Source organism: Sprattus sprattus (genome assembly GCF_963457725.1).
Source record: "Sprattus sprattus genome assembly, chromosome: 3".
In the NCBI taxonomy this organism is placed as follows: Eukaryota; Metazoa; Chordata; class Actinopteri; order Clupeiformes; family Clupeidae; genus Sprattus; species Sprattus sprattus.
In genome coordinates, this window is record NC_137922.1 from 34,355,867 (window position 1) to 34,416,410 (window position 60,544).

The window sequence follows — 60,544 nt, forward strand, 5'->3', positions numbered from 1 at the left end:
GCAGCTTCAGCAAGTGATTCCTCACAGCACTTCTGTGCTTATCTGAAACCTCCAGCGTGTGTGATGGCTACGCCGCATGTATGCGTAGTGTTATGTATGTGTGTATTACAGTTGAAGGTTGTCAACACGCAAGTCTGAGCTCTCTCCACTAAACATACGTGATGATTAAAGAAGCCACGCCTTGTTTCCTCATTAGCGTCAACTCTGCAGTAGACACGTTTCAAGATGTCTGTCGGAGATAAGGCTATTTGAGGAAGAATAAAAGAACACACACACTCCATCTTCGTCTTGATGTGGCGGAGCGGGCGGAATTTGTCGGGCTTCCTACCCCGAGCAAAGACACGGCTCTCAGCTCTGATGGGGCTATTAATAATGCAAACATGCACAGAGGGCTGGGGTGGGGTGGGGTGGGGTGGGGTGGGAGTGTGGGGGGTAAGGGGTGGAATTTGCTGATTATTTAGCTTGACATTTTAGCAACTTTGCCAGATCAAAGTCAGAAAAAAAGGACAGATTCCTTGTGCATCTTTTCATGGTTGAAACTGACGCGGCCGTTCATCTTGTCTGAGTCTCGACTGCGTTTTCTGAGAGAAAGGTAGAGGCACTTCTGCGCTACCTTTAAATTGTGCCTGTTTCTTCATTTTCATCTGGTCAGAGGCTGCTGTGTGTTCCAATACCTTTGGGACTACACAAAACTCACTGTTCACTGGCTCGACTGGTTTGCATTAAACGGCAAAACGTCCGATTAAGCACTCCTGCCAAAAATATCTGCATGTGGCAGCAAGAACAGAGACAGCACATCAAGGCCATCCAAAGTCTCCCCTTCTTAAAGGATGGGTCATTCCCTTCTTTTTTCTTGTCTCTGCTCTGATCTTTTTGAAGAAAACATCAACATCAACATCAACATCAACAACCAAAACCAATATAACAGCCTTGTTCCTGAGTAATATAAGAACTAAATATGGCATCTCCTTCAGACTGTGAGGAGGATTATTTAGACAACAATGCGTCTATCCTCTGATCATTATCAAGGATAACAGAAATAAAGCCCTTCACGATATTCCACTTTGAATCCATTAGCTAAAATCTTGCTGTTTATGACTCACAGTTATTTGGAGAGCCTAACCACAAAAGCTTTGTTCTGAAGAAAACAATGTCTCTCTCTCACTCATACACACACTCACTCACTCAAACACTCACTCACACACTCTCTCTCACACACACACACACACACACACACACACACACACACACACACACACATACACATTCATGCTTCCATTTATGCTATCCTACCTAATTGTAATCTTGCTCATCCACAACATCAGTGGTAGCGCAATCATCTCCTCTTTCTTACATCTTTTTTTCATCCCTAATTGCTTTCTCTGTCCTAGTACACATAGCCATTACACCCAAAGGCCTGCTCATGATCAAATGCTGGAGGCAAGCTGGAGCCTCGCTGCGACACGAACCGCACGCGGGCACAGATGTCCTGCCACTAAAGGTCAAACCTGGGGGGCACCGGGGCTGGTGTTCCATGCTGAACCAGGTCATGGTGGGCTTCCTAAATATAACAGGCACTACATAAACAGACTCTGGTAGAGGCTGGTGGTTAAGCAGGAGCTTATATCCATATCTCAAATCCAACCGTCCACAGCAGCACAATATTTGACTAATACTGCCTAATGATGAGATAGCTGTGAGATGATAATAATGAGATGTTGATACGCTTTTATTGGATTGAAAAACAATCATTTAGAAATCAGCTTTGGAAGGGGCAACTGTGTTCCAGGGGCCTCATCCTCAGGAGCCTAGGCCCCTCCACCCTGTATTATAGATGCTGGCTTCATAGCCATAGAAATGACATCCATCCCTACAATACAACCTACCAACCTGAGCCTGTGTCTGCATGCTGGCTGCGGTCCTAGAAGACATCTCCAAGGTCGACAGTGACAGAGAGAATCCGTCGCTGCGATCAAGCTCATCAAGTTCAGTCTCATCGCCCAGCTGAATGACCCTAATGACCCCCGGAAATTATGTCCCGACGGTCCCCTCACACTCGACCTCGGCCTGCCTGCCGCTAATGATAAAAAAAGACAGAGGAAGAACGAAGGAGCCATTTGCCTGAGGATGGGGGGTTGTCGAGGAAGGGGGGTTTGGAGGATGTAGTCGTTTCCCGTCATTAAAGATTGAGCTGGCAGAGGAGCAGGTGCGCTCCCAGCCATGCCTGACAGGCTGAAGGGCGTAGCGGGACCGGGCCCATAACGAGCTGGCAGCGTGTGGCGCCTAGGCCACGGAGGCGTAGGCAGCCTCGACCATGGACTCTGTGTGCACCAGTTCTCTCAGAGCCGGGCATTTCACCTGATGAGGGCCACAACCACTGGCAGGTGTCCTGCCTATTTCGAACAGTCTTTGGGGTTTGGGGGGATCTCTTTCCACTATGCTAGTCAGGATTGGTTTGAAGCTACAGCTAATAAGTCTGTCCTTCACTCTCCCTCTCGGTGAGAGTGGGCTTCTAATGAACAACACGCTCAAGGTTATTCATTAAGCACGGAATCGAGCTGGTTTATAACACCACCTCTTTGGATCTTTAGGTTGCATCTGATTGTCTTTGCGTGACCTTGTGATTTGTAAAGCAGATTATGCAAAGAAAAGGGAGTCATCTATTCCAAAAAAAAATTGTTGGCAGCGTATTTTCATATCCTTTGTTTCTTTATTTGTCATATTTTGATATATTCATCTGACAATTCTGCTGTAATACACTTGAGTGACATGTTATCTATTGCAAGTTGGTTAACATGGGTGGAGACTCTTCAAGCATCTCTCTGACTGTCAAACCTCTAAGTGTGGTTGATGGTTCTTATCACACATTCTGCTGCCACTAAGAGAAACAGATCACACCTCCGGAAAAAAATATGTCTTATGTAAAAAAAAAAAATCTTTTCTCTGTGTGCGCAATCCGGTGAGACTACGATTGAATGTGACGAAATTTGGTTACCAAAGGTAAGACTATGTTTGAACTTTTGATGCTAATTTCTTTGACACTAAATAAAATGAGTGTTGGAAGCAATTACATACAATTTATAAAAAGCTGTTGTGAAAAGTAGAGACTCCTTGAGTCTCTCATTTGAAAGCAGTTTTGATGTATGGTAGGCTGCACATATGGAATTACTTGGAATAATTCAACAGTCCCTCACTTTAGAATCCCCACACTAGGTATGATTCATGAATTATTCATTGTTAAGTACATAAAACGACTCCACCTTGATCGTTTAATCTTTCATTATATTTACACAAAAACACATTTAAAAAAAACAGGAAAATTAACCTGTATGTTCTACCTGAAAATGGCAGAGATTTAATAGAACATTTCTGCCTTTTATCCATGTATCATGTCAATCACCTATGATAGGTTTGCCATGTTTATATTCTCCAATCACTCTCATGTAGAAATAAATAGCCTAGTGTTTCCTGTGGAGATTACTTCTATTCAGCTTCCATTCTAATTCACTCAATATACTTCACAGTGGTCAGTCAATGGTAGCTGATCTGGCGAGAGGATGGAGGTGGCGGCAAGTGGTGAGTAAGCAGTGGGAATGAGTTCTTAATGCCTGCTGTCAAATGGAACTGCAGAGGGGGAACTAACAAAGGAGCTTCTCTACCCCAGATGAGTGAAACACACCTATCAAAAATCATCCAACTGCAGAGTGTATGAAGGTTCACAGCAACTATAGGAAACGGTTCTCAACAACTGGTTGGGTACAAATGGTTCTCTCCATAGAAATCAGTTGGTACACTTAAAAAAAAACTGGGTTAAAAACAACCCAATTTGGATTGTTCTCAACCAAGGTGCTGGTTAAGTATTGGACAGAACACACGTTAGGTTATCTTAACAAGTAAATGTGACCTAGCCGCTGGATAGCTTAAGTCACATCTAGTGGAGGAGAGGAGGGGCACGGTCTTCAACCTCTGGTCCATTCAAAGAAATGATAATCTATTTCTTTTTCTATACTGACCTCTACTCCTTGGCAGACTTGAGACTCCAAAATCTATTCTGTCACCTGCCACCTAGATATTGGGCCATTGTCTTGTGTGCGAGGAGTGGCAGGAGGGTAAATAAACATGGCAAGTGCCACAGTCCATAATGTAAATGGCCTCCACTGAACTTCAAGGGAGACTGGCAGAACTACTTTCTTTGACAGATTTAGATGTTTTCTGCTAGAAAGGAGGGAATAGATCTAGTCCAGTGGTGTTGGTAGGGGTAGAAGAATCAGATAAGAAAAAGGAACTGTGTCTAGTGCTTGAGGACGCATTTAATATGCAAAGGGTAGGAGCGAAAAAATCAATAACTATTGATGGACAAGTGCTGATGATACTCAAGGTCCAGGTCAGAATACTGCAGCTGCTTTTGTGGCGGTAAAGCATGTATGTATGTATTTATTTTAAACGACAGTCTGAATCCAATTTAATCCTGCCTTGCCTGCAATTTGATTAAATCCCACAACCATACAGTAGGCACATCTCCGGTCTGTTTCTTTGGGGGATATTTATGTAATCTCTGTGCAAAAGCTTAGGAATTGTTTGCATAAGACACACCACTGTTTCCCCACAATACAGATTTTGTGTCGGTCTGAATTGTGCTGGAAAACATCTGAGTTTTTTTTTTGGTTTGTTTCTTTTCTTCTTCTGCGATTTCAGGCAAATGCGGCCAAAGTCATTTCTGCTTGAGCAACTTCTCAGAGGCAGGCTGGCTGGTTGTGCATGGAAGCATATAGCTGGGATATTTACCAGCGCTACTTCACATTGCTAGAGGCAAACTGTACATGCCATTCTGAGAAATGTGCACCCATTCTCATATACCAGTATAAATCACACATGAAATACGACTGTCAATATGTCTTTTCAAGTCAGTAAGCCTAGAATTAAATGCAATCATTATGGTGGACTTTTTTTTTTAATGACTTGTCCAGTGAAAGACAACATGCAGATAGATTTTTGTCGTTACTGGGATGGGGGGGAGGGGGCTACTCCAATATAAGAAATATGACTGTATTAACCTGCATTTTATGTGGATATTATCTATTGACATAGCAACCCGAGCTTAGAATTTTGACCCCTCAGTGATCAAACGCCCCCCTACAGGAATAGAATAATGCTCTGCCTTGTAGCCTAATTAGCATCGGGTCACTCCTAATGTCATATTAGGCTACTTTATGTTAGTGTCGGGCGTGGCTATGTGATCTCATTAAAACACCCAGTCCGGCAACGCATCTCTTCATCGGACTATGACATGTGGTCTATTTACATACACATAATTCATCACAAAATTATCCGAAATATTTGAAGCGCCTCAATACCCCATCAGTTCAATACCCTTAAATAGAGTGAAAAGCACAGCGTTGTTTTCTCTATAGGAACTAAACTATTTCAGCATCATTGAAGTAGACTATGCTTGATTTCATAGCCTATAGGCTTATTTCCCACCGACTTCACAGCCTACAAACGAAATGGCTATAGTCGATAAAGCCAAGACAAAACCACAAAAAAATCTTTGTCTGAACGAAATGTTTAAAAATAAACCCCTTTCACTGCTTACACCACTGTCCAGAATAAAACATACGTGAATGCGATGTCTTGCACCATTCATATTAACCTCATCTTCATCTTCTGATGACAGCCACTTATTACGTGCACGTAGCCTAAATGTCACAACCTGCAAGTTCACATCTTAGTAGCAATGGTTATTGGTGAACAATATGGGGTTGTGTCGGAAGAGTAGTTAGGAAAATGGCCAACTCACGTCTCTGAAGCGATTCCAGTGTTTAATCTTGCGGCTGTATTGTGAAATGGTTGACAGCCATTGCTCATCTTCCATAAAATTCCCCGCATTTTCAGCTTCTTTCCCACTTTTCGCATCAGCCCTCACCGAGGACACCAGCGCAAGGAGTGGGATCATAACGTACACAATTTGTTTCATTCCGACCATTAAAAGCAGCTACCTTAGAAGAAATCTATCTCTAAAACCCTCCTCCGGTTACACTGTTGTCTTCCTCACGACCTGAGCTACACTGTGCGCGTTGCTACCTGATAACTGAGCTATCCCTTCCAGGCGCACCGTAGGAGGAACGGGCGAGGGGGAGTGGACCAGAGAGCGAGCAACGGAGAGAGGAAGACAGCTACAGCTACAGAAACAGAGAGGAGAGAGAGAGAGAGAGAGAGAGAGAGAGAGAGAGAGAGAGAGGGAGAGAGAGAGAGAGAGAGAGAGAGAGACCGCCGGCAAATATCCTGCGTCAAGGCAACCGCTTGACACAAGGGCTTTTGAATAGTTTAGCCTACCTTTTATTATTCGCATCTCTGCCCCTGCTTTCTATTGACAGGGGTACATTTCTCAATTTTATCCTAAGTCACTAAATAGGCCCAGCTATCTTTTTTTAACTGTGACTTCATCACAACTTGTCAGTGTTCATATGGTAATTGCTTGTCAATCAATCATTCATGCCCGACGACATAGGCTTCAACAACCTCCTTTGACAAAAATCCCCTTCTCCTCTCAGCACTATTCCCGTCCTGTTCTTAGAGGTTGTTAACTGTAGCCTATGCAGAGCTATACTTAATCCTACTCTTGATCCTGTGCCAAGGGGTTGCCGTAGTTGAGGTTATCTACGTGATAAGCTTAAGGTGATACGTGACTTTGATTTGTTTACCACAGTGCCTGGATGACCCACGCTCAAACAGACAACAGAGGCGTCGACAAGCCCGGCACGCGATCTCCGGAAAACGCAGGATTTACGAGCCCGGGCACATTGCCAGGCCCGCGAGCCGAGTGTAGGTACGCGATATAGGGCCCTGGCTGTCCACAGCGCAGCCGCGTTATTAATAACCCTAATAAATCATGGAATAATCAGACATGGTCCAAGTTAGGCCTGAGGACAGCTTCGGACACGAAATGAAACTGCAGAAGTTTTCTGTGCGGAATGATTTGAATAATGTGTGAATGGATGTGACGGTAGACTCCTGACCGACACCCCTTTCAGTTAAGCAGAGGTCGTCTACTAGGCTAAAGAGACTTACATTGCTGTCAAAGCTTTTGTGCTTCATTGGCGGGCCGCTAAAGCTAAAGCACGGGCTACAGAGTGGGTATTAGCCTACTGTTATTTGGTAATTTCAGTTTAATTGGGGGCGAAGCTGCAGAGGCACACACTGCGTAGCTATGTTCTTATTCATCTTCTTCCTCTGGCTAAGGTGTCTATGGCAGCCCCACAACCATATGGTTAACTTATAAAGTAATGACGTTTAACGCACTGATTGAAGTCATGTCTTCTCAAAACTTCATGTGTCAGCCTCGGGCACTCTAGCGCCACCAATGTGTCGAAGTTGGAGGTGCTTTTAAGTAGGCCTACATACATTTTGATCCATATGCCAAATTTTCTAAAATGAGGTACCATTGGATTCCTTGGATACTAAGGCACCCTGTGACGTATGCATACTGGATTTGATGAAAATGTTTTCAGCAATTCTGCTACAGGTTAACTTCAGACCAAACTTCACAAATGTTTTTATATGGATTTTTGAAAGCCTTCGTCAGCCAAAGCCAATCCGGCAGTGATTTGATTTATCAAAACCAAACTTGGTACACAGTACATACAGCCGCGGAAAAAATTAAGAGACCACTTTGAAAAAAGTATCAGTTTTTATTTTTTTTACTATTTATTGGTATGTGTTTGAGTAAAATTAACACTTTTGTTTCATTCTATAAACTACTGACAACATTTCTACTGAATTTCAAATACAAATACTGTCAATTACTGACAATTGGTCAAAATAACAAAAAAGATGCGGTTTATCCAGATATTGATTCCTGATCTCTTCCAAAGTTGAAGCATTAGGCCGCGTTCACACTAGACTTCTTTTTTTTAGAAAAAAGCGCCGCCTTCTGCGCCTTTTTTACATGCAACTCTATGGGAAAAAGCAAAAAGGCGGACGCCTTTTCAGAAAGGCGCCGCCTTTTATAAACTTCTAAAAAAGCGCAACCTCCGACGCCTTTTTGAGTTCAATTTTCTCAACTTTTCAGAAAGGCGCCGGGTGACGTTAAGCGCCTTTTTGACAGCTGACCTATCAGGACGAGGAGAGTAGGTAGTCGCGTACCTTCCCTAGTAACCTTCTATCTTAGTTTAACCGACCAAACGCAGTAGACCATCGTATTTGAACCTAGAAGTTTTTAGTTTAACTTTTTTTTGCTTAGATTTTTAGAAAGTTACCGAGAAATAGACACTGTACAATTTACAAACCACATTATTGTATCTGAAAAATACGTCTAAGAGGATTTGCGAGGTGTCTGAGCTATGATACCTAACTAATGTTAGCATGCTACTAGCCGTTAGCGATTAACTGTGTTTTTGCAAAGCATCTGCCCCAACTTTCTTTTCCCGACATTGACACGTATCTTGTACATAATCCATTCCCATAAACCGGAGATTTCAAGCGTACAGAAACTCTTCTGAGCAGGCAAGAGTGCCAATATTGGCTAACGAGTTGTAGCCAAATTCCTGAGTGAAGGGCTAAATAGCTTGCTAGCTTTGATAATACACAGCCATTACTACGACTGTATCAATGTGCTGCGTTTCACTTTACAGGTCAGTCATTCCCTAAATCTTTAGCTATTGTATATTTAGGTTGTCACATTCAACAGTGCAACATATCCCCTAGCGTTTTGAACTTTCTGTGAGTTGTGACCGTATGATATGACTGTAATGTGTTTGCATCAGACACAAATATGGCGGTGCTTAAAAGACAGTGACGTCACATAATATCCATGAATTCTGAAGCGCTCAAAAGGCGCTGAAGGCTGCGCTTTTTTCTTAAAAAAGAAGTCTAGTGTGAACGCCGCTATAGGGGCCGATCACACAGGACGCGACTTTTATAAGCGCAGTCGCATCGAAAGCGCGTTGGCAAGATGCTCCTGGGGAAAAGCGCCTATGCGCCTGTGGAGTGGTGCCTACAGTTAGCTAGCATGCTAGCCTATTTGTTTTAAAGGCATTTATAAAAGGCATAGTGTAGAGACGGCCAATTGGTTGCTCACGCAGGTCCACGCATGTGTCCGCCGTATAGAATTCGAATAATTCTTACATCTGGAGTTGTACAATTCCTCATAGTTATAAACTGCTAAAATGTGCGCCTCCGCGCCTTGCGCTTAAAGTTGAGAATATTTTAACTTTTAGGCGCGCCTTTAAACCGCCAGAAAGGCGCGAGGCGCGGCGTTTAAAAGGCGCACATGAAAGGCGCGCCGTACCATAGGAAAACAATGGTTTTGCTAGCGACGCGCTTTTAAAAGTCGCGTCCTGTGTGATCGGCCCCTTAGTATTGTGTAGTTTTAAGGCCCGATCACACAGGGCGCGACTTTTATAAGCGCAGTCGCATCGAAAGCGCGTTGGCAAGAGGCGCCTGGGGAAAAGCGCCTATGCGCCTGTGGAGTGGTGCCTACAGTTAGCTAGCCAGCTAGCCTATTTGTTTTAAAGGCATTTATAAAAGGCATAGTGTAGAGACGGCCAATTGGTTGCTCACGCAGGTCCACGCATGTGTCCGCCGTATAGAATTCGAATAATTCTTAAATCTGGAGTTGTACAATTCCTCATAGTTATAAACTGCTAAAATGTGCGCCTCCGCGCCTTGCGCTTAAAGTTGAGAATATTTTAACTTTTAGGCGCGCCTTTAAACCGCCAGAAAGGCGCGAGGCGCGGCGTTTAAAAGGCGCACATGAAAGGCGCGCCGTACCATAGGAAAACAATGGTTTTGCTAGCGACGCGCTTTTAAAAGTCGCGTCCTGTGTGATCGGCCCCTTAGTATTGTGTAGTTTTAAGGGCCGATCACACAGGGCGCGACTTTTATAAGCGCAGTCGCATCGAAAGCGCGTTGGCAAGAGGCGCCTGGGGAAAAGCGCCTATGCGCCTGTGGAGTGGTGCCTACAGTTAGCTAGCCAGCTAGCCTATTTGTTTTAAAGGCATTTATAAAAGGCATAGTGTAGAGACGGCCAATTGGTTGCTCACGCAGGTCCACGCATGTGTCCGCCGTATAGAATTCGAATAATTCTTAAATCTGGAGTTGTACAATTCCTCATAGTTATAAACTGCTAAAATGTGCGCCTCCGCGCCTTGCGCTTAAAGTTGAGAATATTTTAACTTTTAGGCGCGCCTTTAAACCGCCAGAAAGGCGCGAGGCGCGGCGTTTAAAAGGCGCACATGAAAGGCGCGCCGTACCATAGGAAAACAATGGTTTTGCTAGCGACGCGCTTTTAAAAGTCGCGTCCTGTGTGATCGGCCCCTTAGTATTGTGTAGTTTTAAGGCCCGATCACACAGGGCGCGACTTTTATAAGCGCAGTCGCATCGAAAGCGCGTTGGCAAGAGGCGCCTGGGGAAAAGCGCCTATGCGCCTGTGGAGTGGTGCCTACAGTTAGCTAGCCAGCTAACCTATTTGTTTTAAAGGCATTTATAAAAGGCATAGTGTAGAGACGGCCAATTGGTTGCTCACGCAGGTCCACGCATGTGTCCGCCGTATAGAATTCGAATAATTCTTAAATCTGGAGTTGTACAATTCCTCATAGTTATAAACTGCTAAAATGTGCGACTCCGCGCCTTGCGCTTAAAGTTGAGAATATTTTAACTTTTAGGCGCGCCTTTAAACCGCCAGAAAGGCGCGAGGCGCGGCGTTTAAAAGGCGCACATGAAAGGCGCGCCGTACCATAGGAAAACAATGGTTTTGCTAGCGACGCGCTTTTAAAAGTCGCGTCCTGTGTGATCGGCCCCTTAGTATTGTGTAGTTTTAAGGCCCGATCACACAGGGCGCGACTTTTATAAGCGCAGTCGCATCGAAAGCGCGTTGGCAAGAGGCGCCTGGGGAAAAGCGCCTATGCGCCTGTGGAGTGGTGCCTACAGTTAGCTAGCCAGCTAGCCTATTTGTTTTAAAGGCATTTATAAAAGGCATAGTGTAGAGACGGCCAATTGGTTGCTCACGCAGGTCCACGCATGTGTCCGCCGTATAGAATTCGAATAATTCTTAAATCTGGAGTTGTACAATTCCTCATAGTTATAAACTGCTAAAATGTGCGCCTCCGCGCCTTGCGCTTAAAGTTGAGAATATTTTAACTTTTAGGCGCGCCTTTAAACCGCCAGAAAGGCGCGAGGCGCGGCGTTTAAAAGGCGCACATGAAAGGCGCGCCGTACCATAGGAAAACAATGGTTTTGCTAGCGACGCGCTTTTAAAAGTCGCGTCCTGTGTGATCGGCCCCTTAGTATTGTGTAGTTTTAAGGCCCGATCACACAGGGCGCGACTTTTATAAGCGCAGTCGCATCGAAAGCGCGTTGGCAAGAGGCGCCTGGGGAAAAGCGCCTATGCGCCTGTGGAGTGGTGCCTACAGTTAGCTAGCCAGCTAACCTATTTGTTTTAAAGGCATTTATAAAAGGCATAGTGTAGAGACGGCCAATTGGTTGCTCACGCAGGTCCACGCATGTGTCCGCCGTATAGAATTCGAATAATTCTTAAATCTGGAGTTGTACAATTCCTCATAGTTATAAACTGCTAAAATGTGCGACTCCGCGCCTTGCGCTTAAAGTTGAGAATATTTTAACTTTTAGGCGCGCCTTTAAACCGCCAGAAAGGCGCGAGGCGCGGCGTTTAAAAGGCGCACATGAAAGGCGCGCCGTACCATAGGAAAACAATGGTTTTGCTAGCGACGCGCTTTTAAAAGTCGCGTCCTGTGTGATCGGCCCCTAAGAATCTATATGAACTTGTTTTCTTTGCATTATTCGAGATCTGAAAACATTTCATTTATTTTGCTATTTTGACCAATTGTCATTTTTCTGCAAATAAATGCTCTTAATGACAATATTTTTATTTGAAATTTGGGTAATATGTTGTCAGTAATTTATAGAATAAAACTAAAATGTTAACTTTACTTTAACTCATACCAATAAATAGTAAAACCAGAGAAACTGATACTTTTTAAGTGGTCTCTTAATTTTTTCCACGGCTGTATTTGGGACCACATTTCAGGAGGCCCAAAACAAGTTTGAATCACTTGACCACCATGTTTTGGTTAATAACTGTCAGTGTGTTAGCCCTTGTATTTTCATTTACAGCCTATTGTATTAGGCAGCAAAGCCCCCCAAACAGGCGGTGAGCCAATTGACATAAAACTTGCTGTGAGTGTTTACAGTCATGCCCTTGACATAATGACTTCAGGTTTCCATGGCAACTCTGCCTTGTTTGGCCCCCTCATCGCTATATTTTGAAATGTGTGACTAAATAATCCTCACACTATATTACACAGACACACACACACACAGCAAAGATTGCAAGAGTAAAGGCCACACATCCGCCCCTTGCTGCTGAGGCGTCGTGCACACGAAGTCTAGTTTGTTTGCATCCGATCTGTTCATAATACCGATAGCCCTATCATACATACGAACACTCTCTATCCGCACCTTGTTTCCGCAACGATCGCAGTCCGGGGTAGAAAGTGAGTAGATTTGAATCGGTATGGGGGCTGGTGTTCGTCTGCACGGTTTCACGCAACCTGATGACGTCACTGCCCCACGTGATCTTTTCGCAATCTCCAACCACTATATATATAACTTGTTCTCCCTCAAAATCTCACTCGTGGTGGGCCTCGAATTCACTAACATTAACCCAGTCTTCTGATTTTTGATTAGCCCCCATCTTGATCTAATTCTTCTTATTCAGACGTAACATAACTTTCATGACCACAAATATAAATTGGCCAGCGATTTAATTTGCTTTTTTATTCATAAATGTATGTAAAATGCTCGGAGCAATGCATCATGGGAAATGGGATGACAGACATGTCATGTTACTGTTCCAAACTCTTTATTATCAATAGAAAAAAGAATTCATTTTTGCATATCCTTTAGTCTGACCACTGATATTAACTATCATAATGTAATGTTGTTAATTGGAGCTTGAATGTCTTGTGTAATGTGTTTATCCTCGTGCTGTGAAGTCCCTTCTTCTAGGTTTTTCACGTTTTTTCAGTTGTGTAAATAAAGCGCTAAAGCGCCACCCACAGGCGTGAGGTATGTACTACAGTCGGTTCACCACAATCTGCTGCCTCCGTGTTTACGCAAATCTCTCGTTGCCAGCCTCCGTATTTACGAAATTAAAAGATTCGATTGGTGTGAAAAGTAAATCCGATTCGGAGGCCCTAGACTTCGTGTGCATAGCACCTGAGGCAGATTGACCCCCAGGTCTGTATTCATAGCAGTATGTTGAAGCATATCCAGATTAGCACATGATGGGAACGGTACATGAAGATGTCACACTTCAATACCATAATCCCCGTCATGCTGTCACCTCTTTTCATCCCCCTGTCAGAATGTGTCAATAAACTCCAGCTATATTCCTGACCATGATGGAGCCTCACCAGCACATGAGACTGAGTTTTTGTTGTGCAGTGTAAATGATGCATCTGGAGTCTAGACAGACAGATGTGGCAGCAGTTGATCCTCGCATTTTTTAAGAGGCACTGCATATCAACATTACTCAATGAAACCGGAACTGCTAGACTGAAAAAGCATCTCACCAGGAATAAGCAAGTACGTGTTAACTTATACATACATATTTTTGACCAAACTATGCATTAAAGCACAGACAGAATAAATTCCCCACAGTCTTTGTTTACCTGCATCAATCACCCTTTTCAGTGAAAGTTCCATCATGACTGACATGCAGTCTATTGCGTTTGAACTGTATGTAACATCAGGCCATCGTGTAGTTCTGAGAGCTTTTGATAGAGCCACAGGATTAAGCTATCAGATCTATTTCTACCCCCCCCCCCCCCCACACACACACACACTTTGAAATCACCTCTTTGATTTAGAAACAAAACAATCATGTAGGCAAACATGCCTGATCTGATTTGTACAGCATAGGCAGTTTCACATTAAATATGACCTGTGCATTTAAGTTGCATATGACAGTAAAACTGAATTTTAAACCTGACGGGTTTATTTAAGATCATCTGAGAAATTGTATAATAACCCTAATCCTGTGGGATCCGGTGAGATTCTTATGATTAACATAGATCATACCACAAAAATCACCACTGCCTATAACCTAGTAATACATGTTGGTGGTATAACTGTGCAAATAACAAAATAATACACTGGAATCTGGTGTATTATTTTTTATCAGTATTTTAGTATTATTTAAAAATCCAAACAAATTTTACTGAACAAGCAAATTCAGGAGTCAAAGAGGAGTCAGGAGGTTACAAAACACAATCAATTACTACTGCTTTTAGTACTTGTTTATTGTTGAACTTGTGAATGGGAAGTCATATCAACAGATCAAAGTGAGTGATTTGAGAGCCTCTCCTGATAATATCCTTACAGTCAGCGGTAGATGCGCAGGCGGTCTGAATCACATCTCACTGCAACATGGATTTCAGACTGGTCTTTCTTGATCCTCACACTCTCTGCTTGACCTTGGGATCAGCACAGCTTGATCCTCTCTTGCCTGAAACAAAAGTCCACACAGAGTCAACACGCTTTCAATGACTGATACTCCTTCCATTCAATTGGACAAACCTCTTGTCCACCACAACGCCAGTGACGAACAGTAATTCAATTTAATCAAACAATCTTATTTGTTGTGTGGACTTAATTTAGTAGGGTATCGTGAAGGCGTGACTTGGGTGTGTGTCAAGTTTGCCTATGGCTTGACAAACACGAGCAGCTTTATTTGCCGAGCGCCTTACACAGAGGTGATGCATTGCTCTGAGCTCTGTCTGGCATTTTATCTCCACTGTATATGACATGTTCACTCCTTCTCGCAGAGCTTAAATCATACAAAAGCAATTTTCTAAATAGAATCATGGCTTCCCATCCATGGTCTCCAGGGTGATGTATTCCCAGTGTATCTTAGTTATCCCCATAAATTAAAAAAATCGTAAAGAAAAAAAAAAAAAAAACGGTTCAAGTCAATAACTTTTTAACTGTAATGGGCACGTTATAACAGATCACCAAGGTGTCCTTTCCTGACTACCTTACAAATCCCTGCCTTAAAAATTAATGATCACATTCATACATGACACACATACATCAATTTTTTTTACAACCGCCGAGGTCCACTACCGCAACAGACAATTTATATCCCCCGTCGTCTGGGCGCAAGATTATCAAGCAGTTGCTCGTTTCTCGCCAATCAATATTTAGACTGGCCAAAGAATAAACTGCTGGAGATGGAACATTTCCTGCACTTTCCCTGCCTGCCAGCGCATCCTGGGCCTCCAGCGTCCTCCACACACTGACAGGAGTCACACGCTTTTGTGCTTTGCTCCTCTCCGGATGGATGCCACAGTAAACAGGCTTTGACAGCCTCACAGCTCTCTGCTGAACGGAATGCTAAACAGCTGGCTGACTTGTCTCACTGTAAGCCTTTTCCCACCGTCTCTCTCCCTATATCTGGCCGCATTATCCCCGTTAGCCGCACGCACTACCAGGACGCGGCAGGGGTCCCTGAGCGGGAACTTTTCCCTCTCGGCTCTGTCATTGGCAGCGATGGTTTCAAACGTTCAAGTTCCTTGGTGTCCTAGGTGGGAAGAGAATGCTACGTGCTTGGGTTTTGAATTGCTAGCGTTTTTCATGTGTGAAGGGGGTCTACTGTCTGGTCATTTGGAAATAGACAACATGACTTCCCTCAGCTGGCTCATCTTCACAAAGAGTACTCTTGACTTTCCAAGGCTCATTTAAAAGGTCATCCTGAAGAAATGTGACAAGCTGCCACAATAACGATACTCTTTGCACGGTTGAGATCAGTCATTCACTGTTCTGGGCAAAACACTTCTGTAGACGTTATTTCCAAACTCCCTGTGACCCTGACAGAGGCCTGAAGTAGAATGGCCAGTTTCTATATGCTTCCATTAGAAATGTACAATTCTGAAGTTTACTTTGGGTATACTTGACTCGAGTGCTATGTGCTGGCCAGTTCACACTGACTGAGCCCTGGATGCCATATTTTCTGAAAGGTTCGTTAGATCATATTTAAACAAGTAGAAAGGGAAGCTGGCCATCTGCTTTAGTGCTGATTACATCTTTAATCTTTCCACATGCTGTGCATAGCATGTCATTATGGCATCAAGGTCATCATTGGTTGTGTTAAGAGCTCTTGCCGACCTTTAACCAACGGCAAGCTCACGCTCCGATCCACTGAGATGTTTGCTCTGCTCGGTTTAACTGCTGTAAGGCAGATATTTTAAATAGAAGTAGATTAATGACCCTGAAATCATTAGTGCTGAAGAGGTAGGACATCTCCTTCATAAAAAAAGTAATTAACAGTCTGGTGGCCTTTATATGCTTTACCCATTTTAATCATGCAATACATTTGAAGACAGGGACAAGTGTCTGTCAACCTGAATACCTTTCTTTTGACTTTTTAACTAATAAAATAAATCAATGAGAGGTATGATTCAAATATAATTTAAAACTGCCGGTGAAAGCTCCAGCCCCTGTAATTATCTAGATCATCTGACCCATTTTAGGTTAATACATCCTAACGGGCCAAATGTCTAGACAGGGCTCCAATTTGCCTTTTCATTTTTTATTCCATCATTAAAAAAGAACAGCAGTTAAAATGATCAACCACCAAAACCATGAAAGCAGTTTGGTTTAGTTACCTAGTGTAAATACATCACAGTTAGTTGGACAGATTAAAAAAGAAAGTCTGGAGTTGGCATCTATATTTGTATATAGGGGTTTGGGACCTATACACAAATAAAATGTATCTGCTCTATGGGTATGGGGGTGGGGGGTGTTACTGTACCTTAAGAGTTCCTCATGCATGTAATGTAACTATTAGTGAATAGGGATTTGAAGATTTGGAGTGAAAAGGTAACTTTCTCTAATACTGTACTACAGTGCAATATTGTTAATAGAACCCTATCCATATTACATAAGGCAGCAGCATGTGTACTATAACATGCTGTAGAAGCTGTGTGCGGGCCTCTCTATGGTGTAAATATCAGCCTCTATGGCTGCATGTTAAACAAGGTAAACACACAGCAGGGTAGCTCCAGCTTGAGCACCTACTGCCAATAAACAACCTCAGCATCACCATGCCACTAGGCCTGTAAACTCTACTCTAGTACTCTAACTCTGAAGATCTTTAAGGGACAGGACATTGCATTAATGCACGTTGGTCCTATGGTCCGTGATAAAATATGTTTTCCGTCTGTATTTGCTTTTATGATGCGTGTAAGAGACACTACATCTTCTCTGAGGGAAAGTGAGCTGCACTGACTTTTTGAAACAGGATCGGGTACAAGCCAGGAGTCTCTTTTGGGCTACCTTGGCATAGAGAGGGATGAGGGGAGGGAGAGCATTGATGTTTTGAAGACATTTTCTTATTCCTCAAGGGAGACCCAGACAGCGATACTCGCTCTCTCTGTCTGCATTCAGCTCTCGGACGGACACACACACACACACACACACACACACACACACACACACACACACACACACACACACACACACACACACACACACACACACACACACACACACACTCACACTCACACTCAGTCTCAGCAGATCCTCTGGTAGTCCTGCTGGAATAGTGTCCTCTTCACCCAGGGGGGGAGTGGATACTTTGCTTCATGAAAATTTATGAGCGCTGCTTTTCAAATGCACTGCTTTTTCACGACCCAAGGCGACACTGAGGTGCACCTGACAGCTCGCCATCACCCAGCAGTACAGTTCAGGGCTTTGGGATGGCTTTGTGTGTCTCACTCTGTGGAGGCTGCCAAAGATGGGATGAGGGGCACCGTGTAGTGCCCTTAAAGTAAATAGGACACAGTGTCATTCTATGTAGCACTCTACTCTAATACTTAAACTTCGACTTGTTTCTTTAAAGAAGTAACAAGGTTGTGGTTCACAATATCAATTTATCGCAGTGTGTAAACTGTTGTAAAGTTTTGAAGACTATCTTTGGGTTTTAAATGGTAGCAATGGTGGAAAAGCTGGCCATTGGCATTCGGTGTTTGCGGCTGATTATAAGCCCAACTAGTAGTCGTCTCTGGCCTCTTCTAGAGAATTTTTAAAGAATGGTAGCAGCAATGCGCACATTTTCATTGATAAAAATAGTTTTGCATTTCTGGACATGGAATGTATCTTCTGACACATCAATGGTCCAAACCCCACCTCTTGAGAAAGTGGGTGGGCGGGCAGACAAGCAAAGATGTACCAATGGGCAGATGCCACCCTGCTGTGCAGTCCAATGACGAGGACTGTGAGGAAGACACAGATGTCCAACGAAGCACTCTCTGCGTGTCTAATGATGGCGCTGCCAGCCCCTGGAAACTCATTTATCAAGCCCTATTGAGAGCATCCTCAGAGCAGCACCACGGTCCACTGGGGTTACTGGTGGTGCTGCTCACTGCGGGGAGTCTTGAGCTGACTAATTAAGGTGGAGGGCAGACTTGCTTATTCCGCCTCCTTCAGAAAGATGCTAGTCGAGCAACAAGCACAAGGAAGGAGGGGGAAATAAAAAGCTCTTAACAAGCAAAAAAATGTCACCTCAGCTTTTCCACACTGAAGTGGAACATTACACCTACAGAGAGAGTGTGGAGAGGATCAAATGTTCTGAGAATAAAACAGAAATTGGAAAGTCTTCACGGTATAAGGCAGAGAGTAAATGTTCCGTAAGCTTTAATGGCATATTTCTGAAGTTCCTGTGAAGTTTCATAATTTGCAGCAGAGATGGTAAGCTCCTTCAATCGGTTTGAAAGGGCCGAGATGCATCATTTCCCCCCTTTTTAAAAGATATAAAAAAAGATTTTGTCTCATGATTAAGTTAAGGTTAACGATATTGCTCACATTGATGCCAATACCAACGTATGGATATCCTGTAAATCTCAAGAACTGGAGATATGGTAATTCCAAGAGTATGCCAATAAAAAAGCTCCACATTGACCTGGTTCTGCACAGACTTTAATGAGAGAGGTGGTATGGAAGCGTCGCCATTTCAGGGATGATGCTGGAAAACCGCACCACTACGCATTAATGAACAGGAGCCGTAATGAAAACCACACCACTACGCATATATGAATAGGAGCCGTAATGATAAGCTACTGTCAGCAGTGTCCAGCCATCTCAAGAAGGAATAAGCAGTCCTACAGGCCACCACATGCAGATTTTTTTGTGCCTGAAATTTAAGGGCACTGTTCAATAAGTCTTCCCCCACTGCTGGACTAGGGGGACAAACAGCACCATGGCCTAACTGGATGTAATCAACTTGCAAATGAGCCCCTCTATCTCCTCAGTGCTCACCCGTGGACAAATCGACGTTTCTGAGTAGAGTCTTGCCAGATACGCCACCCCCATGTGTGTGTGTGTGTGTGAGTGTGAGTGTGTGTGTGTGTTTTTTTTTTCTGTTGGTTTGGCACTAACAAGGGCATTTTCCCCTGGAGACAGAGAGTTTATGGATAATATGCCCTGAGTGAGGGAGTCTCTACCATCCAGGGAAAATGGAGAGGATGAGGAAGAGGAGGATAAAGATCAATAGCCCCCTGACAGGAGTCTTCTTAATGCAGCATTTGCATAGTGCCAGTGCCTATGGTGCACAAGTGCCCAGGAAAACATGTCACTGATATGCTGAGTGAGTGGGTGAGAAGAAGAGTGAGAGTCTTTGAGTGTGTGTGTGTGAGTGTGTGTCCACTGATGCCAGTACTGTGTGACTGTATATGTGACTGTGCACTTATGTGCCTAGCGGAATGGACCGCTTGTGAGTGTGTGTATCTATGTATGTGTGTGTGTGTGTGTGTATCTGTATGAATGTGAATAAAGGCACAGCTCTGGTCTTTGTGTGACTCGTGTCCCACATGCTATTACTATATGGTGTGCATACAAAGCAGCTTTGGACTCTCCTGGCTACTCTTTCCCTCACACACACACACGCACACGCACACGCACACACGCACACACCTAATTTAATATCACTTACTACTCTGTTACAGTACTCCAAGGGAAAGCTGTAGGCATTTGCTCCTGTTTTTCTCCATTCAGGTCTCTCCATATGGCATATTAGTTCATTCATATGGATCCGCACATTAACGTATGCTGGAACACACGCTGCATATGCATCTACCACCATGGATTCATAATTCATAATTCCATTTCTGTGCTGCACGGATGAAGACCAGTTGGCTTTCTCTGCCACAGTATGTTGGTATGTTCAATACCTATAATATGATGACCCCTGCTGGTCAGATGCTAGTGTGGCTTCTGAACGCAAAAACATGGAACACTTAAAATACACACATTTCCCTTTTTCCCACTGGCACCATGCAAAAGCCCTTTATATATATCTATATCTATATATATATATATGGATTCTTAATTTGCAGACATGCTTCCTTAATGGTACCTTGAATATTGCTTTACTCTTTAAAAAAGATCCTGAAATCTGTGATATAAGGCATGATTCAGGTATTTCCCTGTGTTCTGTGTTCCTGCTCATTCTCTTAATCATCCTTTACTGAAAGATAAGTCATAGCCTACTTGGTGTGAACCCTTTTCTGTATATATACAAACAGTACAGTGATGGTGATAAAGTGAAGGACAGAGAAATGCACTAGTTGTTCCCACTAACCATCCAGTATATGCACTTTGTAGTTCTGCCTAGAGTCGTCTGACCTTGAGTGGATCCTGTGATCTTCACAGTACACTGTATCAAAGTGCACAGCGAACCCTGACAACCGTCAGACCGCAAAAGCTGCCCATGAAACCGTTTACACAGCGATACAGCGTCATTCTGTGACTAGTAATAGTTCACTTGGCAAAATGATTGCTGGTACTGACAGGTTTTAAGACGGCCCAATAAGCTATTGTGATGTTTTAGTGCATTGAGAAGATCCCGCTCATAAATGACTGTGACCAATAAATGAGCTATTTGGTGAACAAGTCACATCCACTTTGTAGTCTTTTGTGTAGGTATTCTGTTATTTAGGAATGCAAAGCATGCAATAAATAAATGGACTTGGTGAACTGAGTGAACCAGTTCTTAAAATGTAGACCTGGTTCTTAAGATGTAGACCCAGTTCTTAAGATGTTCAAACTGAGCACAAACTGTTGTGGATCCTCCCTTGAATGTTTCATATCAACGAAGACAAGACACAAGTTTGTAGTGGTAACTACATATATTTTCACTGACCTATGTATATTTTGGGAATGGGTCATGATTTTTTAATAGCTAAATTATATTTAAATCATTTATGCGACTTTCGCCTTGTCCTTAGTATATATTTTACTGGCGCCTGCTAGTAAATAACGCGTTACCACCACCAGAAGATGGCGGTAATGTTCCTAAAAGTATGCCAACTCTGCTTTCCTATCAGGCGATACAGGAGAAACTCGCAAAACCACTACTACAAGCGTCAAAAGGTTGTGTGGAACTCCTTCAACTAAATTAACAAAAAGGAGGTGCAGTGCAAACTCTGCCAGGTAAAGTGTGAACGGGTCTCTTTGTGTGTGTGTGTGTGTGTGTGTGTGTGTGTGTGTGTGTGTGTAATAAATCTCTGTGTAAAAAAATATTTTATTTACAAATATATAAATATTTGCGAATGATTTATGATCAAACTTAGAGGGAAATTCGTGTGAACCATAAACTAGCCATGTGTCACAAATCATAGATGTGTTAACCGTTTGGAAATTACTAATACTGGCCGTTTCATCAAACACAACTGAAGAGCTGGCTTCATGATATCTTTGCATGAATGTCCACTTTAGTCCATGAACTTTTGCAAAAGTCTTTTTTTAATTGTCTGGGCCATATTTTTACTCCCAGGACTTCGACCAAGTACGTGTTAAGCTTGCTTCCTTCCCTTGTGCCCCTCTGCTGTGAGCTGACCAACTATAGCCTGTTGTTTATGGGGGACTTTTAAGGGCCGCAAATTCTGACAGGGTTTAATAGCACCAATCATGTTAACATTAAGTACAATTTTCTAAGATATATGAAAGATTCCTTTATCTGTGGTCGTAACCACAACCCAAATCACATGGTGGGCAGGTGGCTTCCACAATGGAGGAGAAGACCAGCTGTTTTAAGATAGACATTTCCCTCTGTAACGTGTAAATTATGTACAGATCAGCCAAAGGCCAAATACTTTCCTCCATTTCCTCCTAACTACAATAGCATTTGTCTTCATCCAGCATCCCAGACTGCTCCAAACACACAGGCCAGGTTCAAGTGAGCACCGAAAGATAATAAAACACTATAAAACACTAAAACATAAGTACCACTCAGGAAGTACTAGGCTAGGCCTGTAAGTATCCTAGTATTCCAGGCCGCTGATGAAACAACACTGTGTGTGTTCCTGTGGCCTAACCGGTAAAGCAAGTAACTCACAGCAATGTATACAGTCGAAGCACTGTAACTGTGTTGGCACATAAAAAGGCAAACTGATCAGGGGAGGTTTCCTACCATTTGGGGACTCCAGGCATTTCTGCGTTACTTCAGGAGAAGGTGACCTCACCAGCTGAGGAGTAGTAACCAGTACAGTCGGAGGAGAACCTCTGGGATATCTGCACGGTGTTCAGCTCGAACTGGCCAAAATGATATTCACCAAACCTCTAACAATAGTAACAGACAGAGAGAAAAACAGAGATAGATAGAGAGAGAAAGAGAGAGAAAGAGAGAGAGAGAGAGAGAGAGAGAGAGAGAGAGAGAGAGAGAGAGAGAGAGAGAGAGAGAGAGAGAGAGAGTGTGACTCTGTGACTCATTCATCAGTCAAGGTAAATGTATAATCGATCAGCTGTATATCTCCTGAGTATAAACTAACTGGATATGCCAGCTTGCTGACATCAAAATTTAAGGTGTTGTATATTATTTTCAGGGTTGGAGATAAAAGATAAATATAGATTTAGGTAAAATAAAGATAAAGATACAAGATACAATACTGCACTGTCAACAATAGCGTATACATTTTAAAGGTGTAAAGCAGATATTATTCAGGTCAGTATACCCATGCATTTCATACATCCCCGTCTTGCCTGGAAACACAATTCTAGATTACACTAGATTAAATGCACAGAATGAAAAACACCGCTTTAATGATACCTTTTGCAGTGCAATGAGACAGAAGGCATTTTTACATCTTGTAAACAAAACCTGCATACAGAACCTCTCACCTTTTAAGGATACTGAGGTGAGAAAAAAAAAGTAGTTGATGTTTCGCAACAAAGCAGTCATCCTTTAAAAAACAACTTGTAGTTCTTTAAAATGACCTCTAAGAGGCAGCATCAACAACATGAATATCCCATTGAAAACATACTGCAGAACCTGCTTAAACTCAACTTCCTCAGTGTGAAGTTATAGATCCAGAATGTCTTCCTATTTCAATTTTGACCTGAATTAGAGACTCCACCAAACACTAAAAAAAAACAAAAAAAGCCTTTTCAGACTTGAAAAATATTTTTGGAAGTTCCTGAATACTCAGAATGCTACCCTGATCTCATCTGTAATTTCATTTGTTCTAACCTGCAAAATGTTTCTTGCGTCAAATGCCTCGCGGTCTTTGGTATTTTGTTTTCCATGGCCGCCCTTGTCTTCAGCTGAAAAACAGATTTAACAGCACTGACAAACACATTCACACACGAGTGAACAAAACACACACAAACGCACATGAAAAATCTCAAAATCACATGAAACCTCCTCTATTTCACAACTCCACTGAAGAAAGTGAATACAATTATATAACCAACCCTCATGTTTACACTCAAACCTGGACTAATCCAAAGGTATTTTTTATAGGGAAGTGGGCCAGGGGTTCAGCTTGTCCAAAACAGGCAAAGCTGTATATTGAGACACAACACAAAAACACGGAGGCCATCCTGGACCGGTAAACAGCATCGGACGGTAGAGCTTTTTGTTGCTCGGAGACCGGCCCAAGCCCCCTCTCTGTTCTGGACAGGCACTTGGACGGGCTCCATGTCCAAGCTCAAAGGGCACCATTGTTGCCCCCATCGACTGGAAAACACACAGTCAGGCTCCTCACAAGGCCCCGTGCTCCCCTGATGGAGAGAGGTTACGGCCGCTGCTGATGTCCAACCCAGACTCCCCCCCCCCCCCCCCCCCCCATCCAGACCCCACCCAATCCCAGTCCACTTGTTGTTCTGAGTGTTCTTGAACAAAAGCCCTTATTACATCGGTGCTCTGGCTGGGGAAACTCGTCAACAAGGCCTCTGAATCGGCCGACTGTTGCGCTCTGCGCAGCATGACAACTCAGAGGGGTTTCTGTGGTCATTAGCACTGGACCCTGCTGCTTGATGCGCTTGATAAATGACAACATTGAAGGACTGGGGACAACAGAGGGACTGTGACATCAAGATGCTTTTGTAGACGAAGCCTTAAAAAATAAACAAATAACACAAAACACTGAACACTGAGAGCAGCTGTTTCATTTGGCACGACACTCCGGGGGAGGCATCTGCTTAGCAGGAGGGCTAATTTTACTGCAGGTTTTGGGCACTGTGCTTAAAATGGACATCTGGACAGCAACTGTGGCTTAATAAACACACTGTATAGGGACAAACTAACTTTGGGTCTTCAAGTGAAAATGCCAATGCAGCTAAAGAAAGATACCGCTGAGGACAAGTAATACATCACTCTATTGCTTGAACCCCAAAAGACTATATATGCTAAAGCCAGATCTGCACTTAATGTACCTCACTAATAAAACAGCCCAATCACACCAAATGAACCTACAAAAAAAGGTAACATTTTGCCTTACAGCATATCATTGTCAGTTTTCTTTTCAAATTTCCTCATATCTGTGCTCAAAAAAAACACACGGAGGCACTTATAATCTGCGGTCCCTTCTGGCACTTCAGCCTCACCTGAGGGGTCCTTCCTGAACAGGGTGTTCATGACAGTGCCGTGGAGTTTCACGCGGTCCCATTCCCTCACCATCAGTCCCACAGCCACAAAGTGCTCCACCAGCCTGTCGGCAATCACCTGCAACCTGCACAATACAGCTCAATGCATGAGTGCGCAAGACTTACTGCATGTAATTAATGCACTTTTTACAGCCTGAAGTGGCATTACCCATGCAATTAAGAGGTTACAGTGTAAACATAAACATTGAGTAACATGTCAGGCAAATATTGTTGGGTACTCAAATAAATGTGTCCATTCACATGTCAGAACGTCTATGACTGAAAGACACTGTTAACACTGTATGAGAAAGTATCCTTTAGGAATTCATTAACATCTAATGGTCTTAACTCATCACATTATAAAATAACTGGCCTCAGGGTGAATGACAAAACCTACCAGTTCACAATACTGCGGTTATGTTGAAACATCCCTAGAGTGAGCCTACTCTTAATAGTGAGCCTACAATAAACAGTTTAATTGGATATCCTACGAGGTCTATTACACTAATCAAATTACACACACTTACGTGTCAGAGCCGCCTTTGACTTGAACTTTGGCATAGAGGACATCCACCATGGAGGGGTCATCATTCATGTACTCTATACCGGACACAACCAGCGGGAGAGGCTTTCCTTCTGTCAGATCCCTGTGATTAAGAATAACTGGATTTAGGGCATAACTATCAAATCCATCAAGAGTAATACAATTAAAGCCATGCACAGCTGGCTGAATAAACCTGATTTTGTTAACTATTAACACAGCATGCAACAGCATGATGTACAATTAAGCACAATGTATGTATGGCACCAAACCAAGAAAACGTAAAAAGCACATAGCCTAAAAGAAATGAGAACATCCTTTTGTTCATGCAAGATGAGATCAGCCATGCCGTAAATGACCCACCTGATAAAGTCCTGGCACTGTTGTAGCAGCTCAGATGCCCGCTGCACTTCTGCCTCGCTGAGCAGTGCCAACGTGCCCACTGTCAGATGCAACTTGGCAGGGTTCTGGAAGATGCTGGCATCCACACCAACATCCTAATCAGGCCATGCCGACAGAACACAGCAGACACCTAAATGATTAATCCACTCACAAAACACAACGTGTGGGTCGATGTTTCTTGATTTTTGTCTTTTCTGTGGAATAACTACAACCTCTACAAACTCTACTGGTCTATAAAACCGGTGGTCTCAAGCCTGCTCATGGCCCCCTACCTCTGCAGGATTTCGATCTTTCCATGCTCTGAATATATCAGTGGAACTCTTGATTAGCTGAAGAAACTTTTGCTGATCAAGCTCATTATTGTGCTTAGAGCAGAGAAAGAATGATGATATGTTGGGCGAGCTAGAGCAAGACTAATAACTCCTGTATTAGACTGCTAGTCACTAAACCACAGGTGTCCAGTCCTCACAATGGAGATCCTGCCTGCAGATATTCATATCACACTGCCCCTCAGAATCACTTAAAATGTCTGAGAGGAGAAGGTTATGTTAAATCGGGGCTGCTTAAAGCATTAAAAGGGTACGATTTTAGATCTGAAGAAACAGGACTGGTCACCCCTGTACCAGAATCAAAGCAAAACTGTATGAATTAAACCGCTCCCAGCACAAAGTGACCTGCAGACAATTGAGTCTGAACCTCCACCCACTTCCACAAAGGGCAAATGCCCCAAATAAAACCTTTCCCATTACCTGTGAGCACTGCTCCAAAACCTCCTCTTTAAACCTCAGGAAGCCTTCCTGAATGTTTGGGTGGTTCAAAGTGAGAGACAGGAAGTGCGTGAAAGGCTGCTTCCTCCGAAAGCTCTCAACGAGGAGTTCGAGCCGCGTGACTGCCGACGCCACAGACGCCTTCTGCGCTCCAGTGATCACTGTGCAAACGAACACAGACACACGTGCATCCTTTACCACACGTGCAACAAAACAAGGAACTTCCCCATGTGTGCTTATACTGTGAGATAATAGATAACACTGCACGGTAGAACATGTCAGTTGACAGGATGATAGTTTATCGGATCAAAGATCACGGCATCGGAGTGTTCTATTAATACCAGCTCCAGCAATTTAAAGGGAAATCCTGTATCGAACATTGGGCACTCAGTGTTGGCCAGGTGCTTGACAGTTCAAGAACAGAATAAAGTGTGAATGTTCCAGTGCCAACAAGACAAACTGAGGTTCTGATATAAATAAATGGAAGGGGGTTACAACTGGTGTTCACATTCATGGCAAAAAATAGGTGTGAAATGCAGATTATTTTCATTGAATTGCTTGGATCACATCTGAAGGCCAAAACAAAGCTAAAGGTTTAATCTTAAAAAAATCTGTGATTGTATGCATGCATCAATTTATTTCCTGAATGTCTTTTCCTAAACCATTCTATTCGCAAGAACAGGCTAAATTAAACAAGGAAGAGAAACAGCTGTTGCTAGATGGCCATACTAACTGAAGACTCTCTTACTTAAACTTCTCATCATTTCAAAAAAGGGGTACAGCTGGCAGCTCTAAATAGCTGAAGGGCTGAAGATATCCTGGTATTTGGTTAACGCCTACTGAATAAACAGGCCCACTGATGTGGCAATGCAGGCAATACGGGTCCTACAAAAACAAATAAAATTAGCACTTTTTAAAGAATGAACTTACTCAAGTGCAGTATTCCTAAGTGTTCTCTGACAAAACCATAAACACACTTCAGGTCAAAACTGCACCATTTGAAATGTTGTTCTATCAGTTCATCACAAAGACTTTTACACCCTACTGAGTATTTCATGTTAAACACCATGCCATAATTTGTCCCTGGATTTACCTCAGAAATTTAAACAAGCTATGGATTTACATATGAGATTTGGCTGTTTTATCCTTTTTCACCTTTATTTTTTGTGGCCAAGTTGTGAAGCCAGTGATTATTCATGAAATGCATGTGGGAAGCAAAAGTGAGGTGATTCTACGTGGCATTCTCATTTGGGGAAAGATTCTAGGTACGGACAATGTAATTGAATACTTGAGAGGAGACACTGAACAAACTGAGAAATGAATTGACAACAGTGCCTCACCTATTGGTCCCTCCATCCCTTGCTTGGGGATGCTAATTGATGTCTTTGTATCTGATTCCAATCGTTTCCTTGTCTCTCCTTTCTTCCCAATGATGTATCTGAAAGACATCACACAGAAATGTTACCTTTCCACACAAGGTATTTCCTTGCAAACACGGTCATTACTGCGATTTGAAAACATGAAAACATTGGGTTGTACCAACTTGTGAAGGACACTTGGGATGTCCAAGGCACAGCAGAAGCCTTTCTCTGTTTGTTCTATGGCATGGAGATCGCAGGGTTCATCCGCGCATTGATCACTTGCTGTGAACAACAAAGTGTTACACAGATAAAGTAAAATCACTCGAAATGAATACTATAAAAATGATCCGATATCTACAACAATGAACACCTGTTACCTGTTCCATAACAAGAATAATCATCCTCGTCGTCATAGCATTCCTCCTTCACAGACGTTTTTCTGTATATCCTTCCTTTAATATTTACAAGAACTGGACGTAACACCTCCATATTTACCGGAAAACCTATAGTGATAGATAGCATCATCTCCGTTTAATATACAATCTGACTAAAACGTCAAACATGCTGTATGCTCTGTTAGGTTACTGTCATTGGCTTCTGAATACAAGGGAGACTACTAACTTTGTTTGACTGGCTAGCTAGTTCATATCGCTTGGTCTATTCCTAAAACAGCTGCCGTTCGAAATTCGTGAAGTTTTTCATTTAGGCAAGTGTCAAGAACCCCCATACGTTAACATCTAATTATCTGAAGTCTAGAAAAAGCCACCGTGACAACATTTCGTGAGAAAAGTTAGCAAGCTAGTTAGCCTGCCAGCCTAAGGACATTGGCTAGAGCGCTTGATACGGGGCTGATTGCTTACCTTACCCAAAAGCCATACAGGAATCAATAATCTTACAGTAATGTTGTAGCACTTTATGAAAATTGTTTCATTGCAGAAAACCATACATTATCCTGAGGTTGCCTTACTGCACCGCTGGTTAGCCAGCTGTCTTTTTTATATTATATGCGATGCGATGTTCCTCCGCAACTTTAGGTGGCGACAGTACAATTACCAGGTCTATGTTCCTTTTAATGAAATAAACAATCAATAACCGACACATTGAGCCTCAGGTAAGGAATCAGTTAACGTTTGCAATACATCAGTAATATCAGTATCTGTTATGCCTTAGCTTTAGCTGTATCTGTCCTTGGACTTGAGAGAAAATGTGACACGTCGAACTGTGCTTGTTTGCAAGGTGGCAACTAATATTAGCTTTACCCGAATAAGCGTATTACTGAGCTGTCGTCAACCTGCGCTAGGCAAAACCAGTTGACGTCTGCAGGTAATGTTTGTTACCTAAGTGAATGTACACAGTGTTTGATTGTTATTAGCTGTCTGTCTTAATCTGAGTTGTCTAATCTTTCTGAGACTGCCTACGTAATGCTAAATTGCTTGTGAAACATTGTTAGCCATTCCATGCTAACGCTAACATCAGTTGGTTTACTTTATACGCTACAGAACGCACTGTTTATTTTCTGTTTATGGTTAGACTCGGCTTCTGGACCAGGATGGCTGCATCCTCGTCCTCTTCCTCTGCCGGAGGGGTTAGTGGAAGCTCTGTCACCGGATCTGGCTTCAGTGCCTCGGAGCTCATTCCTCCCCGTAAAGTGCTCTACACGTACCCCAAAGGAGCTGGCGAGATGATGGAAGGTAGCCTAGTAGAAAACATCTCTGGTGCAAAGGGTCGTGACTTAGGGATAAATGGACAATTGAGGCTACCAAATTCTTTATAAGCTATGAGGTTACTCAATTAGGACCCCTTCGTAATGTGCATTGAACTAAAATTGGCACCACCATTCACACAAGTCCCATGTAAAACGTCGGCATTTGAAAGCAACTTATTCCAGTCATTCACCATAAAAGCCGTGGCAGCCTTTTGACGTGAGTCTGCAGGCTTAGTCCGCAGTTTGTAGGCCTCCTGCGTGATGGAGGTCGATTCTGGCTGTTTGCCCAAGCTTTGTTTTGTCACTATCCCCCAATGCAATAATTGTACTCTGGCAATTTCAACTCATGCAAATAAAAGCCTGAAAGAAAAGGCCACATTGTAAAGTCAAAAATCACAATGGTCCCTGTAGTTTGTGTCCATTTTATACCATGTTAATATTAGGTTAGTGTTAATCTCTCGATTCACATCCCATTGTGTTCCAGATGGCTCCGATAGATTTTTATGTGAATCTGTATTCAGCTATCAAGTTGCCACAACACTGAAACAAGTGAAGCAAGGTGAGTTGGGCCTCATCAAAGTATTGCATTTTCATTTCTGTTTATTTGCTTTACTGTTGCAAAAGGCACAATACAGATGCCATTACTAGTGAGTGTGTATTCAGTTAAAGCAAACTAGTAAAGCATTTGGGAAGTCAACACTGGACACATTATGTATTCAGGCTCCTAACGTTGTTGGTAATTTTACCTCAGACCAACAGGTATCACGGATGGAAAAGCTGGCAAGTTTAGTTGAAGAGCTGGAGGCAGACGAATGGCGGTATAAACCTATTGAACAGCTATTAGGATTTACAACCTCATGAATAAACGGACTGATGTATCTACTCACCAAAATGAGTGGTTTAGTTTGGCTTTGGAAATAATTTTTTTATAATTATCTGTGTGTCTAGAATGTCAATTGGGTCGGAATTTTTATAGGGTTAAATATTCAAATTGCCAAAACCATCATGTTCTAAAATATTTTGTAATCCACCTCTTGACGAACTTGTTCAATGTCAACCTTTCTTTCGCTATGGCAGACAAATCTAGACAGTCATGAATTACCATAAATCTTTCTGTAATGACCTTGTTGAATACAATTTTGAATAAAATTCTTTGTTTACACAAATTTTGATGCGTCTAGTTCCATCATTTATATAACCTGTTGTTAACTGTCCTCTGAGGTCATTACCACTTGATCTCCATCTAGTCTCATAAGCTGGGAGGCTTATTGGAGGGACCAATGCATAGACACAGAAAAGGTTGTTGGCATTGCTTCTAACAGCTCATTCCGTGTTCCAGTATCTTTCCCTATCTGGGATTGTGACTTCCCAATCTTGGGCTCTGTGCTTATGACCTCAGTTGCTCCTTGCAAATCTTCATGTCAACAGTACTGAAGGTAATGACACTCAAATAAAAAGTTACTTTAACATTTCAAGTCAAAGAATATCTATCCGGCCCAGCAGGTCCAGTCCAAAATCTGACTTTGCAGCCCTACTTGGTCATTGTTGAAAGTGAGGCTGAAAATAATGGCAAACCATTCTCTCAAGTATTTTTATGACTGACAATGCACCTGCAAGCTTGTTTGCTTAACCCAGAACTGGCACTTGTGTTGAAACACCTGCTCAGAGTTTATTGGTTGTTCCCGCTGGGCATTGTCATAGTAGCCACTTCCTATTCCCTGAATGCAATTAGCATTACTTAGTATTGTTATTTGAATAATTACCCTGCACTTTCTGCTTTTGTGTGGACAGAATGTTCTAATTCAAGAGCTTCTAGAACTATATTTAAATAATAGTCTAAAGTCTTTCAGAGCTGATCCCTTTCTGGCAGGGCAAGATGCTGTATTTCTCCTATAATCTTTCTCACACAAATGTTTTTTCCCTTTCTTGGAAAGTGTAGTTTATGTCCAAAGTCAAAAAATATTTCCAACATAACATTATTTCAGATCCAATGGAGAGATGTCCCCCAAAAAATAGGTCTTTGAAAACAATAGCGCCACCCTCCTTTTGTCTTTTCGCTATTATGTGGCCTCCTGTCACCACTTGGGGGTCTTGGAGGCCAAGGGCAATGAGTATCTTATGTCTGAATCCCTGCACAGCAGTGGGGTATTGTTTTTCCACACGCCTGTACTGTCAGTCACCCATTAATTTTAATACCGTGCTCTATGCCACATGCCTGCTTCCCTCCCATCCCCCTTAATGTTGTATATCTTATGACAGCTGCTTTGTAGTAAAGGCAGCATATACTGCAAGGAGGGACACAAAGAAGATACTCATAAAAAAAACCAATCCAAAAAACACCTCTGTCTATGTGTGTGTATATATTTATATATATTCATGATGCAATCAGTGTGATGCCCTTTCTATTTAAGACCCTTTTAAGTCAACTCAAGTAGACTAACCTATAACATTTTCTTTTTTGTTTATTCACTGTATTGTGTGCATGTGTATGCATATGTATGTATTTGTGTGCATTTGAGTGTTTCATTGGTGAAATTTGTTTTTCTAAAAAGAATTTCAACATCCTCCATGTCCTCATTATGGGATCATGTAAAACCAGTGGGTCGAGAATTCTTTGACACTGGATTAGCCTACTCCTTTCTTTGCAATCTTGCAAAACAGTACAATCTGACACCTGTTTACAAGTGTGTTTTGGCAGGCACCGCAGGGAAATTGTGGAAATATACTGCCAAGGGGTGACAAACAGTCAAGCAGTGTTTTCATCCAAAAGAGGGAAACAATCATAGATGAGACTCGTCAGTGGGTGGACAGAATGTGCTGTTCTGGGTTTCAAGTCTGCTTTGTAATCCACAGATGGACGTCACCAACTGTCTAGGACACACCCCAGGGTCTTAAAGCCCTCAAAGTTACGGTTCACTTTTTGGCTTTTTTTTGTTTCAGCACAAGCTTAAAAAAAAAAAAAAAACTCTTTAGTTTCACTATTAAGCAATTTGATAAATAAATATGAATTAAGAGAGCCATCCACAACAACTGTAAATTAAAGTCCTTGTTGATTCTTTGCTGAGCACTCTCATCTAACTTTCTCAAACACTGATGCCAAATGCTCCCCCCCTTGCCCCAATTTCATGTAAATCTGTACAGGACTCATATGAAGTGGGACGGCCTACACGTGCATTTGTTTTTGCATTAGTTCCTTTCCCCCGCCCTAACAGAACAGTCTGTTCTGCCCTCACGTGTTGTTACAGTACATCTGTGATATTTAGCTGCCTGCCAGCATTTTTGGGTTTCCTCCCCTTTTTTTGTCGCTGTCCTGAGGACTATACTAACCAAAGTTTAGACATTTTGCACTCCAGGAAAACACTTTCATAGTTTAGACTTTTTGGAATCCACAAAGAACAGTTGAATAAACTGGAAAGGGTGAAAGAAGTATGTCTTTTGCAAACAATACAAATCCGTTCTGTAAAGGATGTGATAAGAAATGTGCTAAAAAAAATCCTTACAACTGCATCACCCCATAAATACCTTCTGTTGTCATTTTTCAGTTATTATGTGCAAGGTTCTGATCACAAGTGCTGAAAACAATGAGGGACGTCATACATGCTAAGAATCATATTGATGCATATGTGCATTTTTGTATCTTGCAATTTAACATCACGCCTTCTATCCTTATACAAGTGAGCTGCAGCTTCTTATTCCTTGTAAAATCTTAACACAGCCCATCCCCCTTCATCTGCACAATCTTCTAGAAAAAGTGAGAAGTTTGATGACAAGGGCAATACCCATTTCATTCATTAGCTTGTTTAGTCCATTATCTTGAATAAGCTATTTGAGTTTAGAGGCTTCCTTTGTGGAAGGCTAATAGCCCCACATACAGCAGCCTGCGAAGATGTAAACTGCAGCGACTATATTAAGTTATTAGAAAGGGTCCGCTGTCATGCCAAGGTGGATGCAGCAAACGCTCAAATCCTGGTTAAAAATGTTAGCATCAACTGTGAATCTGGATGATATATCTTAAACAATTAACTATGCTTATAGTATGCAATGACATTACATTGTTACTTTCGCACAGGATTTGCCCTGACATGTCTGTGTCTACGTGAGACAATAGGTGTCCTTAGTGTTTTTCCTCTGTCCAAGAGACAATGGGGAAACTCTGCTGCCTCAATGATCCAAGCCGAACACTATGTTACCAGGCAAAAAGGAACGTTGCGAACGTGTCGTAAAATGTGATTGGCTGAGAAGTGTAGATGGGGCGTGTTTAACCGTGTCTGCTGTGAAGCTATTTAACGAGCTTTGTTATCGCAGCTGAGCTTTGCAGTAGAGCTTAGCTTGGAGAACGGACGGTTGCTACGTAATGTCTATGCAGTTGTCCCTTTGTTTCTTTATCTGTTGATTTCTTGGATGTAACAGTGAAGCCAGCACAAAACCTGGACTTACAACAAAGTCGAAAATCATTTCAGATTCGGTAAGTACTACTGTCATGTTTGTCGAAATCTTTATTTTAGGCTACTTTGGTTTTTGCTCGAACAAAGAGCAGACGACTTCATCCTGTAGCGTTTCGACTAACACTATCAAGCCGGATTTGTAATTGTGTTCATTCGAAGTAGATGATTTGTCAGTGTCTGTCTGAACATGAGGCATATAACAGGGGAATGTTTAAGACGAAATGATTTGGTTGTTCTGAAAGACAACCCCACTATCAAAGGTGAACAGTGGAGAAGTGTTCCTCATTCATTTCTGTGCAACTGTTTTCTGGAGCCTGGGCTAACTGTCTGTCCTTTGTATCCACAGATTGCCACGGAAAACTTGACATCTCAATTTTAAGAAATCATGCCTGAGAGATTCTGTGGAAGCTTTTCTTCGGACGATGGCAGTTTTCCACCATCCCCGACAGCTGACGGTGCCTCGAAGCGTCTGTCCTGGGGTAAACTTGTGCAAAAGCTCACGGAGTTCAGTGGAGCGGCCAGCACTGGCCATATCTCGGACCCCGATTCGGACATCAGCAGTGGAGATTTATCAGACTCAGGTAAACTAATATTTCAGCATTTCTTGCCTTTTGATTGCCTTTTGTCTGCCCATAGCCCCGGTTTACTGTATAATTAAAAAAATGTAGAATACCGTAAAAAGACGGTTTAACTAGCCTAGTACTTGAAGTGATGACCATAACTGAAACATCTCCATTAATTTCCAAGTATCCTCATATTTTTCTTCTATAGGGCCCTATTTCATACCTGAACTGTCTTCCGACTCCGACTGGTTTCATGACCCATTGGAGGAGACCCTACGAAAAGAAGTCGTGGCCTTAATAGCTGGACGTCTGATTGAGGCCAAAGACGACACACTGCGATGCAGCAAGCTACTCATTCCCAAGAAACTTCTTGAACATATCGGCCAGGAGCTCATTCACCTGGCTGCCACTGAGCCGTGTGGCCTGCGGGGGGCGCTTGTCGAACTATGCGTGGAGCAAGGAGATGTTTGTCTAAACATGGGTCAGATACCCGTGGACCCATACGTCGTCCCAACGTTCCAGCTGACACTTGTGTTGAGATTGGACTCTGGGGGTCTGTGGCCTAAGATTCAAGGGCTGTTCAGCAACAAATCACAAGTTGCAGCCACTGTTAGACACGCACTCAGACTGAGCACTGGTTTCAGGGTCATCAAGAGAAAATTCTACAGTTCAGAGGAGTTGTTGATAGAAGAGTGCTGAACAGGACCTAGCCTAATAGCACTTTTTAAACTAGAATTAAAAAATTGTTATAATATATTGACTTCAAGCACTGTTCAACAACAGATGCCTTGAGTAATTTATTTCTTTGTGATGAAAGAATGTCTTGACATCATGTAGATGTCCCTGTATGTCATCTCTCGAGATTTTCTCGGAACTTAAGACAAATGTAACTTTAACGCCAGATGTCTTCACTGTAAGCATTTATATGCCTTTAGTGGTATGGCTACTATAAGAAAGACCACATTATAGGGTACAAAAATATGTAACGTTTATCTGGAAAAATATGGGGTGTGACTGGGTTAGTGAAATTTAGTTTATTGCACTGTTTTCAATCCATTGTACGAGATGAGAAGTCTTGGTGCTTTTTGTGTAAAGTTTGTTACTCTGAAAACGTTTACCTCAGTTTCTGTGGAAACCAGACCTAGGCAGCACGCTGTGGGTCATGTAGCATGTGGCCTGTTTTAAGATTATTACGAAGTTATCCATTTTTTATCTTACTTTTTTTTATATACCTGTTCAGTTATCTCACTTCAGTACACCCTCTGGTGTCTCATTGCATATTTGCATTTGTTCAGTGTTCACATGTTTAGCAGTTCTTTGTCTACTCATTTAAAAGCTTTTGACTGACTTGCATATTCACATGCGTAATTTATTTGATATTCAAATATGGTCATTGCACTGTTTTTTGTACTTTCATCAAGGAAACTACAGACAATAAATTATTTTTACAAACATTGTGTGAAGTTGTTGAATTTTATATGCACAGGAATTCCAGCTTTTCATGAATAAATGAGTTGGCCAACTCCAAATTACTTTGCTTATGGGTACATCTTTTCTAAATCTCGAAACTATACACATGGTTGCATAGAACTAACACAACTTGAGAAAAGCCAGAACCTTCTATTCAGAAAGTTAAGAGAATTTAAAGGCTGTGCTGAGATGGGATGTTCATATTTCTCCTACATGCCCTGAGAACCTGATCATTATGAACTCTAATAAAGGTTGAAAACTGATCAGATAATTGGATAGCTCTGTCATGTCACTTGAACTGTGGTTGGCCTGCAGCCATAGGTTTTGAGCTGCAGAACCTCTAAACACAAAAGTTATCTGACCCCAGTGTCTAACTAAGGGGTTTGTCAGGCTCCTAATTTACATGCTGGCACAATATTCAAGGGGGCAGTGCAAAGACATGCTTACAATAGGAGCTGAAATGAGATCATGACTGACTAAGGCTCGCAACAAGCTACTGGAGTTGTGAACGAGCAGTCTCTCCTGGCTCAGTGGGCCGAGTGCGCACACGATTTTGCAATATCCTGAGGTGACTACAAGGCCTTGACAGTCTGAATGATGGCTCACATCCCAAAACCACAGCCTCAGACACCAGCACATGCAGTGTGGCACGTATGATATTAATTGGAAGTGGGGAGAGGAACTAAAAAAAATTAAAAAAAATCCACTGGTTGTGCTGGAACACATTCAGTGAAGGGACGTGCAGGGATTCAGGGAACTACTTGATTGAGCCACAGCCTCTTCTGTTCCAGTGAATATAGGTGACGGTTTTGTGGCTCACTCCAAGTGCTTGATAAAAAGCCCTCTACAAACAGTGCTGTAAAAACATTTTCTCCTGAATAAAACACCTCTGAAATTACGTGTAGAAATACCATCGTCCGGGGCATTCATAAGTTTATTTCTGTGTGCAGAAGCTGTTGGTTTATGGTCCTAATTTATAGGAATAAAAAGACACCCTGCATAGATAAAAATGTGTCAATCAGATATACACAAATGTAGTGACTGCATGTTCTCGTTAAATTCAATCTCAGGGATCTCATAACTTAAATAAATACATACATAAATAAATAGCACATATGCAAAATACCTACTCCGATTCATTGGTAATGTCTACATTGCTATGTTACAGTTGCCTCCTTGTCACATTCCAATTGGCCCTACCCCTAAATCTTACATTCTCAGATTCCTTCCCAAAGCAGCAGACATCAGTGCATTGTCAAGGGCCCTTTTGGTGGGAGCCCAGCCCTGGTCATGGGGCCCCATGTGGAAGCATGGAGGCCAGCTAATCTAAAGGAGTCCAGACAGAGCGGCTCTGCCTGAGCCCACATGCCTCATCACGGACACAAAGGAGAGCGCAGCCTGGTTCGGTTTGTGAATATCTTGTGTGGTGAGGTTGACAAACAGTCTAAAGTTGTTTGCTCAGTTTCTTTTTCTTTTTTTCTTTCCTTTCCGTGAAAAGACCTCTTCTTTTTTTAAATGTTGATTTTGGAGAATACCTAGGAGAGACAAAGGTCACAGAATAAAATGTAATGTAAGAACATGAACGAATTTGGACACACTAATTTGCATATCGACATGCCCCACATACCCTCTCAATCTCTCACCACACCTAAAACTCTAGCAGTGGATAGTACAGTGCAATCACCTGTTTTTGTTTTGTTGCTAGAGTCTTTATCCATTTAAGGAAGCCTGGACTTCAGATAGTCTTGAGCAGCTAGGTGTACCCATCCTTTGAGCCCTTTGGTACAGCTCACTGTCACCGAAGTACCGAGCTCGATACAGCAGCCCTTCCTCTGAAAGACAAAGCGTGAAAGGTTCAGTGGGGCGTCACTGCAGCTACTACATACTTCACAATGAAAAAGGAAGTTCAGTTAAAATGAATACAGAAGAAAACGAATACAGTCAGGTGTGATTGAATCCTGTTAACATCTACAGTGTTTCCTTTCCTTTCTCATCTGTAGGGTACCTCTGTAGGGTGAGTGGAACCCACTCGCTACATCCAGACCATTCACCAGTCTCTTTAAGAGGTTACTGAAATTATGACTAGTTCAAAACTTTGTTTACAAATGTTTGCCAAGGAGAAGGTTTTTGGACCTGAGAACTAAGTGTTTTTAAAAAGAGGGTCACTATAACCACAGGACTGAAGGTTACCGTCTGGCCAGTTGGAAAATGAGGAAGTGCCAATAAAAGGGACATCTTCACCTTCCAACGATGAACGATCAGATCGGAAATCATTGATATGACTGTAAGCCAATGCAAAATGCACAGCCCACTAATCTAGCAGCCTTATCTCTATTCGCATTTATACACACAGTTAGGTCTATAAATATTTGGACATTGACACAATTTTCATCATTTTGGCTCTGTACACCACCACAATGGATTTTGAATGAAACAACCAATGTGTGCTTTAAGTGCAGACTTCCAGCTTTAATTTGATGGTATTTACATCAAAATCAGGTGAATGGTGTAGGATTTAAAACACATTTTATATGTGGCCCCCCCTTTTTGAGGGACCAAAAGTAATTGGACAATAGGCTGCTACGCTATTCCATGGCCAGGTGTGTGTTATTCCCTCGTTTTTTTTCATTTACCAGGCTGTTCAAGGAGCAGATACAAGGTCTCGAGTTATTTCAAGTGTGGTATTTGCGTTTGGAATCTGTTGCTGTCAACTCTCAATATGATGTCCAAAGAGCTGTCACTATCAGTGAAGCAAGCCATCATTAGGCTGAAAAATCAAAACAAACCCATCAGAGGGATAGCAAAAATATTAGGTGTGGCCAAATCAACTGTTTGGTACATTCTTAATAAGAAAGAACACACTGGTGAGCTCAGCAACACCAAAAGACCCGGAGGACCATGGAAAACAACTGTGGTGGATGACAGAAGAATTATTTCTCTGGTGAAGAAAAACCCCTTCACAACAGTTGGCCAGATCAAGAACACTCTCCAGGAGGTAGACGTATCTGTGTCAAAGTCAATCATCAAGAGAAGACTTCACAAGAGTCAATACAGAGGGTTCACCACAAGATGTAAACCATTGATAAGCCTCAAAAACAGGAAGACCAGATTAGAGTTTGCCAAAAAACATCTAAAAGAGCCTGTACAGTTTGGAACAACATCCTATAGACAGATACAAAGATCAACATGTACCAGAATGATGGGAAGAGAAGAGTATGGAGAAGGGAACGAACTGCTCATGATCCAAAGCATACCACCTCATCAGTGAAGCATGGTGGAGGTAGTGTTATGGCGTGGGCATGAATGGCTGCCAATGGAACTGGTTCCCTTGTATTTATTGATGATGTGACTGCTGATGAAAGCAGCAGGATGAATTCTGAGGTGTTTGGGGCAATATTACCTTGCCATATTCAGCCAAATGCTTCAGAACACATTGGACGGCACTTCACAGTGCAGATGGACAATGACCTGAAGCATACTGCAAAAGCTACCAAAGAGTTTTTTAAGGCAAGTAAGTGGAATGTTCTGCAATGGCCAAGTCAATCACCTAACCTGAATCCATGCATTTCACTTGCTGAAGACAAAATTGAAGGGAAAATGCCCCAAGAACAAGCAGGAACTGAAGACAGTTACAGTAGAGGCCTGGCAGAGTATCACCAGGGACAAAACCCAGCGTCTGGGGATGTCTATGGGTTCCAGACTTCAGGCTGTCATTGACTGCAAAGGATTTGCAACAAAGAATTAAAAGTGATAATTAGATTTATGATTATGTTAGTTTGTCCAATTACAGTTGGTCCCTTAAAAAGAGGGGGCTTCATATCAAATGTGTTGTAATTCCTACACCGTTTACCTGATTTAGATGTAAATACCCTGAAATTAAAGCTGAAAGTCTGCACTTAAAGCACATATTGATATCATATCAAATCCATTGTGGTGGTGTACAGAGCCAAAATTATGAAAATTGTGTCAATGTCCAAATATTTATGGACCTAACTGTATGTATACCAAAAACATTGTGCATGCAAATTCATAGTGATGCATACAAAATAAATGGCAGGGATTTCATGAATTTACAAGGACCATTAATGAAATTTCCATGACTTTTCACAGCCTATAAGTACAAAAAAATGTCTACTCTTCAACACAGGTTGGGCCTAATTATTGAATGAAAATTAAACAACCTTTTCCATTACTGTTCCTGTTAAACTGTCACTGAAGAAAAGATCTATCAGTACCTTTTACAATTGTTAATTTACATTCAACATCCACAAATGTATACATGACTTCACAGGATGCAGAGATCACCTCAGCTGGGCTGTGTAACCTAAAAAGGCCTTTCAGGGAAGGCAAACTCACTCTGTTGTTTTTCTTTCCAGCAGTTGTTTCGGAGGTTGGAGATGTAGTCGTCCTCCACGCTCCTCTCCACACTTTTCAGATTGCCTCCGCTGTACTCTCTTGAAAACTTCTCATTTACGTAGTAAGGCACCCTCAGGTGCTCCGTCAGCCTTTTGTTGGTGTGGCCTGCTGACCTGGGAACAGTGGAAAGGAAAACCGTGTTTAATTGTCTTAGCCTCTCTTTTCCTTCACACCTTTATTTCCCTTTCTTTTTTTTTTAGTTGAGGTACACAGGAAAAGACGTTAAATTCCTTGTGCTATTGGTTGAGCACTTGCCACAGCGCCCAATCCTCTCACCGTCACATGCAAGTGCTCATAGCTAGCAACCTAAACAATATATCATTTGCCCGCCCACAGATACAACGCACAACTGGCTGGAGACAGCCATAACACGCGTTGCATGTTGTACCCCGGATCCGTAAAGGCCCTCCTTCATAGTACAACATGCGCTGTCTGAAATCCACAAGTGCTTAACACACTAACATGACTGCCCAACAAAAGAACCTGAGCAGCAGTGTACGCCTCTGAGTGACCATCCTTATACCAAAATCGAACAAAAGTGTTGTGGTTGATTTAGCTACAAAGCCTCTAACACCTATCTTGACTGGTCTTGTGTGTGCTTGCCATAACCGGAAGTTCTCTCCAGCAGATCTTTCTTGTCTTAACACATCCTGCTCCTATACCTGCCCAATGAAATCCCTAAACTGTAATGCACCTTGTGCATGTTGAACCTTGTGCATAGATTCCACTTCCTCCCTGTTTTTACCATTGGAGCAGTGTTCCTGACTACTCAATCCTTAGACTGTGATAAAGTCACCTTTCCTTAAAGCAACATAATGGAGCTTTAGTCTAAAACTTACAACCATGCAAAAGCCTCAGACACCCCTTATATTCCAGTTGGCACAGATTAAAGCTTGCCGTCATGCTATCTGGCGTCTTGTGTCAAAAAAGTTGCCGATGTCATGCCGTCAAGGTTCACAGGTTGTTCCAATCCCAGACAACAGAACTACATAGTGCATAGCTTGGACGGCTAGTGGGAAAGGCGGGTGTGTTTCTAGGTCCTTCACATAACCATATACCATTAAAATTAATTTGAATGGTACCAAAAGTAGTTGCCTATAAAATCATACCTCAAAAAGTGGCAAATTTTGTGGGGAGCTTTAGGCCATACATGTGATATACTAAGTTCACCAGAGTACTTCAGTACACAAGAGGCAGTGGAATATAGAAAATAAACATCTGCTACTTGGGCTGGTGGCATGACGCATGAATTTCAAACCAATCACACATAAAACAATCATTCCATAAGATAACAGAGCGAATTTGTACAGTAACAAACGAAAAATGGAACCAGTAGTTTATGGCAAATATACTACAGTGGAACACAATGAGTTGAAATAACCATCTGTGTCATGTAATGTGATAATCACAAACAGGTAACAGACATATATCCCTAAAAATGCATGTATGCTAAACTGAGACATTTGTGGAGAATCATGTGAGCATGTCAAGCATGCTTCACAACAGAACCTGACTACATGTCTGCCCACAAGCGTTTTGCAAACCTCAGGATGTTGAGATCTTGTGAGTGCAGATGGCTGAGCAGGAGGCTCATGTGTATGACCTCTCTTTGTGAGTCTTCCCTCAATGCTCAGATAAAGGCACCTGTGTGTGTGTGTGTGTGTGTGTGTGTGTGTGTGTGTGTGTGTGTGTGTGTGTGTTTGTGTGTGTGTGTGTGTGTGTAGGGCTGGAGGTGGAACAGACATCTAGGGGCCATTGACCTGCAACTCAGTACGTGACTAGAGGGATGGTGGAAGCTTTCTCAACGCTTTGGTCTGACCCCTGGAGCTGACTGGGGAGCAAAGGTCAGCCTAGAGCAGTGTGTAACACAGTCTGTGGTCACTTCTGCATCTCATGATGCCTTTGTAAGCATTTTTCAATATGAACACTTACAGGGTTTTTTGTAGGGCTATTGCTATGATGAGCAAATTAAAGTGTGTCAGTATTTCTGTCAGACTGTGCACAAGGTAAAATATTACTACTTACAGTAGTTGGTTTGGTTTAACAATGCTGAAACAAGAGTGGCACGTCAAAACCTTTCACCACCCAGTATGCTGAAATATGCCAAATATCCCACAACTGCCTTTGATTCTTGTTACTACGAGTTCATATATTACAATTAAGACCAATTCTCTGAAACGCAATTTATTTCCATACACTTTCACTGTGTATTTTCAAGAGCTTGTGACTGTAGCCATCTACCTTCATGCATCTAGCAATAATGTCTTCAATTCAACTGAGTTTCTGTAGTAGACTGACTACCTGGGGTGACAGAACAGGATGAAGATATTGCTGAGAGCGCAAGACTTGAAGGGGCAAGAAAGAACTGGTCTCTGTGCAAACATGATAAGACATTGATCAGGTTCTTCTGAAGATAGCACCGACACGTACTGGAGAAGCTGCCGTTTTATCACCATCTCACCAAAACCACTGCCCCAGGCACCCAAGGGATCAATCCCTTTTCCTCCCCAAGTGAGTGATACATCTTCAGCCCTCTGAACCCCATGGAGGTCAGAACCATATCACCATTCGGCTCGCTTCCCTCTGAAATACTGTTTATCGGCATTACACGAGCCATGCTCAAACCTCCATCAAAATCAACAGGGGGGATTACTTTTGCTCCCAATCATGGATAAGCCTGTTGTGTAATTTGTTCCCACTCTCACATGATCTTATTGTTAATTACACTATTTGGTGGGGGATTAGCCAGAGGCCAGATCCAGAGATCTGTTTAATACTTAACAGCACAAAAGGCCTGCTGATGAACTGTGTGCAAGATCACTCACCCTGCACCTCTGATGAATGGGCCAAAGGAGGAACAGCCTACAGACTATACAACGCATTTCATAGCGAGTTTTATTCTTGATTTAAAAAATATATATTTTTAGTTTTTTATGTGTTTTGTAAGCTGCTTTGGATAAAAGTGTTTGCTAAATACTTCACCATAAGCATAAAATGATGACCATCAAATATGAGTTCCAACAATGTGCTTTGGGGACATTTCCAAATTTCGTTATATGCAAATACAATGACAATCAAAGCTCTTCTATTGTATCTATTCTACTCTATTTAATTTATTTTAGACTTGAATGATTGCTGAAGGGTGGCAGCGATACTAACAGAGGCCTGGGTTAGGTGAGGGGCCATGATCCATACTCACGGTCTGAAGCTGAGGCTGTAGGGGGGGTTGACTACCATCAGCTGGCTGAGGGCAGACACTATCACAAGGATGAGGACAGGCAGGATCTGTACGAAGAAGGCCAATCCTCCCTATGGGGGGGGGTCAAGGAAAAAAACCTGATTAGCTGGAGTGTCCCTCTCAAGCCTCATGACTAGACACCGGGGGGTTATCTTTTCGTGATGAGGAGGCATGGAGCTCAAGTGTTACAAACAAAGTCAAGATGAGCCTCAGAAACACTGATTACCAGAGACAATGGCAATCAATACCACATGGATAAAAAAAGCCACATGTATCAGGGCAAATTGTAGACATAACGATATAAATGCAGACACGTATACAGAAACTAACTGGACAAGAATGACTAACTAAAAGCATAAAATAACTTCTGCATTAATCATTCATTTCATTAAATAACTCTAACTGAAACGCTATATGTCCATATATATGATTAGACCAATAGCGCCCTCTACTGTACACTTTGGAGAAACACCATATTGCAGAGGAGGGGCTACCCAAAACAACTGAAACTGAATTAAACTGAAGATTTATGTAAACACTTCTTGCTTACTTCTGTAAGTGGCAGGTTGGGATTCCTACATCCAGATGTTGTTTCATTGGTAATTACAGCCTGACTGAAAAATGAAACTATTCATAGTTCAGGTGTCCTAGTCCCAACCATTTTTTTGGTTTCTCCTAGTATCATTTTGGTGATAGCTTTAGAACTCCAAAATATGTACTGCTTATAAGCAGTAAGTATTTCCAATGATTCAGGAAACTGCAACTAATAAAAACATTTTTTTTGGCATGGAGCACAAACTGGACTAAAATTCATGAGGCAGTTTTACTTATTTCATAACGGGATCAAGCTAAAAAAAATATATGGTAAACCATTGGCGAAAACGACTTAAATTATTTCAATGTCTGATTTCAAAAGAGAACAAACATGAACATGACTTACATCTCTCCGCTGCTCTCTTCCAGCTGCTCTTTGGTGCTGAAAACGCATTCGGCCATTACTGTATACGTGAACATTACCTACCCAGGAGAGAAATTCAAATCAGTAAGCCTGAAGGTTCTTGTGTTGGTGGCCATTTGAAATCAGTGCATTAAAGGTAACACAGAAGAATCATAACATCCCAGCATACATTCAGATAGATACGGAACAGTCCATTCTAGAACGTCGAGTTACATAAACCCATACCAGGACTTTTACAGTTAGGCACTGGTGGGACATATATAGCTTAGCTTGTACAAATAAATGCAATAATTTCATCTGTTACCACAGTAGCAAAATTACACTTTGAACAATGTATCTGGAGACAGACTAGCAATTTAGATAAAATACTGGTACATCATTAAAGAAATATTTATGTTTTGAGAAGTAACATAATGGCACAAACAGATGCACACATTAAGGTTATTAAAGATGAAATAATTTTTTTATAAACCAATGCGAAAGTGCAACATGACTGATCTCTAAAAACATAATTTGCATATTTATCTAGTAGTCACAATCTAGTCCTCCTCCTTCAGTTCAAAACCCACTCACTTGATGGGAAGCCACCTCCAAAGAACATGTTGAAGAGGTCTTCTGGTGAGATATCGGCCTCAAAGTCTGAAGGCGACGGGCCTTGACTGGATGGACTTGCCCTCTCCTCGCCAAGACGGTCATACTGTCGCCTCTTCTCGTTGTTACTCAGTACCGCATATGCATTACCAATAGCTGAACAGGTTAATTAAAAATATTACAATACTTTCACTATCAAAAATATGACTAGATAATGACAAACTTTAAATTTCCGACTGTTTATGTCAAAGGTTAAAATCCAAATCAAAACGAAATTTGAAAAATCTTGGAATACATAAACTATTTAACCAACCCTGCGCTGAACATTTACAATGAGATAAACCTATGCTGCTGTAATAATAGCATAGACAAGTAAACATGTTGGAACAACTGAAATTAGACTAATTGGGGGGGTGGGGGACCAGTCTTCATTCAAAATATACCTTTAAAAGCCTCTGTTGCACCAGGAGCACGATTCTTATCTGGGTGGAACTTTAAAGCCAGTTTTCTGTACGCTTTCTTGAGGTCCTCTTCAGAAGCATCTTTCTTGACCCCAAGGGTTTCATAATAATCTTTACATTGTTTTATTCTGAAAAATATTAACACGTTAGCTAAAAGTGGATACTTCAGGCATTAAACATTGATTGGAGAGAAAAATGCAAGCAACTTCTTATGCTGTAAACACCTCTTGACAGCATCTAATTCTTCTGACGTGTAGGATTTAGATGAATCTGAGGCCTTGGTACTGTCATTTTCGACGTTCATTCTCCGTCGTGTGTCTGTGCCGTTTTCGGTTCCTGGTGAACTTCCTTGTCTCGAGGCATGTCCTGCCTTCTCAATTTTCTCTAGCAAGACTAAAACAAAGCAGTGTCAGTTGTCACGGTCGGTTACTGTCCACGCATAGTGACAGAACGTCTACTTAACTGTGCAATGTGTATGAGTAGTAACGTTAGTGTAACCTGTTATATTGCAACAAAAGGCAAAATTATATTGTATAGGAGGTAATTAAACATAAGATATGGAATAATGTTAATATCACTGGCTGACTTTACTTTGATGGGACATTTGCTGTACATTAGCCTAACAGGCGGTTTACGCAAAATGTAGCCTAACGTTACACGGGCTCCCCACTTATAAAGAGGCTACACTTGATAGTACCTTATACAAACGGCATAATTAGCTATACCGCCAAGTTAATTAACGACAGTAGTAATGTATATAAGACTGCAACGAGGTCACAAACGGCTCACTGAGTAAGCGACCGATGGGCCCTGAATTTCCATGGGATTAAACCGAGCAACTGCTAGCAATGAAGATGAAATGCAGCTGTACCTTTTGCATCATCTGATGGAAACAACCTTTGAGCTTTCTCCAGGAATCTACGAGCCTTTTCTAATTGGTTATTTCTAAGCGCGATGGCTGCTATTTCAATGCACCGCTCCGCTTCATCACGATTTACTTCCATTGCGGAGCCTTAAAAGAGTAAATACAAGAATCGAAGAATGACCGTCAGCTGGCGCGTGTGGATGACATCACATAGCGCCAGCCAGCTAGCCTTGTCTGGTTTGGTTGACAGTGAAACCGCTGACAGTGCCCCAGATGTGTAGATAAGGGTTATGCAGACCTACAGCCCTACACCTTTAACTTAATATGGCAAACTAAAATGAAGATAATGAAGGCTGTATAAAAGACGACTATAGCTCTCGTTAATGAACTGGGTTTTGGCACTCCTTATAATAATAAATGGATTTTATTTGTATAGCACACTTTAAAATACAAAGAGGTCTCAAGGTGCTCAACATGGCCACAACAACAATAATGCAAGGTAGGCATAATAGGTAATAGATAAATCCTTATCGCCGTTTCACACTACCCGTGTTTCGCGCTAGTAGCATTACCTGTTGATTTATATTCGACGCCTATGTTAACAGGATAGAGCATGCACACTGCCTGGATGAGACGGTAACCGTGAATTATGCACAGTTTTGTCGTGGAGTCTATGTTTCACGCGTGAGGAAAGCGGTTCTCATAGAAATAGACATGGACATCATACCAGCAACATTACACTGATACCTTACGCTCTAGTGTCAATGTCTGGGCTGTAGGCCTATGTGACAGAAATATTAAAACTATATATTTTTTGACCATTTTAGCAATTGCATATTATGAAAGGGGAACGTGGAGGCTACATGTGTATGCTACTATACAGTAACCCAGTGTAGGCTACATTTTATCAATAAGTGAATAGTTTTCTGTTGCGCACTCTCTCTCTCTCTCTCTCTCTCTCTCTCTCGCTCTCGTTCTGAGCGAGGGCATAAATGCCACGTGACTGATTCGTGGTCACAATAGGCCAACTTCCTGGTCTTTACATTTCGGTCATTAATCAAAGATGTATGAGCCCAAACTAATTCTGTAATATTCCTTTAAAAAAAAAGTGTGTTTGGACAGTTCAGTCAAGTCAGCTCGGGTATGGAACCATCTTCCACAGAACATTAGAGAATCAATTCAACTGCTTTAAAAGAAATCTCAAAGCATGGTTGATAAATTACCAAAAATGTGATCATTAGAGGGTAAGCAGTAGAACTTGGGTCAGTTTTTTTATCTTATCTTATTTTATTTTATTTTGGATTTATTGTCTGATTTTTATTTATGTTTGATATATACGTAAATGCCTTTTTCTTAAGGTTGTATAGCCTTTTTCACTCTGACAGGGGCACTGCCAATGGAAACTAGCCTTTTGGCTATAATTGGGTGCATTTACATCTTAATGTTCATGAATGTACACTGTCCCTCTGGATCAAATAAACACATTGATTGATTGATGATACAAAATTTCAGTTAATGGGCATTCATTTGTCTGACTGTGCCCATGAAGTCGGCCCAAACACAAGCCAACAATGAACACTAGACGGTGATATTGAGCTAAAGCTTACTTTTCGTGCAATAGGCTGAGGTAAAAGGCACCCAGTGCAACTTTCGAGGCTTAAAAATAAACATTCAATTTCTAGTCTTTTTTACACATAGTAAGTTTCAATAACTCCATACCATTACATATCGACATTCAAGGAGCAAAGATGAGACGTCGTTGTGAGGTGAGAACTGATAGAAAATCGTAAACAACAACAATCGCCCCCCCCCCCCCCCCCCCCCCCCCCCCAATCTTAATTTATTGGTACCAATAAATAAAGCAGGATTCCAGTCAATGGAAAAATGGCCTCTCCCCACCGGCGATTGTTGTGTACGATTTTCTATCAGTTCTCACCACACAACGACGTCTCATCTTTGCTCCTTGAATGTCGATAATGGTATGGAGTTATTGAAACTTACCACGTGTAAAAAAGACTAGAAATATAAAGTTGCACTGGGTGCCTTTAAAAAGTGGTGGGTAGTAACGCGTTACAAGGAACGCAAATGAGTAAAAAAGTACATTTTTCGGGTAACGAGAACTTTTTGCGTTCCTTTATAAAGTCTGCACTTTTACTCTTACTCGAGTAAATATTTGAACCAGAATTCTACTCTTTACTCAGTTACATTTCCATTGTGCTTTCATTAAAATGAGTAGCCTATTGTGATAAAAGTACACATATCTTTGTTTACTGGAATACAAGCATACACGGCAACCAGAGGGTAAAAACGGAGAGGTCAGTTAGCTATGCGTTATCGACGCGCCCTCCACAGGTTGCAACATTGTTGTCATTTCATAGCCGCGCAGGAGACAACTTCAGGTCGACCGTTACGACTATAACTTTAATCGCCGCCACTATGGATGAGAAGATGGACGAAGCTAGCGTTACTACTGGTCCTCCTGACAGTCCTGGGGCAGCCCCCACTCCAATGTAATAATATTTTTTGCAACTCACCGTCAGCATCATGTTTATTTACTTGGCTAGCTTGCAAAAGGCAGCTAAGTTATACTGTCAGAATTGCTAGCACGAATTCAAAAATTTGTAAAATGGCAGGTGATTCATGGCATCTTTTTTCTCTAACCGGGATGATCTTGTAAATAACAATGCTTTTGCAGTCAGATAGAGAGAGAGAGAGAGAGAGAGAGGGCATTTCTCTCCATGAGAAAGAATGAGATCTCCTACATGGTCAATATTTTTAATGATCTACTGTTATTTTCTATGAGATCTATGAGATGTGTAATGAAAAAAAAAAACATACATGATACAATGAAGCAACTTGTGAAGAAATGTGTCAAGAGTGCATTTCTTTCTGACTTACTCACGTTATGTTTTTCATTGATCCAAACACTCCAACACAAAAAAGTAACTTGTAATTTGAGTAACTTTTAAACAGAGTACTTTTTTACTCTTACTCGAGTAAGTTTTCCAATTGGAATATTTACTTTTACTCAAGTCGATTTTGAAGGAGGTAATTATACTTTTACTTGAGTACCAATTTTCAGTACTCTACCCACCACTGCCTTTAAAGCAGCAAATGGGAGTTATGTTACAAAACTAATAAGCTAACTAAAAGGCATGAAAAAATTGCCTAACGGACACTGATACAAGATTGCCAACACACTAACTGATGTCTTTTGGCAGTATTGCTGGCAATGTCATGCGTGTGAAAGCTTTTCTTCCATTTTTGCAGTGTATTCCAGCCTGGTACACATAGCTACATAGGGCATATCCTCAGAATCAGATTTTATCCTGGATGGGTATGGGTGTTTGTCTGTCTTTCACGTTACAATATGGGTTTTGTGAACTTGACGATGGTACCAAAACTAGTTGCATATACCTCAAAAAGTGTCAAATTGTTGCATATTACTTGAAAATTTGAATAATTCTATTAATTAAGTATTTTCTGTTGTGCATTACAAAAAGGCTACAACCTATTTGCTGTTTTCCATTCCACCATATGTTTTTATACACTTGCATAGGCCTTTTACCGGGATAAGAAGGCGAGCAATGATCATATTTAACTATCTGTTTGAAAAAACAATGATTGCAACGTCCTTAGTGGTAAATAGATTCTAGTGGTGCCAAAGTAGCCAAGAAAACAATTTGTCGCAAAGGAAAGAAAGATTTAGTTGTAAAATATTGAAGGCATACTTAATGGTTCAGGAGGATGCAAATAGGCAAAAGTAAAGATTTGATCATTACTCTTTCACCATTTAACGATTTTTAGGATTAAGCGGAATTCCCCATATCACTTACTAATCTGATTACAGGAGACATCTTAATGCTCTGGTTGACAGTGGTATACAACCAAATCCTGGATAATCCATGGCTGAAGTCCCACATAACCTTTCAACTAAGTGCAAAAAAATACCTACAAAAATTGAATCTTTTTTAAATCAATTCATTTAAAACTACTGTTTGCTTAAAAAAAAGAAGAAGAAAGAAATCATAGCCTATATCACTTCAAGGATTAGGCTATGTTTACTGAAATTGAACTTGGTGTGAGTATTTAGCACTAAATAACGTTGCAAGAGCAAACGTCATTGCCAGGGCGAGGGATACGTCAAGCATTCAGGGTGTATTCTCAGAGCTTGCTAACTCTGTTGGTTCCTGAGAAACAGCCTGTGATATTTAAAGATGACAAAGGGAATGTATCAGGTAACTGTGAAATATCTTGGGACATCTCCCGCACAATTACACTATATCCACAATACGAATGTGTTCAACTGAAAACAAGAGGAAGCAAACTTTAGAGGAAGCGCAACGTTCCGTGAGAAACTTCAGAGAATCAAACAGGATATGCCATTTTGTGACAAGTGGAGTTGTCTGTAAGGTAAGGTTAACATTTCACCAGTATGCTATGGCGTGCTTTAAAATGTTCCGTGGTCATCTGATGCAATTGATTATTTGTAACACATCAGCGTGTAGGCCTACTTATTTTCTAGAAATTGTAATGTGTTTCAACCCTCCACCACACATGCTAGCTAAATCTGGCAAGAAATGAATAAGAGTGTAGTGCGGGAACAGCAGATGAACGACGACCAATGAGGGTCCCCGAGTGAGGTGGCATCAAATTCCAGCCAACCAATTGCAGACTGAGAAATTCCTTTTCCATAACTAGAGAGCCTAGGTGAACACAGCATCACTCGTCACTTCATTGGGATATCTACAGCTCATTGTTTGGTCTTGATATTTCACCGGTGTGTATTTAAATTAATTACCAAACGAACCGATTTTTACGCAGCCTTTATACGGTAAGTTACATTTGTGTGGATGTGATTGTCCAAAAACAGGATGTATCTGTCTGGTCAGTTAGGTTGCCAGCAGTGGTGGTTTGAGGCAAAAGTGAATGTTAGCCTTTAACATGCTGTATGTAGGCTACCTGTAGTGTGGTGAGCCAGTTACCTCGCGCTTGTTTGGTTTCCACTCCACAAAAACGGTTTCAGTGCAATAATGTTAAAGGGATAAGATTCATGAACTGTTTTCCTACCAGTTCTACTGTCATTCTTTGTATTTTTCTGAAAATAACAAAATGTCTGCTGTCGTTTCTTCACAGAAAAAAATTATCGTGGAAAATGACTGAAACGGAGGAGGGAAATGCTAGACACAGAAATGGAGGCGCGGCCACTGATGCATTGACAAGGGACGATATGTTCGACAACACGTATAAAGAAAAAGATGGTCCAAAACCTCCATGGAGAATAGTGTGGAAAAACGTCATATTGATGTCTCTGTTGCATTTTGGAGCCATGTACGCGTTATGCCTCGTCCCATCCGCTACTTCTATGACCTTGGCATGGTGTAAGTAAACATGTCACGTATTAAAGTATGATAGTGTTTTTTTGTTGTTGTAAGTACCAACATCAGAGTAAGAATTGTCTTGCTCTTTAGCATGAAAATTGTTGTGGCGTAGTTAAATGGGGCCTTCTGTATCCATCTCTCACGCAGCCCCCTATTCGTGGAAAAAAAGATAGGTTTAATAGCTGCGTAGTAGGGCACAGAGGCTTCTACCGGTAGTGCGCGAGGATGTAGATGTGGTGGTCTCTTACGAAACGTTAGCAAGCATGCTAGCTGAAGTGGTGTTATGAAAGAATGGAAATGGAGTGCAAAACTAATGTACAGAGCTACGTGTAGGCTAACAATACGTGTTGAGACACAGAGATGGCAGAAGTCCGTAATTAGGACAAGTTATGACAAGCATCAAACTTACAGTGATAGCTTCCCCAACTACGCAACAAAATATACTTTGCCAAAACCGTTTTGAATGAAAGGGATGTTTGATTTGAAGGTAAATATGTAGTCCACAGTATTATGTTATTGTATGTAACGATCATTTTTCATTCGGAGTATGCAAATGTGTATAATCACTACTGTGCAGCCTTTGAAAAGAAGCGTTCACAAACTGCAGTACCACTGAATGCCACTCGTCTCGCCAGTTTTGTAATGTGGGCTGCTGTTAAAACATGTGGAAATGGCTGAGGTGATTTATATAATTCTGAGGATGGAACATCATCTCTATGAGATGTTACTTCTCTATTCTGCCTACTTTGAGTGTATGGCTCGATTTCTGGCCACAGATTTAGTAAACATGCAGCATACTGTAGCAGGGGTTTCAACTGAAGCAATAGGGACAGAGAGTTCTATCCACCTCTAGTGATTAATGACAACTAATTTCATTCCTCTCTCTCTCTCTCTCTCTCTCTCACTCTCACTCAGCTTTTCTGTGCTTTTTGGTAAGTGCTTTGGGAATTACTGCAGGAGCACATAGACTCTGGAGTCATCGGTCCTACAAAGCATCTCTACCTCTGAGAATAATTCTTGCCGCTGCAAACTCAATGGCTTTCCAGGTAACTGAAAGTGTGTCTGCATGCTTGTGTAGAATTAATAGTACACATACATGTGTGTGCACATACACATACACTAACACACAGAGAGACAGACAGACGTAAAGGCAGACCACACTTGTCATTTGCAAACCCAATGCACAATTGACTCATTTCATCCAGCAAAATCTAAACCGACACTCAAAAGTAAGATATATTGCAAGGGTTACCAACAAAATACTACCAATCTATTAGAGTAGACTCATTTTATGTAGAAGATGTATTGCCTTCCAAATTGGCAGATTAACAAAAAATGGCCCCAGTTCTCTCCCCAAGTTTTGCTTTTAAGTGATGCACACTTTGTGAGGAAAGAACAGTCAGTGGCATGGCAACCTGGCACTTGGAAGAAAGGTCTTATGAGTTAATGACTGCTGCTAGGTCTGCTGCTTACAGTAATCATTTCCCTTTCGTTCCTCCTTTGCACAGAATGATATTTTTGAGTGGGCTCGTGATCACAGAGTCCATCATAAATTCTCGGAGACAGACGCGGACCCCCATAACGCCCTGCGGGGATTCTTCTTCTCCCACATCGGCTGGCTCCTGGTGCGGAAGCACCCAGACGTTATCGAGAAGGGACGCAAGCTGGAGCTCAACGACCTGAAGGCCGATAAAGTGGTCATGTTTCAGAGGAAGTATGTGTTTTGCCATTTTTTTCCCCACCTTCACCGATATTTGTATGTGTGCCTCCTGAGCCATTGCTAGTGTCTTTTCATAGCCCTGATTTTGTAATTCATTGCCTGTCCTCCATTTGTATGTCCCAGGGAAGGGATATTGTTGGCCTCATCCCTATTTTGTTGGATGTTCCTGTCAGATATACTTACAGGGAAGAATAAACTCAGACCTCAGGGGTATGATGCTAATTAAAGGAAACCACTAGCGTAATCCAGTGTCCATAAAGCGACTGCTCTGGCTGTGCTGTTCCACCGGTCATTTTTTTTGCTAGGCCAAAAATGGCTGTATTTGAAGGGTGATATACATGGTCTACACTGTACCACCATGAGTTTCCCCTCATAATTTGTGTAAGCAAAAAAGATGATTTATCATGCTGTATTAAAAACTAACAGTTCAAAACTAACAGTTCAGGAGGGCATATCCATTTCACTTGAACTTATTTTACTAGGCCTGTCTGTTTGAAAACCACCTGTTCAATCTTTGTTCTTTTCAGCAGATCTTTTGGTTCTTAAGTAGGGCAAGTACATTGTGTTCACCTGTATCACACCTCATTCATCTCTGCTGTTTTCTCACCAGGTACTACAAGCCCTCTGTGCTCCTGATGTGTTTCTTCGTGCCCATGTTTGTGCCTTGGTACTTTTGGGGTGAGACCCTGTGGATTGCCTACTTCATTCCGGCGCTGCTGAGGTACACCCTGGTGCTCAACTCCACCTGGCTGGTCAACAGTGCCGCCCACATGTGGGGTAACAGGCCCTACGACACTGGCATCAACCCCCGCGAGAACAAATGGGTCACCTTCAGCGCAATAGGTACATCCAGAGCGTTTTCTCAGGTTCTAGCCATTGTTTAGGACAGGATAGTTGTTACTGAAAGTGGTCATGACTGGTCACTTGTTAAGATGGTCTCTTGTTTTTAAATGACAATCTGAGGGAGTTGTCTTGTAAGGATCATTTCATTTTATCCAATTGTAGAATACACTGTGTGCAGTCACAATCTGTATTTTTATCTGACTGATGAAGACAAATATTTTATTTTACTTAATTTCTTGGTATACTGGTAGACTAAATATCACACGGGCAGTGAGACACTGCACTTTGAGTTGCTGTTGTGTTGATGGATGCTTATTCCGGATTTGTAGGTGAAGGATTCCACAACTATCATCACACTTTTCCCTACGACTATGCAACGAGCGAGTATGGCTGCAAGTTAAATCTCACCACCTGTTTCATTGACTCGATGTGTTACCTGGGCCTGGCAAACGAATGCAAGCGAGTTTCCCACGAGACGATCGACGCACGTGTCAAACGTACTGGTGACGGAAGCATCCGAAGTGGCTGAAAGGTTTTCTTCTTTTTATATTTTCTGGCTCTTTTCAGCAACTACAAACAAAAATCATGTAAAGTCGATATAAACTCACATTTTGCCTTAACGAACAGAAGTACTTACCTTTGTTGTTCTGGTCTTACATCCATATTGTTAAAAACTAGCCATTTTCTCTCCATCAATCTCTACATTATTGAAACATTTCAAAGAACATGATTAATATGACCTGCGTTGTTCAGGAATATGTAAGTGTTCTGAAAATTTCAAATGCACCAATAGGAATTGTCAAGCTCTGTATGAGTCACCATTAGCCCTAGCTCCAGGCAAGGCTAGGCCCCTGTTAGAGAGACCATACTAAGAAGTGTCTGTTTGTCTTTTCTTCTTTCCTTTTTTTTCTTTCTCAGGTTGGATGCCTACTAGTGGGGCTTGGTCAACAAAGGCAGGTTGTTCAAACTTCAGCTTCATCTACAGAGAAAGGCCACAAGAGTAGGAGGTGCATATCTTTATCCATCGTAGTCACACCTCGAAAAACCTGTGAAACTGAAATGAAGTCAGTGTTGCCCATAGTTTTTTTTTTTCTTAGTTTTTTTTTTTTTTTCTCCCCATTGGAATTATGAGATGATTGGGGTCATTCATTTTCACATTCATATACTATTAGTCAGAATTATACAGAAGGTTTTTTGTGCACTGAAAAAAAACTGCCTTTGGTCACATCACTGCTGCATTTCATTGTGTTTACAGTAGGGGTGGCACAGTGTGCTGATAGGACAGCCGGCCTGATCAGGAACTCTGTTATATTGTATGCCGTGCCAGAACAGACCCTAATGAAACAAACATAGAAAGTACCCTCTCTGTGGAACACTGGGAAGAAAATTGGCTGTCTCCGTATAGCACATGCATACGGGAAACCATGTTATGGGGTTACATGGATAGTGTTCCAGTTATTTACAGCCAGAAACACCCCTGCCCCCAACTTACAGGATACAAGGTAATTTTGGCCCTGGCGTCTTAGAAAGAGATCTGGCTAAATTCTCCACGATTAATCTTTGAATTGAAACATGGAATATAAATTGATCATTCACATTCAAGTAATTTCTCTCTCCATAGAATCATAATTTCTTTATTACTACTTTTTTCTCCATTCCTGCGATGTTCAGAAAATACAAGAATCTTATGTAGGCCCATTTTCATGAATGCCTAAACAGAAAGGAAAACCAGAAGCCCTGAAACAACTCAATGCTCAAGGCAAGTTTTGCTAAAAGTTAGACATGTAGAAAGTAATTGCTGGATTCAAACACTGCCATTGAGTAGACAGCTATTCTGTCATTTGTCACTGTCAGTTGAGGACCTAATTTACTATTTTAAAGGTTTTCATGACAGTTTCTGTCACACCACTGTCCTGTTTACTATTTCAAGCCACACATTGTGTCACTTTGTTTGGCTAGAATTTGTTTAGAACTGATCTTTTTAAGGAGCAATGGCGTCCTAATTCAATATTCTACCCCCTTTGTGTTACAAATACTTTTCAGCTTCTTTGCAGTATAGCTAGTTGTACATCAAATCTGATCAAAGCATGGAAATATGTGGCGAGATCTTTTCCATCTTTAGTGAATATGCTTTGCTAGCGCTATCATCATCTGTGTAAGTCCAGGCATCCCATAGTGGTCACAGACTGACTGGGTTCCCACAATGCCAGATTAGTTGGTAGTGCTTTGGATTGTACAGAGTTTATTTCAGAAGTGGTCTCCGTTATTAAGTTATCCTTTATTTATAGAGGCATCTTAGTGTCGGGCTCACAAATTAAATGTAATATAGTTACCTAAGACCATTTGTACTGCATGCTACAAACTACTGGAAGCTTGGAGAATTTTTTTGTGATCTTTATTTACCTTTCTTATGAAAGTATGTTTTTTCACAAATATGATTTTGTTTCATGGCCAAAGTGACAGAAATGTCGAAAGCATTTTTGTGTTAATTTAATACATTTTTGTTTGGTATTTCTCTTGTTTATCTTTTCAGATATGTCAACAATTTTTTTTTCTGTATTTGCAATTGTGGTTTCTTGTATCTGTCAAAAACAGGAGAGTGTTAATTAGCAAATGAGACATCTGTGCAGATGAACCTTTGTGCTGTTTCTAAATGTTCTATATGAATTAACTGAGTCAGGAATCTGCCCATAGCCTTATGCCCTGCATCCATTCCCTGTTCACCTCTAACCCATTTGAGGAGAAGTGAGCGCAAAAAGCAACCCTTTGTATTAAACTGCAGACCCTGGTGACTTATTGTATTGGCTACTTTTGACACATGTAATTCTGATTGCCCTGTTGGAGCAGCCTCTGTTCAACACTGTCTGTGTGCTTATTGTTGGGAAGAGTACTTATAGGCCCTGGGAGGCTACTCGTACTCAGGCCAAGTTAAATGTGATGGGTTCATGCAGAGACAAATCGCCATCCCCCACAATGTGTCCATTTTGAAGTTCCCTCAATTCAGTCCAATTTAGCCGTGTTTTGGGAGGATAAGAGGCTAGAATTTTCACTCTTAAAGAGTACATGTGTACTGAAGCAAGTCCAAATGAAGACATTTAAAAAAAATTGAATTCAAATGTGTAATTAAATTGATTACTGTTTCTCTAACTTTTGCAGTGCAATTATTGTCCAGTTTTCCTATTTTTTTCTTAAATGCCTTAAAATGATCTGGCACATTTTGCAAGGAATGTTGTATGTAACTGTAAATAGAGCGAGTTTCTACAAGGTGGGAAAGATAACGGTTTTGTTCCTGTGTCATGCCACAGTAATATTCCTCTCTAAATCAAATAAAAAAGGCAATTATACTACGTGTGTAATCCTTTCACGTGAAACCAAAACGCAATACATTTGATAAAACAGTGAAACACTTTTGGAAAGATTGTTAATATCCCAGAATTGTGAAAGCAAGCATTTTTATTCCAACAAGGATTTTTTTTTTTTTTTTTTAAATGCTGTATTTACATGCCTTGGAGCAGAGTGGAGTTTCAGGATATTAAGGCTCAGTTTAAATCTCTACTCTGCCTTTTCATTATGCTAACAGCTTGTGTGCTTGCTCTGTTTCTGCTAGTGCATAGGTCTAGTTCTAACCTCATCACCCTCTTTCCAGGTGATTAATCAATGGATAAAGTCAAAGCCTGACCTACTTTCTTAGGTATCAGTCATAAGGCCAGACCATGTTTGCCCACAGCACTCCTGCAATGGCCATACATATTTGATTAAATTCAACAGAGCACATCTCTGCAACCAATGTGTTGGAGAAAGGGAAGACGACTGTCTGCAAGTTACTTTGGTTTAAATGACAGTCAGCTGAAACTGAATTAAAAAAACAGACATCTATCTTACGGGAACTGAGACGTTACAAAGGACTTTTTACGGCGTAATCAGCACCACATGCTCCTTGCAGAGCACGCACTTCATTAACACGTCTGTGTTAGCCAATAACATACCCACAGGCATCGTGTAGAACAAGTGGTCCCTCTGATTGAGGTGAACTGATGAAATTAAGGGGTATTGTAAGGCGAAGTGTCTCCTATAAGGGACCATTTCCCTGAAAAGTCACAGACTTGCATGAGTGACCGTGAAAATAGATTGTCACGTCAGGCGCAGTCACGAGCATTTGGTGGAATTCCAAATGTAAGAGAAGTCTGGTTTATTTTTCTCATGTGCGTGATAAGCCTGTCACTTCCTGACTATTACCTCCCCCATCTCAAGTTTACATCCTCATTGGACCACATCCTAGCCAGACCTCAGTGACGGTCAGTGGCCTTGCTATCTAGATGCGTGAAGTTTTGATTTAATTACATCCATGGACAGCACAGCTTTTGGTCATACTTTTTCCTATAGGACACCCATACCCTTAATTGTTTAGAGAGATTACTTAAAACTCACCTTTTTATGAGCTCCATCAGATAGTCTTCTCTATGCCTCCCATATCATGCTTGTGTGTTATCTAGTACACATTCTGTTCATGCTTTCCATGTCAGTAATAGCTTGTTGGCAGATCGATCTTTGATTCTTCACATTCACTGCATGCTTCTCGGGTTTCTTAGAATGCACTTGGCCAACCTCAGCCTGGTGTCCAGTTGCATTGAATGCCACATGTAAAATCTCATGCTTTTTCTCATTTTTGTCCCATGTTCAGCAGCTATGGTGACTATGGTATTTCTTTTCACTATCTTGTTACCACTTTTGTGTGTGACACAATATGCATTGTGTATGAAAGTCTATTTTACAGATTATTTACAGAGGGCACCAGTCACCAGAAGTCAAGAGTGCTTTTTAACATAGGGAATGTCATGGAAATATCAATCTTAATGAAGGGCAAACCCTCCGCAGCAAAGTTCAGCCTGCAAGTTGAGACAGCAGCTCTGTTTTCAGTGAGGGCCGGACAGGGCAACATTTTTTTAAATGATGGGTTGACCAGATGCAAACCGACCAGATGGAGGACGAATAGTAAGTTCGTGTGGGACATGTGACAGGCGTAGAGGTAACCACAAACTAAGAAACCTCTGTATTCTGCCTTTCGCTCGTAAACCCATATACTCTAGTACAGGGGTCTTCAACAGGGGGTCCGCGGAGGTACTGCAGGGGGGTCGCGAAATCTTTGGTTGATAAGACAATTTTTTTTAATATTTCTAAAAAAAAAAAAAAAAATTCCACAAATTTAAATGTCTTCCGAATCCAAATTGTATTTATTCCCTTTACATTTACATTAACATAAATCCAACATATTATAGCGAAGGTATAAATAGATCGAGAAGACGTTATCTTTCAGTCCAATCGACACATTCAGCTTAGCCTGGTGACACCAGCCTACGTATTTCCGCCTGAATTGATTTCAAGCTCATACTCAGTCTGGCCTAACCCCGTTGACAATCGTCTCCAGGACTCAAAATTTTGTAGGACCAATCAGCGAACAGTTCAGAGCTGTGACGCAAAACTCGCCTTGGAGGAAAAGACACGAAAAGCTATCGGAAAAGTTGTCTCAACTCTCGAGAACATCAGAAAATTAAAAGGAGAACAAGAGTATTTTCTTGTAAGTTTTATGATTGGAAAGGACGTCGTAGCTCTTCTCCCAACTGGCTTTGGGAAGAGTTTAATCTACCGAATGCTTACTAAACGTTGCTGATTGGTTAAGGGAACTCCAATGATTTTAAACCTCAAGATAAGCACCCGCCCATCTCGGAAACCAAAATGCATTGGGTTGGCCCAGACTGAAAGACGGAATGAAATGGAGTCACAGGCTGGTAATGGCCAGGCTACATTCAGCTACCCACAGGAGCTCTCTCAAGCTGGGCACCGGTTCACTCACAGCACCTTTCAGGCAAATACGACAGCACAG

At 41.7% G+C, this 60,544-nt stretch overlaps 6 protein-coding genes across 7 annotated transcripts in view; 3 read left to right on the forward strand and 3 right to left on the reverse strand.

The window, feature by feature from the left end:
- LOC308362725 (testican-2) overlaps window positions 1-5,974 on the reverse strand; it is a gene marked incomplete at both ends in the record, with an annotated part of 30,035 nt that extends 24,061 nt beyond the window's left edge. Inside the window, one exon of the mRNA XM_080835452.1 lies at window positions 5,798-5,974. Within this exon, the coding sequence (XP_080691578.1) occupies window positions 5,798-5,974 (177 nt within the window). The remainder of the gene's footprint in view (window positions 1-5,797) is intronic.
- Window positions 5,975-14,327: 8,353 nt separating this feature from the next.
- ascc1 (activating signal cointegrator 1 complex subunit 1) lies at window positions 14,328-29,017 on the reverse strand. Its single transcript, XM_080834597.1, has 11 exons — window positions 28,868-29,017; window positions 28,385-28,510; window positions 28,190-28,289; window positions 27,987-28,084; window positions 26,629-26,807; window positions 25,841-25,974; window positions 25,464-25,583; window positions 24,898-25,022; window positions 23,540-23,613; window positions 22,484-22,632; window positions 14,328-14,524 (listed from the first exon to the last, which is right to left on the reverse strand). Exons 2-10 carry the CDS (start codon window positions 28,494-28,496, stop codon window positions 22,516-22,518), a joined length of 1,059 nt encoding a protein of 352 aa, XP_080690723.1. The 5' UTR covers window positions 28,497-28,510; window positions 28,868-29,017; the 3' UTR covers window positions 14,328-14,524; window positions 22,484-22,515.
- Window positions 29,018-29,068: 51 nt separating this feature from the next.
- On the forward strand, window positions 29,069-30,878 carry anapc16 (anaphase promoting complex subunit 16). 2 transcript variants are annotated; one of them, XM_080835865.1, is made up of 5 exons: window positions 29,083-29,118; window positions 29,244-29,330; window positions 29,538-29,698; window positions 30,197-30,271; window positions 30,464-30,878. In XM_080835865.1, exons 3-5 carry the CDS (start codon window positions 29,557-29,559, stop codon window positions 30,571-30,573), a joined length of 327 nt encoding a protein of 108 aa, XP_080691991.1. In that variant the 5' UTR covers window positions 29,083-29,118; window positions 29,244-29,330; window positions 29,538-29,556; the 3' UTR covers window positions 30,574-30,878. The 2 variants fall into 2 exon arrangements, with proteins under 2 accessions (XP_080691992.1, XP_080691991.1); XM_080835866.1 differs by lacking the exon at window positions 29,244-29,330 and having other exon boundaries at window positions 29,069-29,118.
- A 3,157-nt stretch (window positions 30,879-34,035) lies between these two features.
- Window positions 34,036-36,113, forward strand: ddit4 (DNA-damage-inducible transcript 4). Its single transcript, XM_080834231.1, has 3 exons — window positions 34,036-34,177; window positions 34,504-34,738; window positions 34,929-36,113. The coding sequence occupies exons 2-3, from the start codon at window positions 34,543-34,545 to the stop codon at window positions 35,417-35,419; spliced, it is 687 nt and encodes a 228-aa protein (XP_080690357.1). The 5' UTR covers window positions 34,036-34,177; window positions 34,504-34,542; the 3' UTR covers window positions 35,420-36,113.
- Window positions 36,114-37,119: 1,006 nt separating this feature from the next.
- On the reverse strand, window positions 37,120-46,858 carry dnajb12b (DnaJ heat shock protein family (Hsp40) member B12b; the record flags this gene model as incomplete). Its single annotated transcript, XM_080834166.1, has 9 exons — window positions 37,120-37,725; window positions 37,875-38,022; window positions 40,547-40,719; window positions 43,806-43,915; window positions 44,785-44,861; window positions 45,376-45,549; window positions 45,837-45,982; window positions 46,079-46,247; window positions 46,726-46,858. 8 exons carry the CDS (start codon window positions 46,856-46,858, stop codon window positions 37,901-37,903), a joined length of 1,104 nt encoding a protein of 367 aa, XP_080690292.1. The 3' UTR covers window positions 37,120-37,725; window positions 37,875-37,900.
- Window positions 46,859-51,435: 4,577 nt separating this feature from the next.
- On the forward strand, window positions 51,436-57,674 carry scd (stearoyl-CoA desaturase (delta-9-desaturase)). Its single transcript, XM_080834087.1, has 7 exons — window positions 51,436-51,553; window positions 51,856-52,100; window positions 53,016-53,146; window positions 53,609-53,814; window positions 54,431-54,663; window positions 54,993-55,195; window positions 55,582-57,674. The coding sequence occupies exons 2-6, from the start codon at window positions 51,875-51,877 to the stop codon at window positions 55,190-55,192; spliced, it is 996 nt and encodes a 331-aa protein (XP_080690213.1). The 5' UTR covers window positions 51,436-51,553; window positions 51,856-51,874; the 3' UTR covers window positions 55,193-55,195; window positions 55,582-57,674.
- The last annotated feature ends 2,870 nt before the right edge of the window (window positions 57,675-60,544 follow it).

Excerpts from the sequence above, each read along its gene's own strand:
- ascc1 (XM_080834597.1), bottom strand. The coding sequence starts at position 28,496 with ATGGAGGTGTTACGTCCAGTTCTTGTAAATATTAAAGGAAGGATATAC. Across the intron at positions 28,290-28,384 it reads TTATTCTTGTTATGGAACAG|CAAGTGATCAATGCGCGGAT; the intron begins GTAACAGGTGTT and ends TGTTGTTCACAG. Across the intron at positions 25,584-25,840 it reads CAGTGCCAGGACTTTATCAG|GGATCTGACAGAAGGAAAGC; the intron begins GTGGGTCATTTA and ends TCTTAATCACAG.
- ddit4 (XM_080834231.1), top strand. The coding sequence starts at position 34,543 with ATGCCTGAGAGATTCTGTGGAAGCTTTTCTTCGGACGATGGCAGTTTT. Across the intron at positions 34,739-34,928 it reads TGGAGATTTATCAGACTCAG|GGCCCTATTTCATACCTGAA; the intron begins GTAAACTAATAT and ends TTTCTTCTATAG.
- scd (XM_080834087.1), top strand. The coding sequence starts at position 51,875 with ATGACTGAAACGGAGGAGGGAAATGCTAGACACAGAAATGGAGGCGCG. Across the intron at positions 52,101-53,015 it reads TTCTATGACCTTGGCATGGT|CTTTTCTGTGCTTTTTGGTA; the intron begins GTAAGTAAACAT and ends ACTCTCACTCAG. Across the intron at positions 53,815-54,430 it reads GTGGTCATGTTTCAGAGGAA|GTACTACAAGCCCTCTGTGC; the intron begins GTATGTGTTTTG and ends TTTTCTCACCAG.
- anapc16 (XM_080835866.1), top strand. The coding sequence starts at position 29,557 with ATGGCTGCATCCTCGTCCTCTTCCTCTGCCGGAGGGGTTAGTGGAAGC. Across the intron at positions 29,699-30,196 it reads AGCTGGCGAGATGATGGAAG|ATGGCTCCGATAGATTTTTA; the intron begins GTAGCCTAGTAG and ends ATTGTGTTCCAG. Across the intron at positions 30,272-30,463 it reads ACTGAAACAAGTGAAGCAAG|ACCAACAGGTATCACGGATG; the intron begins GTGAGTTGGGCC and ends ATTTTACCTCAG.